Raw genomic sequence first — 72,089 nt, 5'->3', positions numbered from 1 at the left:
TATGGAGCCAATTCTGACAATCCCACTTTCTTCCATACGTTTTTCGAGTCATTATCCAATTTATCAAACTCTACAATAGTAACCAGGGGTGACTTTAATACAGTTATCAACCCCATTTTAGACAGATCATCCACTACCATTAATCCTTGAAACTGGCACTCCACAGAAATATTAAAACAATATATGGATAAGTCTGATCTTGCTGATAGCTGACAACTAAACAAATCGTAATACCAGACACCAGACAATACTCACACTTCTCTCCACCCCATAAATCATACTCCTGTATTGATTTCCTTACTAGTTACTCAATTATTTCCAATATCCTAGAACCCAAAATTCATCCCATTATAATCAGTGATCATGCCCCCATTTCAATAAATCTAAACATTAACCAATGACCCAGACTTCACATTCTTCATAAAAGAATGGATATCCTTCATGGAAATTAAATCTCATTCGCATTACTCTGGGAAACAGCGAATGCAGTGCTAAGAGGAAAGACCATATCATTTTCATCATAAAAAAGAAAGAACAGGAACTTGAAAAAAATCTTGAACAAAGTATTGAAGAATTGAATGACATTTATGCTAAAAAAAACCCACAGAGCTAGTGAAAAGGAACTGACAGGCACCAAATCACAACTTCACGATATTATAAATAAAAAAATATTATTTCAGAGTCAAAGGCTTAGACATTAACATTTTGAACACAGTAACAAATCAGGAAAATATTTGGCCAACCAACTCAAACAGTAATCAGTTATATCAGAAATAAAGAACCATATATTCACCCAAAGAAATAAATGATTTTTACAGAAAATTATACACCCCCGATAAACAGTCAATCAGATATCACCTCCTTCCATACAATAGATTTATCCCAACTTAATAAACCAAATAGATGAATTAGACAAACCACTAACAAAGGCACTTCATGTCACACTTAATAAAATGCCAAACAATAAAGCTCACTCATCAACACAGATCTCAAAATTATTAGTAAAGCACTTGCCACCCGACCTGAAACGGTAAATCCAGATCAAACTGGGTTCATCAAAGGTAGACACTCATCAAATAATATGCGCAGATTATTAAATTTAGTCTATGTCTCAAAACAAAACAAATTTGAAACAATAACTATCTTGCATGAATAATTTCTTAAATTTGGTTTTGGAGAGTCGTTTATTCACTATATAAAAATATTATATAGTTCACCAATGGCCACAGTGGTTACTAATGGACTAACATCACAGAGATTCACACTACACAAGGGAACCAGGGAAGGATGTCCACTCTCCCCATCACTTTTTGTGCTGTTCATCGAACCCCTTGCCGCTGCAATACGCCAAAACAATACTATCAGAGGAATCCAAATCCAAACACTAACCACAAGATGAAAGTCTACACAGATGATATACTCCTCTATCTGCAAGAAGTCATCAAGCTTATCAGCTCATTCTCTGAAGTCTCTGAATACTCCATAAATTGGACAAAATCCAAAATACTACCCATACATGGTGAGTATTGGATTGCTGCAGCTCAAAACTCACCTGTCCCCATTCCCACTGGCAACATCAAGTACCTAGGCATTTCTGCCAGTCTGTCAGAATTATTCCACCTAAATTTCATCCCATTATTTAAAAAATTGAAGATGATTTAAACCAATGGATAAACTTACCTCTCTCATTACTCGGTAGAATAGCAACTGTAAAAATGATCATATAACCAAAAATCAATTACCTTTTTACAATGATCCCAACTCAGCTCACAACAACTCATTAAATTCCATAATAATTACATTTTATTGGAAAAACAAAACACCCCGAATAAAACTGGCAACATTACAGAAACACAAAAATCAAGGCGGACTAGAAGCCCCAGATTTTCAAGATTACTACCTAGCAAATCAGCTACAGTACATCAACAACTGGATTCACCCAAACCAACAGAACAATTTATGGGTAGAAATAGAACAATCGGTATTCTAGGAACGGACACGTTCACAGTGTGCACTACGCATCCCAGAAACCTACTTTAACTCCCTCTGGCTCCCATCCCCCAGTTCAAAGTTTGCCACCGTCTCCCACTGCCTCCATCTAAAGTCATGGCTGAAATTATCGGCACACCTGGAATTTTTCCAGAAAATGCACCATTTCTCCCAGATAATTGTTACGTTTACACACACAAGCTGAGAGGTATTTTTACCAGTCGTACTGTACACAGTAAAAGAAACTATCATTAAGCAAAGATAAGTAGGAGTTTTTAAGTTTACCATTCATGTAGTAGTGGAGACTCACTCAGACCATAGAATCATACAGATCAGCATTAAAATCACAGTTTAGTATTTTAAGCATCCAAAATGAGTAAAAGGGGGCAGGACAACTGCTCATTTGTACCACTCCCTGTATTCTTTCTCTTAGTGCTACACCATGGGGTTCCCACAACAGGCCTTAAAGAAACCTCTGTCCAGGATGGGTTACTTTTCACTCCGCTGGACCACAATCATCAATGATGAGATATTTACCTATTTCATTAAAAGATTTTAAAAATTATACTTGAATATTATAAGGGAACAGTATAGCAACATGTACTCTAAGGGAAAGAAACATTCAGCATACAACACAATGTTTTAAGCAGCAGGCATTCTTTAACCACAGGACTTTTTCACCATGTCATATTAGCCAAACAGTCTTTAGTCCTGACAAACTGCTACATTTTTCCAAGAGACGTTTCCAAGAAATGGTCATATATAACATGCCTTCAGAAATTCATCACACACTGTCTGATATTACATTACAGTTCATAAAATCTGAGGGGGTTCAGTCTTGAAACGGCAGCTGGCAGGAGGAAGTGACGTCACAGGCACCCGCCAAGGCAGGTAGCGGCAGCTGCCACTTCTTAGCGGCAGCTGCCACTAAGGAGCTTGGCAGCTGCCAGTTCTTAGTGGCGGCTGCCACTTCTGTCCGTCGCTAGTGGCGCTTAACAGTGGCAGGTCCCGTTCGAATACAGGTCCTGCCGGGGTACAGAGACAGCCACCGCCGCTCGTGGAAGTAAACCCGAGATGCTGTGCACGGCTACGATAAACTGGAATACGGAAATAAATTGAGGACTTGTTTAATCTTTGTATGACTACGAATTATATTATTGTTGCTGACTGTACATCTCTTTAAGATAATATTTGAGAAACTGTGGTAGTACAGTTGATAGGAGCAAAGTTATTGAATGTTATTCCTAATATAAATTCTTTAGAAATAGACTTAGGTACATTTCACCAAACTAAGGGGTGTAGTATGACCATGATAACATTCCAAAAGCCTTTAGTGATTTTGGTGGCTCTTCACTCTTTGGAAGCGAAGTTATTGACATTATCCGTTGTCGATTTGCACTTTGTAGACGGTCCCTAAGCTCTCCTCAGACAGCGGACTGCTCATAGGGAGCAATGTTATCCGTATTTCTGTAAATACATATTGTTTGGACGAAAATCCGGTTGTAGCTCATTGTCTACCTTACCACTGTTAAATAGACCCGTATATTGTGTTGTAAGAACGTTTTGTTTAAGATTTATTGAGCCGCGAAGTTCGAATCTGCCAATATCGTTCCAACTTTACCGAACTATTGTTAGTGATCATTTAGCCGATGTACAGAATCTCTGGTTTAGGCTACTTCCAGGAGTGGCGGGTAGGTACCTCTCTACTGTATCTGAACGGCACCTGCCACTAGAGCTGCCACTAGACCTGCCACTACCGGCAGGCACTGTTCCCGAACGACTCCTGTCACTGTTTAGCGCCACTAGCGACAGCACAATCATTGCTTTTGATCATTTAGCCGATGTACAGAATCTCTGGTTTAGGCTACTTCCAGGAGTGGCGGGTAGGTACCTCTCTACTGTATCTGAACGGCACCTGCCACGTGACCTGCCACTACTGGTAGGCACTGTTCCCGAACGGCTCCTGTCACTGTTTAGCGCCACTAGCGACAGTACAATCATTGCTTTCTCAAATATTATCTTAAAGAGATGTACAGTCAGCAACAATAATATAATTCGTAGTCATACAAAGATTAAACAAGTCCTCAATTTATTTCCGTATTCCAGTTTATCGTAGCCGTGCACAGCATCTCGGGTTTACTTCCACGAGCGGCGGTGGCTGTCTCTGTACCCCGGCAGGACCTGTATTCGAACGGGACCTGCCACTGTTAAGCGCCACTAGCGACGGACAGAAGTGGCAGCTGCCACTAAGAACTGGCAGCTGCCAAGCTCCTTAGTGGCAGCTGCCGCTACCTGCCTTGACGGGTGCCTGTAACGGAGTGGCAGCTGCCGCTACCCGCCTTGACGGGTGCCTGTAACGGAGTGGCAGCTGCCGCTACCTGCCTTGACGGGTGCCTGTGACGTCACTTCCTCCTGCCAGCTGCCTTTTTGGGACTGAACCCTTACTGCATAAAATGCCTGGGGTGAACCTAAAACAAAGGAAGATGACACTTCACGATTCAAAAACACATATCACTTAATTTCAGAGTACCGCAATTCACTACATAACTTCTACTGCAAGAATCCTACACAGACATGCCAATTAAAATCAGGCTCAGCCAAGTCTTCTTGCTGCGGAAAAAAAATTGTGACCAATTTAAAAATTGGTCTGCCTATTAAAACGCAACACTTTATTCCCAATATATTTGTCTAAATACAAATAGATTTCAAAATGCTGTCGATTTGTTGAGCAACACATGATCTGTCTATATATATCGGCGACTGGTTTGTTCCGCTGATATAATCATGTTACCTTGTTAGCTTTAACATGTGGTGACATTTCAGTGACATTGTTTTAAAATACTCTAATTGGTGACTACAGTAAATGAGAACAAATGTAAGGTGACAAGAGGCTACTTGAAATGAATAAAATTAAGAATGGTAACAAAACAGAATGAGCCTTTAACTGTTTTATGTTAAAGAAAGCATCCATGTTTGTAGCTATACTTAAACACGTTGGCTAAGGCGTCCCCACGACCATACGCTTCTCTATCACCTATCAAATGCTAGGCAGACTGTGCTTAGGCAACCACACACAACATGCAAACCAGAAAAATATGCACATGCTTCTGGGGGATTTCAATAGTTTTGTACGTTTATTTATTATTTTTTTTAATGGTGATTAGGTTTTCTTCTAAAGCGTGTATGTACTGAATGAAAAAGACCAGCTAAAAATGTTATTGCTAGCCAGCTCCCTATAAGACTCAACAAAACCCTGACATTGACAGCAACATTAAGAGCAAATATACACGATCCTGGCTAAAGTGTCTCGGGGATAGTTAGCCGCACCTTAAGAATGTCAGAACTGCACCGTTCGCAGTGTTACATCAGCGAGCAGCTCGTCGCGCCGTACCGCGGATTCCCTCATGCTCAGTGCGATTGTGTCCGACATATTATGAATGAATGAATGCCTGTTTATTGTCACTATACACTTTAAAACTGCTATGAGAATAGTTTTACAAATTCATGCCATGCTCCCTGTGTGACAGTCATTCTCACCAATCACAAGTACCGTGCTTCTATCCTGCCAGTGATGTTCACCAATCAAAAGTGACCCAAGAAGGCATACAGGCCCACAAACAGCAAACACTTGAAACCCAAGGAAAATGTTACATTAGCGGTACGGAAAAATACTGATTCCGCTACTGAGCTATAAGTGAATTGCCTTCCTGTTTCATGGTCCGAGATTGTTTCAGAAAGGTCCTATCATCAATGGAATCGCCGAGCTCCTTTTAAACACCAGCTGCAATATACTTCAGCGTATCATACCTCTGGTTTTTGTTAATAGGCAATAGCATATATTAGTATACCGCTAACCCATCAAAACAACGAGACAGTCAGTAATTCTTTCAGCAGCGGAGTCGGTGACCCCCAAAAAAAGCCATAAAACCCATAATACAGTGGTGTATATGTCATATGTTTTTGTGCTTATTAAATTTAAGTGTTTCGAAAGATTAATCCAACAACAGTAATAAAATAAAAGTCTTTCTTTAACATAAATACTAAACGAATAGATCGCTTTAATCGCTATTACAGTTGGGTATGGGCACGCGGTCTTATTTAGAAAACATACAAAAACCGACGCATATAATGTTTAATCATTTGTTTTGTATTTGTCCGAGTAACAATGCAAAGGAATGATAAGCTGCTTCAGTCGAAAACTGCATTTTACTTCTCATTTAAAATAAAATGCAGAGTTGGCAACTTCAGTCAGCTGCATGGAGTTAGATTTTCTGTTCTCTGTTCTGCACACACATTTACGTGTATGTAAGTTTTATTACCTTGTATCTGTAGGGTTTGCAAACTGCCGTAACGTTTTTGATGCAGCAAGTTCAGAATGGAATATAGATTTGCCCTCTGAAAGAGTTTGCAACCATGAACACGTACATTTTTGGTTCCCCCTGAATTGATTTGTATAGAAAATAACGTATACAGTTGTTAAAAAGCGGAAACTTCGACCAACATGAAATCACCAATAAACGACTTCTATTTATTCAACATTTTATAAAATGCATACTACGATTAAAAAATTCTAGCTTTACGGTTTCAGGACAGAACAGCCACTCTGTTATGAACATTATGGTTTTTTGAGTGTTATTAGTGTTATAACAGTAGCTAACAACACAATAGCGCAAACAAAAGGGCTGCATACACCGAAGTAGTTGTTGCTTGTTCATTGGCGTGGGAAAAGGCGGTTCTACTGTTATTAGGATGGTAATAATTAAGCGTTACCTGCAAGATCGCTATTTTTCTTTTTGCTGCAATTGTTTTCATTATTACTTTATTTAACTTGACACATCACATCTTTAAATTCTCATCCTTGAATTACAATATAGACCAGTTAATACTGATGGTATCTCATGCTGCGTCATATGTTTCAAAATTACTACACACTGAATATTGAACTGAAGCTTGACATTAAAAAAAATTAAATCGCAAATCAAATCGTAATTGTCATGTACTGATATATGGTTATGTCTTAATGTGATGACGTTTGAACCGGATGGGGTTGTCCGGGGCGGGGCCCGTTGAGTGGCGGGTTGGAGTTTGGGAGTGTTCAATAAAGCAAGAGAAAGACCGAGCTTTATGTCCTGATTTAATTCAGAGCGCTTCGCCTAATTTAGTAATAAGGTGGGTGCACAACAATGGCGACGAGGATGACACGAGCAAGGGGTTGTTTTGGTGTGGAGTAGACCCAGCGGTGCCACGGTGTTAGTGAGGACTTGTGGGCTAACATGGAAAAAGCGGGTATTCAACCGTTCGCCTGCTACACTGATCCAGCTACGCTCGGACCAAGATGGACGCGGTGGGTAACTTCCTTCGAGTTGTTTGCTGATGGGAAAGGTCTTATTTTGACGGTTGATGCTACAGACGCGATCAGACAGCGGCGACGCGCTCTTCTGCTGCACTTGGCCGGACAAGACGTGCAGGACGTCTTTTCCACTCTACCTCAGACGGGAGAGGCGACGGATTACACCGCTGCGGTGACTGCGCTCAACACTTATTTTGTTCCTCAAGTGAATGCAGCATACGCGCGCCAATCTTTCCACAAATTGTCCCAAACGCCAGGTGAGACTGTGCAACAATTTTGTACACGTTTAAGGCGGGCTGCAACAGACTGTGACTTTCAAGCTGACAAAGATAACCAGATACGGGACGCTATCCTGAGTAAATGCACTTCTGAACGGAAGTATGTACGGAGAAAGCTGCTCGAGGACGGTCCAGGCTTAACCCTAACTCGCACGTTGGAGGTGGCTTCACACTGTGAGCGCGTGGAGGAACAAATGGCGGCGATGAGCGTCGCCGGGGAAAAGAAAGGAGAGGACACGGTCAGCCGGATTTTTACAGCAAAGAAAGAGAAGAACAACAGATCAAAAGGAAAAATGAAAGATGATAATAAAACAAGCAGACAGTGTTACAGGTGTGGTTATACTGACCACATGGGCAAAGATCCCAAATGCCCAGCACGAGGACAAACATGTCACAAGTGTAATGGTAAGGACCACTTTTCAAAAATGTGTCGTACAAAAAGACAAAAGAAACAAAATGTGAATGCTGTTGAACAAGATGATTATGCATTTACTGTAAAGGAGGATACTGTACTTGAGAAACTTACCTTTTCTGTTGGGGGAATAGAGTTGAAAATGTTAGTTGACTCTGGAGCTACAAGTAACGTGATGGGAGAGAACATATGGGAAAAGCTAAAAGATAAAAAGATAAAATGTCACTCATATATACCCAAAGAGCAGAGGAATTTATATGCATATTCCTCAGCACAAGCACTCATGGTTAAAGGCGCATTCAGATGTGAGATCAAGATTGGTGACAGGACTGAAAACGCTGAATTTATTGTGATTAGAGGTATTGGTGAACCACACCTGGGAAAAAAGACTGCCATAAAGTTAGGAGTGTTGAAGATAGGGGAAAATGTGGCGACTGTCACAGATTTAAAGCACATTCTTAAAGAAAAGTATCCAAAAGTGTTCAAAGGAGTAGGAAAGCTAAACACCAAACAGATCAGCTTGTACATTGATCCAAAGGTGGAACCAGTAGCACAGCCATTGAGGCGCATACCTTATCATTTGAGGGATGCAGTGGAGAAAAAGATCAATGAACTAATCGACATAGACATCATAGAACGTGTAGAAGGACCTACACCTTGGGTAAATCCTGTAGTGATACTCCCAAAGAAATGTGACAAAGATATCAGAATGTGTTTAGACATGAGAAAAGCAAATGAGGCAATAATCAGAGAAAGATACCCCATACCCACTGTGGATGAAATCTTGCAGGGACTGAACGGCTCTGCAGTCTTCAGTAAACTGGATCTCAAATGGGGATACCATCAGTTAGAACTTACCCCGGAGTCAAGAGAGATAACTACATTTGCAGTGCATAATGGAGTGTACCGATACAAAAGGCTAATATTTGGAGTTTCGTCAGCTAGTGAGCAATACCAGCATGAGATTGCCAATGCACTAGCTGGCATTGAAGGAGTTGAGAACATTTCAGATGATATAATAATACATGCACCAGACCAGGAAACCCATGATAAGCGCCTGCATGCTGTGATGAAGAGACTCTCTGACTGTGGCCTGACGCTAAACTCAGAGAAGTGTCAGTTCAACATGGACAGACTCGTGTTCATGGGAATACTGCTGACACAGAAAGGCATTGGCCCAACTGAAGAAAGAGTGAGAGCGGTGGTGGAAGCCCGAGAACCAAAGAATGCTACTGAGGTAAGAAGCTTTCTTGGACTGGTAGGCTTCAGTAGCAGGTTCATACCACAGTTTGCTACACTCTCTGAACCACTTAGACGTTTAACTCGAAAAGAGATTATGTTTACATTCGGGCCAGAACAACGGCAAACATTTGAAAGACTAAAGACTGAGTTAGCTAGAGCGGGTACCCTAGCCTATTTTGACAAAGAAGCCCCAACCAGAGTCATAGCAGATGCAAGCCCTGTAGGCTTGGGCGCAGTACTGATACAAATCCAGAATGGAGAAGAGGTACCAGTGTGCTACGTAAGTCGGAGTTTAACAGACTGTGAGCGAAGATATTCTCAAACAGAAAGAGAAGCCCTAGCACTGGTATGGGCATGTGAGAGATTACATCCATATGTGTATGGCAGGAAGTTTGACCTCATCACAGACAACAACAACAACAAATTTATTTTTGTATAGCGCATTATCACAACATTACATTGTCCCAAAGCGCTTTACAGCATCCCCACCCAAAGCCCCCAGTGAGTAAGCCATAGGCGACAGTGGCAAGGAAAAACTCCCTAGAAGGAAGAAACCTTGGGAGGGACCAGACTCAAAGGGGGAGCCCATCCTCCAGGGGCCGGCAGGGAGAGTCAAATACAGTGTAGTCTGAAACACAAACGCAGAGTAGGGGGGAGATGACAAGCCGGTGCCAACACTTCCTCCAATCGCCAGGCAGCCAGAAGGCAGGGAGCGGGTCATACAAGGAAGATGACACTGGCAGAACGGCGAGCTGGATGCACGGTCGTCATTGGCAGTGGCGACGTCACATGTTGCAGGGTGTGCTGGACATCTTGATAGATTGAAGGCTCCAGGTAGCACCACCCAGGAGAAGGTGGTGGAAATAAATGCAATTAGTCAAAGTAAGGGAGACTATAGGCAGTGCTAAAAGTTAGATGAGTGCAATATGAAGTGCAATGCTCCGGCAGATATGGCTATGGCAGCATAAGTAGGAGGGAGAGGCAGGTGGGAATGCAGGCATGGGGAGTCCCTGAAATGTCAGCACTCCAATCCCACAAGCAATTGTGAAGCTAGAGTGACAGCACTGTCAATTCAGTTTATCCAAAGCCAATGGCACCGATCCCCACCCAGCTCTACACCTCACACTATAGGTTTAACTGGGAGTGAGAAGCTAGCTAGAACTAGTGTCCCTATAAGCTAAACTAAAAAGGTGTGTTTTTAGTCTAGACTTGAATATTGAAAGTGAGCCTGAAACCCGCACATCCGGTGGAAGACCGTTCCACAGCTGAGGAGCTCTATAGGAGAAAGCTCTGCAGCCTGCCGTAGATCTTTCTACCCTAGGTACTAACAGATATCCCGCACCTTGAGATCGAAGCAAGCGTGGGGGATTGTATGTGGTCAGCAGATTATTAAGGTAGTCTGGTGCAAGGCCATTCAGTGCTTTATAGGTTAACAGCAGTATTTTATAGTCAATCCGAGACTTAACTGGTAACCAATGAAGGGAGGATAAGACTGGTGTGATGTGATCAAATTTTTTAGTGTTTGTGAGAACCCTGGCTGCTGCATTTTGTACCAGCTGAAGTTTATTTAAGGAACCAGACGGGCAACCAGAAAGGAGGGCATTACAGTAGTCTAGTCTGGTAGTTACGAAGGCATGTATTAATTTTTCTGCATCACGAAGTGAGAGCATCTTACGAAGCTTGGCTATGTTTCGTAGATGATAAAACGCAGTTCTAGTTATACTTCTTATGTGAGCATCAAAACATAGATCTGAATCTACTAGAAGACCAAGATTTCTAACCACTGTGTTAGGTTGTGTAGGAAGGCCACTAATGCTGAGGTGGTGAAACTTATTTCTTGCAGCCTTGGGACCAATCACCAGTACTTCTGTTTTTTCTGTGTTTAACATTAGAAAATTTTTTGCCATCCAGCACCGAATATCTAACAGACAATCTTCTAACCGAGATAGGAGTGATGTATCATCAGGGTTAACAGATATATATAACTGTGTATCATCTGCATAACAATGAAACCCAACACCATGTTTTCTAATAATGTTACCAAGCGGTAGCATGTATAGTGTAAACAGTAGTGGGCCCAGTACTGATCCCTGTGGGACACCGTATGTGACTTTGGTGGCCTTGGATGATTCGTTGTTCACATGTGCATACTGATAGCGATCAGTTAAATATGAGCGGAACCAAGAGAGTGCTGTCCCTGTAATGCCAACTACACCTTCTAACCGGTCCAAGAGGATATTATGGTCCACAGTATCAAATGCTGCAGTTAAATCTAGTAATACCAACAGCGATATCAAGCCACGGTCAGAAGCCATAAGTAAATCATTCATTACTTTGACTAGAGCAGTTTCTGTGCTATGGTTTGGTCTAAAGCCAGACTGATATAATTCATTAGTATTATTTTTTTGTAGGAAAGTATACAACTGACGAACTACAACCTTTTCCATGATCTTTGAAATGAAAGGAAGATTTGAGATTGGTCTATAGTTTCCTAAAACACTAGGGTCAAGATTTGGTTTCTTTAGAACGGGTCTAATAACAGCCAATTTAAAAGGTTTAGGAACATATCCAAGCTTAAGAGAAGAGTTTAACACATTTAACAGGGTATTGCTAATCTGTGGTGCGATTTCCTTGAAAAATTTTGTAGGAATTGGGTCTATGAGGCTTGTAGAGGATTTACAGGAGGAAATTAAGCTCAGGAGTTCTGGGTGTTTTATAGGAATGAAAGATTCAAAAGTCTCATTATTGATAGGCATAAGACTAGCAGGAGTCTGGCAGTCATAGGTAGCTAAGGATGTGCACTGGATGGTCTGTCTAATCTTAGTTATTTTACCATTAAAGAATGTAATAAAGTCATTACTCTTAAGAGATTGTGGGACTTGCGAGTTTAATGGAGAATTCTGTGTTAACCTAGCCACGGATTCAAATAGGAATTTTGAATTGTTTTTGTTCCCGTCTATTAATCTGGAGAGATACACAGACCTAGCAGTCACTAGTGCTTGTCTGTATTTAGACAGGCTCTCTTTCCATGCAGATTTGAAAACTTCTAGTTTAGTTGAGCGCCATTTGCGCTCTAGCTTGCGTGATGCCTGTTTGAGTTCACGTGTATGATCAGAGTACCAGGGGGCAGGTTTCTTATCTCTATGGTTTATTTTCTTAAGTGGAGCTACAAGATCTAGTGTGCTACGAAGGGATTTATCCATGTTTGCAGTCGCCTGTTCAAGTTCATTTATACACGATACTTCAGATGTAAGGCTGAAGGACTGTGGAAGTTGTTTCATAAATGTTGTTGTAGTTAGTGAGGCAATGGAACGTCTGATTCTGTACTTTGGAGCTGCGGTCAACGGGAGGCTATACTGGATTTCAAACGTTAACAAGTAATGATCAGAGAGAAGGGGACTCTGAGGCATAATAGATACATGTTCCACCAAGATGCCATGACTAATAATCAAATCAAGGGTATGGTTACAGGCATGAGTAGGCCCGACTACATTCTGACATACACCTAGAGAGTCAAGAATAGCTGTAAACGCTATTTTTAAAGGATCACTATCTTTCTCCATATGAATGTTAAAATCACCCACAATAACAGCTTTGTCAGTACTGACCACCAGGTTAGTTAAAAAATCAGCGAACTCCTTAAGAAAATTACTGTACGGCCCAGGTGGTCTATAAACAATAACAATGGTGATTTGGGGTGAAGAGCAAGAAAGAGATGAGCCAGCAAGACTAAGAACAAGAGTTTCAAATGTGCTGAAACTAAGACCACATTTCTCAGTCACTCCTAGGCTGGATTGAAAAATTGCAGCAACACCACCACCTTTGCGATTTGGTCGAGGGTTATGCTTGTAACTGTATTCAGCTGGAGTAGATTCATTCAGTGCCATGAATTCATTTGGTTTAAGCCAGGTCTCCGTGAGGCATATGGCACCAAGACTAAAATCAGTAATTATTTCATTTATTAATAGTGCCTTAGGAGCCAGTGATCTTACATTCATAAGTCCAAGTTTAAGTTTAAGCCCTGCATCACAGCTGTTTTCTAGTAACGGATTCATTGTAATTTTTATTAAGTTATTATGGCACACACTACGGTGGAATCGGCTTCCATGATTAAAAACGCGGGGAACAGACACAGTCTCAATAAAATGAACCCTAGGTGACGACTCTAGGCGACTAGCAGGCGGTCGGTTATGCCGGTTTGCCTGCCGCCTGGGCTTGGCTCTAGTTAGTCAGCGATTTGTCTGGAGACTATGAGCTATGCTTTTAGACAAGAGGTCAGCACCAGCCCGCGAGGGGTGAATACCGTCCCTCTTCAAAAGCCCAGGCCTACCCCAAAACATCCGCCAGTTGTCAATATAACCCACACCATTTATCGGGCACCATTCCGACAGCCAGCGATGTAGCGACGATAATCTGCTGTACATTTCATCGCCACGTCTAGCAGGGATAGGGCCAGAGCACGTTACTGACACACACATCTTCTTCGCAAGGTTGCACACCTCTATAAAATTTGATTTCGTGATCTCCGATTGCCTCAATCGGACATCATTAGTGCCGACGTGGATAATAATGTTAGAGTATTTACGTTTACTTTTAGCCAGCACTTTTAAGTTTGCCGAGATGTCGGTCGCTCTGGCACCAGGGAGACAATTAACTATGGTCGCTGGAGTCGCTACTCTCACGTTTCTTAGAATAGAGTCGCCCATTACTAGAGCACTTTCAACAGGTGTCTCAGCGGGAGTTTCACTGAGTGGGGAGAACCTGTTGGAAACGCGAATGGGCGAATGGTGCCGGTGTGAATTTTGGTTGGATTTACGACTATGCCGCCGGGTCGTCACCCACTCGCCTTGCTGCGTAGGCTCTGCTGCCGGAGCGGGGGGAGACTGAATACCTATGGCGGACGTATCCGGAGCCGCTAACACTGAATCAATAAAACTCTCCGTTTCCTGAATGTCCCGTAACGTCCGGATACGTCCCTCTAAAACTACAATCTTCTCCGTCAGCCTAGCTACTAACTGACACTTCTCACAGGTAAACGTACCGCTAATAACCGGAGAAGAATAACTAAACATATTGCACTCAGAACACGGAACAGGAGACATGATGTTGTACTTACGTGAAACGGTAAGTTCTAAAGCTGGAAGCACCTTTTTGATTGAATGGAGATCGTGGGTCGGTGCTTGCGAAGGTGATTAATCCGTAGGGGTTTGGAGAATTATCAGAAGACTATTAAGCTTGTAAGGATTTTTATTTTTTCCGATGACTTAATTCTAATTATTATTTAGGTGATATCTATAGTTTTAAAGTTCGCGCGGTAGCAACCAGTTTCGCTCACGCAGGAAACAGCGGAAATGACGTAGCAGTCTCAGAGTCAGGGACAGAGGTCAGGGACAGAGTCATTATTGAATCACCACAAACCATTAGAGGTCATATATAGCCAGAGATCTAAACCTTGTGCACGCATAGAAAGATGGGTTCTCAGACTGCAACCGTATGACTTTAAAATAGTGCACATTGCAGGAAAACAAAACATTGCGGATTCACTGTCAAGGCTACTGTCTGACACCATATCAAAAGAGATACATAAGCATAAATCTGAAGAATATGTGAGATTTGTTGCAGTTAGTGCTACTCCAAAAGCACTCACAACAAGAGAGGTTGAAGAAGCTTCTGCTACAGACTCAGAATTAACAGAAGTGCGAAGAGCTATTGAAAACGGACACTTTGAAAAATGCAAAGCATATGCACCCATTGCAAATGAACTGTGCGTCATCGGCTATATAGTTTTGCGGGGAACTCGCATGGTGTTGCCAGAAAACCTCAGAGCTCAAGCACTGTCCCTAGCTCATGAAGGACATCTGGGAATTGTTGGAACCAAACAGCATCTTAGAACGAAAGTTTGGTGGCCAGGGATGGACAAAGCTGCAGAAAAATTTTGTAAAGCTTGTCACGGATGTCAAATAGTAGCCAGACCAGATCCACCTGAACCACTGAGAAACACACTTTTACCGGACGGACCATGGCGAGATGTGGCGGTAGACTTACTGGGACCGCTACCTTCAAACCACTCAATACTTGTACTGATAGATTACTACAGTCGGTACTATGAGTACGATGTAATGTCATCTACAACTGCTGAAAAAGTCATTGACTCTATTGACTGTATATTTAGCAGGCATGGGCTACCAGTTACCATCAAATCTGATAACGGCCCACAATTCAAATCTGAGCTGTTCAGAGAATATTGTGAAACTAATGGAATCAAACATGTAAGAACTACACCAAAATGGGCTCAAGCTAATGGAGAAGTGGAACGTCAAAATGCATCATTAATGAAAAGAATCAGGATCGCACAAGCCGAAGGACTTGACTGGAAGCGAGAGCTAAGAAAATATGTAACAGTGTATCGCCGTATTGAACATCCAACCACGGGCAAAAGTCCAGCAGAACTCCTGTTCAACCGCGAAATGAGAGGAAAGTTACCGAACATCAGTGAGGCAAAAACAATGGAGTTGGATGTGCGTGATAGAGATGCTGAACAAAAAGGAAAATCAAAGATTTATGCTGATGAACGAAGGGGTGCCGAGTATTCGAAAGTGGACACAGGAGACACAGTGCTGGTTCAACAAGACAAAGGGGGCAAGTTTACAACACCATTCAACGCAACACCACACAAAGTTGTAAGCCGAACTGGAAACCAAGTCATTATTGAATCACCAACAGGAGCTCGCTATCACAGGAATACAACACATGTGAAGAAATACGAGACAAACGAGACAAGAGAAGGACACTACGAACGAAACATTATACCTGAACGGGAGGAAGGTGAAACACCAGCAAAGACTGACACCTTCACTCCAACACCACAAGAGGGCTCCCAGGGACCAGAGAGATCGAGTAGGCCACAGAGGGCTAAAAAGATACCAGAGAGGTTTCGTGATTTTGTGGTGAAATAAATTATAATACGTTAAGGTAACGGGCAAGTTTAAAGTTGCAAGTTCAAATGTGTACGTCGACATGTATGTAAAAAAATAAATAAATAAAAAGATACGTGTGGTGAGCCAGTTAGAAAATACAATTGTTAGAAAGTAAGACAAGAAAGAATGTTCAATGTTGGAAAAAAAAAACAAAGGAACAAAGTTATAAAGACTAAAGTTTGAATTTAAGGAAAAGGGGGATGTCGTACTGATATATGGTTATGTCTTAATGTGATGACGTTTGAACCGGATGGGGTTGTCCGGGGCGGGGCCCGTTGAGTGGCGGGTTGGAGTTTGGGAGTGTTCAATAAAGCAAGAGAAAGACCGAGCTTTATGTCCTGATTTAATTCAGAGCGCTTCGCCTAATTTAGTAATAAGGTGGGTGCACAACAGTAATCGCAATTTCTGTCAGAAAAATCACGATTTGATATTTTCCCCAAATCGTGCAGCCCTATCTAAAATTAGGCCTTTTTTTCCAATAGCTCCTAGCCCGTTGGAGCCTATGACCCAAAACATAGTACCAATTTTAGTACGACCTGAGGCCTATAGGACACAGCAACTTTCATTCAAGTTTAAGCCTTTGTTTACTTGATATGATTTTTTTTCTTCTAAAATTAGGCCTTTTCTTTCAATAGCTTCTAGGCCGTGGGAGCCTGAGACCCAAAACCTAGTACTAATTGTCGTTCCACCTGAGGCCTATAGGACAAAGCAAATTTAATTCGATTATAACCAAAATGACATGATCACATGATTTAGTTTTTATTAACCGATAGGATGTAACCTATAGGATTCTACACAGGATTTTATCCTGTAAGACAAAGGATACAATTATATTGAATCTTATAGAATTCCTATAGGATAAAGGACAAATCTATGCAGTCCTACAGAATTTTATAGGACAGGATAAAATCCTATAGGATTGGTTCCAAAATAGATTTTTTAATTGGAATTAATTAAAAGGACTTTTTGATTAGGGTAATTTCATAAGAGCTCTCCAGGGCGTAGTTTTCCCGCCCGTTAGAGTCATGTGCTAGCAGTGCATGAATGCATACAATATATAAAATTGGCGCCATGTGTCACGCCCACGGGGGCGGACCCGACATGGGCGGACAGCGCCAGGTCACTTACCGCCCCTACATAAGGGCAAAGTGGAGCTCGTCCAAGTCGCGAAGTATTGAGCTCATGATTAGCCTTACCAAGCGTATTTCTGTCTTCCGTCTCCCACTACTCCCATTCCTTGCCTGTCCTCCTTGTGTGCGCCCCTTAACTCCCACCTCTTACCTCCTCAGCCCAGCTCCCGTCCTTGATCCGTCCGTCCCGCTGAGCCCGGCTTTCCTCGTCGACCATCCCTCCTGTCTCCCCGTCCCGCGTGAGTGTATCGGACTGACACTTCGGATTTCGACCTCAGCTTACGGACTTCGACCATTCTTTCTGCTCGCCGCCTCCGGATTGATCTGCCTACTCGCCATCTCCCGAGCTCCCCGGAGATCGGGCTTCGCCCCGTTTCCCCTTACGGAGCTTACGGCTCCATCTGAACAACTCCTGTTCAATCGAATTAAACGCTTGCCTCCCCGCACTCCTGGATCCTGGTCTCCTTCCCTCTCCCTACGTGACACCATGGAGGAATCAAAATTTCTATAACACATCGTAACTTTTATCCAATAACTACACCCGAAAAGTAAAATTCACTCAAAATCATTCTAGAACACGTAAAGGAATTATATAACTCACCTCGTTTGAATGGAAGTAAGGAAGAAAGTTTCTTTACGGAGATGAATTCTTCACCGGAAACGGAGGTGTGGTCAATTTAACACTGACCGTGTAAAAGTTAATAAACGACCAATATCTCCCTAGTGAAAAAAAAGTATACTTTATTGTATTTGTAATATATTTCCTGTTTCAATAGTACATTGCAAATATACTAACCAAAAACTGTACTTTCTTTAAATATATAAAAAGTGTATTACCACCATGCTTTTACCTATTTTCACAATACAACTTTTAACACACTTTAAAATAATTGTAATTTAGTATATTTTCTAAAAATATACTTGAAATGTAGTTTTGTTTGTTTTTAAAAGTGTATTTATTTGCGCCTTATGTAAATATATTTTAGTATTATTTTTAACTGTGTGCTGAAATGTAACAATGCATTGAAAGTATACTTTTAAAGTACATTATTAAAGAACTTGTTAGTATGCTTTAAGTTAAATTTTGGAGTAATTTTTAAGTGTACTTCTTCATGCTTGCAACGGAAAGTAATAAAACATATGATACATGCATTTAAAGCCCATTTAAAACATTATTAAATGAAGTGTATGCATACAAAAGGCTACTCTTGTAATTGTGATTTAAGTATTTTAATAAATTTATACAATGTCACAGAGAGGTCCATGTATATCAATGCATTTATAATTTTATACCAACAGCACACCATACGAACACAAGAAAAATTGTTCTACTGGACAGGACGTTCAGCTACTAGTTTGTGATGTCACAAGTACAGCCAAGTAAACACTATTGCATGGCCAAAAAATTGAATTTCACTCAAACTCTGTCTTAACAGATTATATCATAATCAGTGTTCAACATATCATTATTGATTTTAGGAAATAAATCTGAAAAACAACAATTGGCACTGATATCTGTAAAGCTGCAGAAGTAGTTCCCCAGGAGTCAGTTTGTAGTCTCTTTTGGTCTCTTTCTAGTCTTTTTTAGTCTCTTTCAATGTTGTTTGGAAGTGGAATGACATACAGTTTGTCCTTAGACCTAATCATTACACATTTACGTTTGAGTGATTGAGGAGCGACAGCAAACACATTATTGGTGTGAGACACTTCATATATAAATGTTGAGGATATATTCAGCTGAACATCTCTATACAACTTTCCTCCACTCTTGGCAAGCTCTTTAACTAAAACACAGAATCTGTTGCTGGTGGATGCAGATGATGCCCCATCCTCACGCGTTAAATCCACCAGGGTCATAATTTCACAGAATGTTCCGTCACTTAACTGTACAACTGAATTGTTTCTCTTTTTCAGAGTCGTGTTATTGCAGGAATGATAAAGCACACTGCTACAAGTGAAACGGTCATAAAATAAACCCGAATTAACTGTGTCACCAGTAAAGTCTTCAATAGCCATCCTCTGCAGCACAGATGTGGTACTTTTCTTCGGGCAACCAAAACCTCTGACATTGTCTTGAAACTTCTTTGACTTCTGTGTTAAGCCAGATCTACATTGGAGTTTGTCAAATAATTTTTGTATGTTTTCATTTGCATTTCCCATTGTAGTGCCTGCTTTTGCTGAGAGAGCCCTCCACCTAAGGAATCTCTTAACTACCTGATCAAGCACATGTGTTGTTCCGTTGCAAAACTTAAGCAATGTTCCATTAAACGATTCAAATGGAAATGTGGATGTTGCCCACAGTGGTCCCCAGTTGCGCACACTTGCTGCTAAGTGCACCAACAAATGCACATTGAAAGAAACATTACTAGCACCATAAAGTTTCTCAAAGTTGCACACAAACTTTCGAAGAGCTTGTTCTGCCATATCCACATGGTTTGCTTTGATGGCATCATGAAGAAGAGTGTGCATTGAAAAAACTAATAAAAAAAGATGATTCCAGTACTTCTTTTTCAAAATACCACTCAAAATAGGCAAAGCATAAAACAACAAAAATGACCTCCATTCAGAAGCTTTCCAGAATTTTCTCTCTTTCACTGATCTTGGGGACCTTGTGACTTCCAAAGGTGGGTTAATGGACATGAGTCCCTGGTCTATGTCACTGATGTTTGAGCCCAAGTACCAGTCTTCCTTATGGTGCTTACTGTCCAGCCACAGTGATGTTATCTGTTTAGTAACACCAAGGCAGACACTGTGCTGGTACTCTGGGACGAATCCTGTGATCATGTTAAAGCTCTCAAGTTCCATCAAAGGTGATGGTCCTTTTACACCCATTACTGGTTGAGCAGGTGTTGCCAGCATAGCATGCCGGAAATGATCTTTCTCTGTCCTTAAAGGTGGTTCTGGTGTTTCCCAAGTATATGGGCCACCACCGTAGTGGAGGCAAAAGTCACACCCATATTTTCCATTAAACTGCTTGGTGTTTCTCAGGAGGGGCCGGGCAATCGAATCAGAAGAGCAGAGGAGTGAATGAACCTTGCTTGTATGCTCTACATTTTCAGAGTCCCTCCATTGGATTCCAATGTGTTCTAGTTCCTTGAGCTGTGACACAAAAGCAGTTAAAAATGTTATCATATTTGGCTTGCTATTACCAACCCATAAGCATGGTACGCATATGTTCCTTTCACGATCTTTTGGTGACAGCTCAATGATTTGACACTGGATTGGCCATATCTGAACATTATTACTTTTAAAAACTGGAATTCCATCACAATTCCATATGATTGATATGTCATCAGGCCCCATTTGTCCACTCTGCTTGATCTTTTGATATTCTGCCCCACACTGAATATCAGAAACAATGCCTGGAATTGATTCCCTTTTATTCAAACAAATCTCCGTTTTTTCCAAAATATCAATTATTTGGGCTGATAGACTAAGTGCAAGAAAGTAAGATCCAGCCCTTAGGTTTTTCTCTGTGTCAAATTCAGCTTTACAAGACGTACAGTTTTGTGGTGCTGTCTCAGTAGCTCCCAAGTAGCTGTCACAGTTGATACAATAAAAATGTGGCACATACTGGCCAAATTGTCCATATGCTTTATGGAAAAGATATGAAGTTGCTGGCACCAAGCCAGGGAAATGTTCATTGAACATAGTTAGAAGATCCTGAAGAGCTACTTCTGTCAAATTGTGGCGCAGTACATACGACATGAGTAACAGCAGACTCTGTCCCTTTGTGAGAGGAGCACCAGGGTATACAGGATCATCTTCATGTTGTTTCTGTGTAAAAAGACAAGGCTGATCACATTAACTACTACAAAACAATATAAAACACAAGCAGAAATATTACTAACAGTGTTGTCCTTTTAAGACAGGTGGCTTAAAGAGTCAACATAAATTAACAAGATTGTTCTCTACTGTACGTACCTTCCTTTGGTTTGAATCTTCATTTCCTTGGCTCCTCTCTTTTCTGGGTATCTCTCCTTGTCTACTTCCATTTTCTTCTTCTCTGTCCTCTTGTTCACTTCCATCTTCTATGTCTCTGTCCTCTTGCTCATTTCCCCCTTCTTCCTCAACTTCCTCTTGTCCACTTCCATCATCTTCCTCTCCTTCCTCATGTCCACTTCCATCATCTTCCTCTCCTTCCTCATGTCCACTTCCATCATCTTCCTCTCCTTCCTCATGTCCACTTCCATCATCTTCCTCTCTGTCCTCTTGTCCACTTCCATCATCTTCCTCTCTGTCATCTTGTCCATCTCCGTCATCTTCCTCACCTTCCTTATTTCCACTTCCATCATCTTCCTCTCTGTCCTCTTGTCCATTTCCATCATCTTCTTCTCCTTCCTTAATTATATTTCCATCGTCTTCCTCTCCTTCCTCATTTGCATTTACATCATCTTTCTGTCTCTCCTCTTGTTCACTTTCTTTGTTGCTTTCAAGTTCACTGTTCTCTTCAGTAGGATTTGGAAGATGAATCTGAAACAAATGTACACCAAAGGTAAGTGCAGCTTCACAAAGCGAATTCAAAACAAAACAGCAGTATTTCAATACAGTCTAAATGTAATGAAATCAAAATATCAATAAACAGTCCACCAACACAGTCTGGGGCATAGAAGCTGTGTGAGGCCCATCCAAACACAAATGTCTTGTTGAACATTTTGGTTATCATGATTTATTTTTAATACATAATATTGTTTTTCACATTTACATACCTTTTTGTAAATTTTTCTTCTGTAAGCAGTTGTCTGGGAAATTGGAGATGTATAAAGATATCTCTTGTATAACAATTTCGTCTGTGGATACAGAACAAACAAAGTAAGTAACTTAAAGTAACCGCTATCTAATAGTTCAGTACTTGTGATGTCTCCTGTTTAACATTGTTGAAGTACAGTGATCTACAGTAAACATTTTAAATCCATTCATCTTCTGTCTAAGCAAAAGTGTATTTTTGTACACAAAAGTAAAATATTACACCAAAAATATTAAATAACAATATCCTCCTGGGACCCAGGAATACACTTTTGTCCACTGTAGTAGACATTATATTTTACTGCATTTCTCTGACACCACACATGCAACAGTTTTACAGGACAAGAGGATGTCCTGTAAAGAGCACATTTGGGTACTTTCAAAGATAGCAAATGTTTGAAAGTTTAAGCATGACAAAAACTTTTCCTTGGTCTTTAAAAATGACTGAATTAATTTAATGATTAAATGAAGCACTCTTGTAGAAATATAACAATATTTTTTAATTATCATTTAAATCGGACTCATTTTCAAACTGTTTGTCATAAATCAACATCTCAGAAAATGTTGTGGAGCATTTAATCCAAATATGACTTTCTGTTACAAAACAGGGCCACTGTAGAGGACACCAGAGGCCAATTGCATAAACAAATTTAGCCATTATGTTAAGACAGTGTCTTAAGTGATAGTATGACCAATTATTGGTTGGGCAATCAGTGTAACCTTATATCATCAAATTAGACTAATCTCTGGTTTTATGTAACTGACTTAAAACAATTATGAACATAGAAAAAAATGTGATGACTAACTAATAAGACTAGTCTTAGCAGTTTATGCAGGATGTAAATCATGTTAACCCAGCAGTTTGGGAGGACACAACAAGTGAATAGGGAAAGTAATTATATATCAATATTCCTATGAAATATTGCATATTCTTTTGAAAATGTTGGAAATTATTACTCCCAATATTAAACTTAATGTTTAATTACATGTTGCCCCAAGAACACAATAATATGCAAATTAGATACATTTTATTAAATGGGTCTGCCCATTTATACCATTTTGCCCACATATTGCATACATTAAAATAGTATATCAAGTCATTCCGTTATGTCTTTCATAGCATTAATAATAATCAGTTTTATACAAAGTATTCTAAAAAAAAAAAAAAACAAATAAAATAAATAATAATACAAAAAAAAAAAAAACATTGAAACCTACAAACTGATAGGTGATCAAAACAAATAAAAAATAAAATAATTCCTGGTGTCCAGTTCAGTAAACACAACATGAATAATGTGGTCTCTTTTACATTTGTTTTTTATGTTGTAAACAATGTAATGATATGGAAAAAAGTACTACATTAAAAAAAAAATAATGATAAACTTTTCTGGGTCTCAGGACGATACTGCAATGGAAAAAAAAAAATTTTGTTTACCTGTTTCTGTTGAAGTTTTCTGTATTTTGAAGTTCTGGGTGTATCTGGTTGAGTCCCGTCGGAATTCAAAAATGTCTTGTACTGTCGTTTTGATGCCATGATGATTTCAGGTTATTCTCTAGTCTTCTGGATTCTGCAGCTTTGATTTTCAGAAAATCGGCGCCAAAGGTATGTGACCAATCAAGTGTCTTAGTGCATTCAGCCAATCAGAGCAGCAGATGGTGTTCACGTCGCTCGTTGCTCCCGCGCTACGCGAAGGTCAGCAGCAGGAGACGTTACGAAGACGCGATGCCGTTCCAATTTGCAGTTTATTACTTATTTGATAAGTCATTAAAAGTGGAGAGTACATCAATCCTTCTAGGTAATATAGACCAGCTTAGTCAAGTTACGTCGAAACCTGACCTTGACGGAGACGATAATTGGCTAGAAATAAAGTGGCCTACACGTAAAGAACCAGAGAAGACGGTGCCTGCAAAAGTCCTGCTTTTTGGAGGTCTGTCTGTTTTTTATTTCTGTTATACACTTTTAAGTGTTTCATTGCGCTATTGTGTCGCTTTTTTTGGTAGCATGTGTAAAAAAATTTTGTGCTAAACTTTTTGTACACTTGTTATCAGATTCGTTCAAAGACCTCGTCATAAAGAAAAACCTGTTTCTTTTGGGAAAGGACATATGGAATGAAAGCAAGGGTGTTCACGTCAAAAAGAAAATGTTGTACACCAACGAGGTGGAGGCTAAAAAAGCCAGGCTGGTGAGTGGATACATAGGTCTTTATGTAATATTGACAGTTTGCTCTCATAGTGAGAGTAATTTCTTAATTTGCCAGAAGATATGCTAAATGAAAATTGATTCCATGCATGTAATATTAAATATGAGCCTATCTACGCATCCTTCGCAAGTCCCTAACTAAACTCTGTACCTCAAGTAGTCCACAATTGTGCTCATTTGGGAAAAAAAACATATGGATTCTCATGTGCGTTTTTAAACGTCTTTCATGAAGAGTAGTAACGTCACTTTGTTTTTCTCTATTTGTACTCAAATAAGATGTTTCATTCATAGTCGAAGCTATAGAGACCTCTCTCATGCATAAGGTCCACAAGTAAGACTTTTACAAGTAATGGGAAAAAATTACAGTATACAAAAAATACATTATTTTTTAATTGGAAGGCCATTTCATAAAAAGCCAAAGAACAAGAAGTTATGAGTTTCATGAAATACATGCAGCATTTTTATTCACACTGTTCTAATCACATTAAGCTTATAAATAAAGTGTGTCATGCTGCCATCTCCAGCAAAGCAGTAATCTCAGATATTACAATAAATGATCAAATAAAGCTTTGGCCAGACAAATATTCATTGTTCCTGCTGCCAAAATATTTTCTAATCAGAAAAAAACCTGCATCAAATTTCAGTATATCAGCATGAATGTGACATTGTGAAGATGTTAACATTTTTTTAAATTTATTACCCTCCTACATTTTTTTTTTCAGGCAAAGCAAACCAAGATCAGAGAGATAGCCAGAGACCAGATATTACAAAAACTGAAGAATTCCCTTTCTCAGAGCAGGGCCCTAGACACACAAGATCAACAAACCAGCTCTGAGGATGAAGTTCCACAATGTCTTCAAAATGTAATGCATACTGTCTTATTGAGGATTTGGTACATTTTTATAGTTTGAATGATTTATAAACAGGACCTGACAAAAAAAATGAACTGTACTTAATTCAATCAGAATAAATGAAGCATTTATATAGCATAGCACTTTAATATGTACTAATTTACACCCAACGTGCTTTAAAATCATATCAGGAGTCTCTCCCCACCCACCACTTGTGAACCTAGCATCCTGTTTTATTTTTGTTTGGTGTTTTTCTTTATTTTTTCCTTTATTAACATTTTTTGTCCAGGTAAAGCAAGCAAAAACTAAGAAGGCTGGCAGACCCCTGGCATTCACTTCCAATCATCACATCAGTTCTGATGAGGCCACAAACATAGCAAGCCCACTCCATCCAGATCATCACACCAGTTCTGATGATGCTACAAACATAGGGAGTCCTGAAATGGTAAGTTATCTGTTATCTATGTACTCTCCTGTACACAAATTGTGTCTCTCTTGATTTTCACAAATCTCTTATCATTTTTTCTAAGTTTCAGGCCAATGACTCAGATGAAGAGTGTGGTCTAACCTCAACCAAGAGAAAGGCAAGTTGACTTTCTCCAAAGGTTTTTTATCCATTTCTGTCACCTGATGGGGTTTGTGCTCCCTTGGCAGGGACAATTTAGCAATATTGTTGATTTGACTGCTGTAACACTATTGGATGAGCAAAACTTGAAAAGAATTGTGCTGAATAATGACACAACTGTCTTATTATAACTGAAGTGAAAATTCTTCTTATTGAATTAATTTTACAAAGTTACTGCTCTTTTGTGTGTTTAAACATTCAAGTGCAAGAGGATACAAAAGAGAACTCAATTAGGTAGTTCCAATGTGTGAGATGTGTTCTTTGCGCACATATCTGAGGCATGTACATAAAGCTAGGTCTCAGCAAGCTCGCAAATGCCAAATTGAGTTCTCTTTCACACATCTTCTTTTGCTTGAATGGACAAATACACACAAATTTATGTTGAAATGCTTGTCTTGGCAAGTAATCCACACAATCAATTATGCCTTAAGGAAACAATGGGGCTGTGTATCGGCAACAAAGTCACAATACGTATCATGACACAGGGGAGACACATATTTGTCAGTACTGGACTAAATATATATAATGTATTGCAGCTGAAAAGATAACTGTCAGATGAAATTTTTAAATGCCATTCAAATTTGTCAGTTCTTTTCCTAAGAAGAACATCTCTGCACCCCAAGTATGTTTTCTTTACTCATTCTGCCCAAATTAGCCCATTGGCCTCTGTTCATCATCATGGCCTCCTAATCATCCCCATATATACTGATTGTCTTCATCACTCCATCTTCTCTCCACCAATAAGCTGGTGTGTGGTGGCCGTTCTGGCATAATATGGCTGCCGTTGCATCATCCTGATGGATGCTGCACATTGGTGTTGGTTCTGGAAATTCCTCCCTTTCATATGTAAAGCGCTTTGGTTGTCAATGAAAGCTTAATGTAAACGTAATGAATTTTTATGTTTATTATTATTATTCTATGTGTCATGCACAGGTGTGTAAATGTAAAAATAATAATATCCTGATTTAAACACGATCTTACCTTTTAATATTTATGTCCAACTGAAATGTTTCCTTTGTTTTGTAGAAAATGCAGACTGCAGCGAATGGCTGTCATTTTAAGACTGAATGCACGGATTCTGTCCACAGTTTAATGTGCTCTTTTCACTTTTGTTACATTATTTGAATGATTGCAGCACAACTAATTCTTTAATTTCATCTGTAATTTTTCATGATTGCTTGCAGGCGAATTCAAAACTAATTCAATTACTTGCACAACCCTATCTTTTTTTATCATTGTAATTCATCTTAGAAACCTTGCACTATTTAAGGTTTAGTTCACCAAAAATATAAACTGCTGTCACTAATTCCTCACCCTCATGTAGTTCCATCTTCGGAACTTAAATTAAGATATTTTTGTTGAAATGTGAAAGCTTTCTGTCCCTCCATTGACAGCTACGCAATTGACAATTTGACACATCAAAAAGTTCATAAGAGACTGTCAAGCTAATCCATATGAATAGAGTGGTTTACTTAATGTTTTCTGAAGAGGCTTGATCGCTTTTTATGAACAGATTTAATTCTAGCTTTTACCCACATATAAACATTGATAGCAAACATAAACAGCAGCGCAACCGAACCTGAATGAGGTGCAAGAACAAGCATCTTCTGGAAGATTAAACATGCTGCGTAACCAATGTGTGTTTTGCAGCATGTTTGAACTTGCAGAACAAGCTGTTTATGTTCACTGATATAAAAATAAAATATCTTCATTTCCATTCTGAACATTAACGAAAGTCTTAGGGGTTTGAAATGACATGAGGGTGAGTAATTAATGACGCATGTCTATTTATTTTTATTTATGTCATTACTTTGATTTTTGGTGGGACCAGTGAATTTTTGGCTGGCCAAGTAAGAATTTGAAGCATTGGCCTGAGCAGGGCAGTAGCAAAAGTCCTTAGTGTAAAGGCCTGCAACTGTTTTACAGTAATATTTAAATTTCAGCATCATTAATTGTTATTTTTCTGCTTCTTTCCTGACATTTTTTATTATTATAACAAACACATTAATGACTTTAATAAAAAGTTTAAATGTGCTTGTATTTCATTGTTTGCAGATAAATGATGCTAACACTGGGCCGAAAATGCTGTCCCAGATGGATGAAGAAATCATGACATCCCTTCATGGTAGGTATTCAGGTTGGCATTGGAGGGATTGACATTACAGTACAAAGTCCCACAATAGGCATGACTGCCCTGCACTGAACATTAGTACCAATATTCCTGTAATGCTGGCCAACTTTTACATTTTATCCATCTGTCAAGTGTCAAAGATGCACAAGACAAATGTTCTTATTAGTCAAACAACGCTAACTTACTTTTCCCCCCTTACTGTCACATAGAGCTCCCAGAAATGATTAAATTAATGAAGGAGTGTGTGCAGTGTGTCCGGTCTTTGATTCCCTCACCCGGTGGGACCCCCTCATCAGGAATGTCATCTGCATCTAGTACTGTGGTCAATGAAATTGAAATGGTATGTTGCAAATAAGGGATAACATCCATAGTTAATTCATTGATGTTTAGAATGCTGAATCTCTACCATGTAACTTTATGGTAAAATGGATCAATATTAAAGTGATCCATCTGTCAGAACAGCAAGTAAGTAATGAATTGAGTCCATTTCACATTAAATTAACTTTAAATAACGTAAAATTGATTGAAAGTTTAAACTGGCAAGGTTAAATGCAGGACAAACTGAAATTGAAATTCAGCACTGTAAGGTTACAAGAGTAACCACAAATTTTAACCGGCTGCCATACAACTCCATCGTGAAACTAACAGACTACTAGCAGTCTTTTTTAAAAAAAAAAATAGCTTGATTTAAGCACATTATTTTCATACTGGAACAAAATTTACTCCTCATAGGTACATCTCCCAACTATGTATTAATTTGTCAGTTGAGGCTCTCTCTTTCTGTCTCCCTCCCGCTCTTTACACAGTACTGCTTGGCTGGAAGTGAAGTGAGTGTTCCGAAGAGGGCCTTCCAACGGCTGAACAGATCTCGTATGACCATTTTTGCCCAGGAGCTGGCTGTTCTGGTGTTCACAAAGGACCTGCTCGCAGAGTCCACCCTGACAGGAAAATCTGGGAGAGGGGGTCCCCCAAAAAAACAGCTGGATGCTGAAAAAGTGCAGGCCATAACAGGTCCGCAATTTTCCAAAGGCACTACAGCAATCTCTCACACCAAAGTGGCATTTATAGTTTGAAATTCGTAATGAAATCGAAATAATTTGAGAGATTTTTTTAACAAAAGGGAAAAAAAGCACAAAGCTTATTGCTATTTATTGAATAAGAGGGACACTACAAAGATTTGTTTATTCATCAATTGAAAACAGCTGGACTGAAAAATTTATTATCGGGATTTAAGAAATGACATCAGTTCATCAAAATAAGAATCGGGTTACAATTGAAAAGTCAGTATTTTAAACCAGCCCTAATAGCCTTTAAATACAGTATACAACAAAAGTAAGTACTCAATATTAAATATAAGAAATTAAATACATATAAATATTTTGCTTCTCAGTAATGTATTACTTAAGGAACAAGTACATACTGTAGGTATAATTGTAAACTAACAGTATTGATGTGACTGTATTACAAATATGTAACAGTATGAATTGTAAGTACTTCTGGAGACTGGTAGTTATGTCAGCCAGTATTTTGGTGTATCCAAAGACATCCATCTATAAATGTCACCTTTTGTACTTCTTGCAGATGTATTTTCTGTTATTATTTTTTTACATCGGGGACTGTTTCCCCAATATCTAACCTCTTTTTTTTTGACTATTCATAAAATAAAATATTCAAATTAATTTGTATAGTGCTTTGCAATATGGAGATGACATAGTGATACATTTCCTCACTGCTAACCATGATGTACTTTTATTAAGTAGTTTGGGTTTAATACAGTCTGATGTAGTGGAAGGAAGTTGTTGTATGCCCTCTGACCTTATTTTTACTTTGTTAACAGATGCTGTTCTTGCACAGTTTCCACACACAAGTGCATCTGATGTGCGAGCGGCCATCAGGCGCAAGTGTAACAATGAGCAATTCAGCAAGAGAAATTGAAGTTTGTGTGTTGTTCCAAAATGTTTAAATTTTATGTTTGTTTTCTTTCAGCGTTCTTAAAATTGTGCTTTTTGTACTGTTTTGCAATGCTGTAAGGTTTAAATAAACACTGTTTGAGTTGTTCATTATGTGTATCTGTCTGTTATTGAAGTTACATGTTATTTATTGTAATGACCCTGACAACGAGTGCATTCAGCATTGGGGAAAAAATTTGCATATTTTTACTCAAAAATAATATATTTATGGTGTGTTGTGTGTATATTTTGAAGACACCCTTAATTAATTTGTAATATACTTGTAATACAATCAAAGTATACTTTAATATCACTAATCAAGCATGCAATTAGCTTACACAGCATATACTTAAATTGTACTAAGTATACTTGAAGTTGTTCCAATTTAGCACATAAAAGTACACTAAATACACTTACAGTTATGCTTTACTACAATTTAATTACAACTAAAATATACTTAGCACAAAATTAGTTGTTCCAAAATAGCACACTTCAAGTTAACTAATCAGTAACACACTTGAAGTATACTGACAATTAGTCTGGCTGCAAGTATACTTAGCATATTTTTTTTTCACTAGGGCTGCGCCGACACTTTCAAGAACGGATTCTTGAAGTGTTACTCTTGCTAGATTACGTGTTGAAATAACACTTACCTTTGTTGATTTCAACTAACACTGAAAAATTAACACTGTCAGTTTTGCTGTGTACATTTGTACAAACGTTTTCCTCAAAAGAGAAATATAAGAAAAGTGTAACTATCTAAATGTTTAAATTCTAGCAAAGGATTTTATGTAAACAACCGTACACGGTTACTCTGAAATGAGAATGGTTGCAATATGAAATATTCATGAACTACGACGCGCACCATTATTCGTGACTATATTTAAATGCTTTTAACTACTTTCACTTTCATAACAACGAAATAAAACTGTGGCGTTCGAAGGTCCTTTGGAGAACGTAAGTTTGTCCAATAAGTATTTGTATATTTTAAAGGCGTGCAAAATGTAGTAAACGGCATAAATCATTCGTTTACTGGTTCTGTGAAATGCCCAGCTTTTGAACGATGATTTTAGGTGCGTCATTTTGAGTAACTTTCGGTCGGAGTTTCGGTCGGAGTTTCGGTCGTTCTCCGACCGTGCTAGAAAATTTTAAATTTCCCAATTCAAAGCATAGTTTTTCATGTAAAGAGACAAAGCCCACGTTAGCGAAATTAATTTCTCCGGACCCCGGTTGTAAGTTTATTGAACATATAGAACGTACCACATCTAGACTAGATATAAAGTTTTACTCCAAAGAAATGTGTAAGGCCTAACTGCATTACTTCGTGTATAGTTTTTTTTATGCTACCACGTGTATAAACTATATATATATATATACACACACACACATATACACTGTAAAAAATAAACCGTAAATTTTACGGTAAAAAACTGGCAGCTGTGGTTGCCAGAACTTTACCGTCAAAAATACGGTAGCAACGTTATTGGTTTTACAGGACTGCACCCTGTACTGTATATTTTACGGATTTTTATTGTTTTTTTTACGGTTTATAACTGTTTAATTAACATATTTATGTTGCTATAAAAACAGTTTATACCTGTCAAATTCCAGGGTTTACATTGTAATATTCTGCCTTTTATGTCTCCCTCAACTTGCTCTTTGTAAGTAAGTTGTCCATGAAGGGCAGCCACTCATGGCTGTGCCCAGGAAGCTGGGGGTTAAGGGCCTTGCTCAAGGACCCACAGACATGCTGAGACTGGATTTGAACCGGTGACCTTGTGATTATTGGCACACAGGCTTAACCCACTGAGCCACACAGAACACATGGACCCTGTTGCTTGAGTACAAGAACTTTTATAAATAAATTACAAATATCAACTCTAAACACAGAAAGCATACAATAGGTATTTTAGACATCCAGAAATTGTGCAAATGTTGCAAAAGTAGTCAAGTAGAAAACAATTTGAATAGTGGAATATAATCGTGCGCATTATATGCGCGTATGATCAGCAGGGTTTAAATATGAGTACAGTCAATCAATTTCAATACATCTATATTGTACAGCACAATACTATATACAGTACTATATGCTATATACAATATCTATACAGTATCTAAGTAGTATTGCATTTGTAAAATGCAACTAGAAAACCCCTTGTCTCATGCTGTCTTGCCATGCTTCCCCAAAGATAATACTTGTTACAGTTCGCATCAGTTAGCATAGCACTGCGCTAGCAGACCATAGCTGCTCTGGGTAAAATTGTTCTAAAATACGTTACACAGCAAATGTGCCAGTGTTAAATTAACACTGCATACTGTTTATATTGGCCCACAGCATTCAGTGTTACCTATAATACTTTACAGTGTGCAGTGAGTGTTGTTTTTACAGTGTTAATATTTCTTAAAACTCTTATAGTGTTCAGTTGACAACATAGACTGTTAAGTCAGTAAGTCGCCACCTCTTCCTGGATTGCAAGCCAATATGGGTGGCACACAAGTACAAAATGGGTGGCCCATGTCTGCCCCATTTTAATATGCACTCATTTGAACTCATTTGGGCATTCAGCTGCTGTGTTTTACTAACCCACCATAATAAGAAAGACTTAGACCAACATTGCCTTTTCTCATTTAAGCATGACTAATAGGTTTTTTTGTATTTGTATAAGAAAGAACCAGTTAAGTTCATCTATGAACTGCTTGTGGTATTAATGTGTGTGAAATGTATAACACCAGCCACCAAACACAGATTACAAAACTTGCCTGTGTTCAACCGCATAACAATTATTTAACAGGGCTGCGAAAAGGTGAGAGCTCTGGTAATGGTTGGAGTGTGTTTCAGCTAAAGCAGCCAGAATGGGTGGTGGCCTTATTGCTTTTAGACCACAACTTGTGATGGAAGAACAAATAAAATCATTTTGCTCATTTAATATTCAGATTTTAATTAAGCTTAATTTTTGAAACCCACCACGACTGAGGATGGTATGGCACTGATATTAGTCTTCACCACATTTTGCTATTTGTGTATGCTAGTTGGTCTGAGCGGTGTATTTGTGCTGCAATCTTAACTGTAGTGGTGCATGTGATCTGGATACTTTACCTAGAGAGCCCAGGCTTAGAAAAGGAGAAAAAAATATATATATTGATTTTCCATAGCCTTTTCTTTCCCACCTAGTGCTGCCTTTAGTCAAACCATATAGGCTAATTAATCTCATTTAGTCATTGGCAAGCACACAAGTGGCATTTCTGTGGTTTTTATTCTCTTGCCCTATTCATCACAATCGCGGTGGATTGGAAAAAAAAAAATCTATTAAGTCAAAAACAGTACCATGTCATGCTATGCAAATATACATCCAGTACCATTGGTCTACAGTGGAGTGGGCGGTACCAGGAGCTGCAAAGAAAAGGGTATCACAACTGTCCTAACGCCTTTCCGCATATACAGTATTAATCATCCAAAGGCCAGACTAGCAATCAAATGCACCCCCACCCCATTAAAATACATATCACTCTAGAGACATGTCCTGTACATCTCCACAAAACTTTCTTTGACCAGACACCAACATATATAAAACCACAAATCAGTGGAAAACCACCAGAACCACAGCTCTTTAATCTTCAAGATCAGACAGAACTTAGCCAACAACACTTTAACATAAGACAAGAAAAAGCTGGTCTTTTTTGGTCAGAGTCTTTCTCATTATGGTGGGTGAATCTGGGGTGGCTCTTCTGATCCTTATGACTTCTTGTGTGCATATTGAAATGGGGCTAATATGTGGAGCTGATGACTTAACAGTCTAGGTTGTCAATTGAACACTATATGAATTAATAAATATTAACACTGTAAAAACAAAACTTACTGCACACTGTAAAGTATTATAGGTAACACTGAATGCTGTGGGCCAATATAAACAGTATGCAGTGTTAATTTAACACTTGCACATTTGCTGTGTAACGTATTTTAGAACAATTTTACCCAGAGCAGCTATGGTCTGCTAGCGCAGTGCTATGCTAACTGATGCGAACTGTAACAAGTATTATCTTCGGGGAAGCATGGCAAGACAGCATGAGACAAGCAGTTTTCTAGTTGCATTTTACAAATGCAATACTACTTAGATACTGTATAGATATTGTATATAGCATATAGTACTGTATATAGTATTGTGCTGTACAATATAGATGTATTGAAATTGATTGACTGTACTCATATTTAAACCCTGCTGATCATACACACATATAATGCACACGATTACATTCCACTATTCAAATTGTTTTCTACTTGACTACTTTTGCAACATTTGCACAATTTCTGGATGTCTAAAATACCTATTGTATGCTTTCTGTGTTTAGAGTTGATATTTGTAATTTATTTATAAAAGTTCTTGTACTCAAGCAACAGGGTCCATGTGTTCTGTATGGCTCAGTGGGCTAAGCCTGTATGCCAATAATCACAAGGTCACTGGTTCAAATCCAGTTTCAGCATGTCTGTGGGTCCTTGAGCAAGGCCCTTAACCCCCAGCTTCCTGGGCACAGCCATGAGTGGCTGCCCTTCATGGACAACTTACTTACAAAGAGCAAGTTGAGGGAGACATAAAAGGCAGTTTCCCCATGGGGACTTGCAGTCAAATATAAGAACATTGTTAAACAGCTTTAAGTTACATTTTCATGTTGAGTTAACTTAAATATATAAGTACACTTAAAAAAAGTGAACAAGTGAATGTTGGGAGATATTAAAAAAAATGTTAATTGATCTCAAAATGTATAAACAGGGTAACTTGGGTATTTTAAGTAAGAACAAATTATTTTGCATGAGTACAACAAACTCAAAACTAGATTTTTCTGTTTACTTATAACTGGAAATTTCATAACTTAAAAAATTTGATGTAACTGATTACCTCACATTTTTTGAGTTTTGCCAACTTATTCGGGATTACAGTGCAGTATATTGTTAATTTTACTGCAATAAACCATATTTTCATATGTTTTTAACTGTGAAATGTAAGGTCTTACTCTGTAAAACTAATTACGGTTTTTCACTGTAAATTCTAAGGTTATCGCATGTTTTGTGGAATATGGTTTTATCCAGTAGCATTTATACGGTATTTTACTGTTAAATCTACGGACATTTTTTACAGTGTATACACATATATAGCTAGCCATGTTCTCATTCTGTTTACGCCAAATTCTGACTACCATTTGAATGTCTCAACAGAAATCGAGACTCATCAGACCAGGCAACATTTTTCCAGTCTTCAACTGTCCAATTTTGGTGAGCTCGTACAAATTGTAGCCTCTTTTTCCTATTTGTAGTGGAGATGAGTGGTACCCGGTGGGGTCTTCTGCTGTTGTAGCCTCAAGGTTGTGCTTGTTGTGGCTTCACAAATGCTTTGCTGCATACCTCGGTTGTAACAAGTGGTTATTTCAGTCAAAGTTGCTCTTCTATCATAAGAACATAAGAAATTTACAAACGAGAGGAGGCCATTCGGCCCATCAAGCTCGTTTGGGGAGAACTTAACTAATAGCTCAGAGTTGTTAAAATCTTATCTAGCTCTGATTTAAAGGAACCCATGGTTTTAGCTTCCACTACACTAGCAGGAAGACTATTCCATACTCTAACTACACGCTGTGTAAAGAAGTGCTTCCTCAAATTTGTTTTAAAATGTTCTCCCGCTAATTTCCACTTATGGCCACGAGTTCTAGTATTTAGACTAATATTGAAATAGTCATTTGGCTGAACAGCATCCAGACCCGTTAGAATCTTATAGACCTGAATCATATCCCCCCTTAGTCTCCTTTGCTCAAGGCTAAACAGATTCAGTTCCGCCAACCTCTCCTCATAAGACATTCCTCTAAGCTTGAATCAGTCGGCCCATTCTCCTCTGACCTCTAGCATCAACAAGGCATTTTCGCCCACAGGACTGCCGCATACTGGATGTTTTTCCCTTTGCACACCATTCTTTGTAAACCCTAGAAATGGTTGTACGTGAAAATCCCAGTAACTGAGCAGATTGTGAAATACTCAGACCGGCCCGTCTGGCACCAACAACCATGCCACGCTCAAAATTGCTTAAATCACCTTTCTTTCCCATTCTGACATTCAGTTTGGAGTTCAGGAGATTGTCTTGACCAGGACCACACCCCTAAATGCATTGAAGCAACTGCCATGTGATTGGTTGATTAGATAATTGCATTAATGAGAAATTGAACAGGTGTTCCTAATAATCCTTTAGGTGAGTGTATATATATACACATACACACACACACATATTATATATACATACTATATAAAACTGCGGCATTTAGAAAAGCGAGTTTGTCCAAGAAATGCATAAGAACAAGGAATTTACAAACGAGAGGGGGCCATTCGGCCCATTAGGCTCGTTTGGGGAGAACTTAACTAATAGCTCAGAGTTGTTGTCATCTACTTCGGTAAAGTTGGAAAGACATTGGCAGATTCGAACTTCGCGGCTCAATAAATCTTAAACAAAACGTTCTTACAACACAATACATACGTCTACATAACAGTGGTAAGGTAGACAATGAGCTACAACCGGATTTTCGTCCAAACAATATGTATTTACAGAAATACGGATAACATTGCTCCCTACAGCAGTCCGCTGTCAGAGGAGAGCTTAGGGACCGTCTACAAAGTGCAAATCGACAACGGATAATGTCAATAACTTCACTTCCAAAGAGTGAAGAGCCACCAAAATCACTAAAGGCTTTTGGAATGTTATCATGGTCATACTACACCCCTTAGTTTGGTGAAATGTACCATAGTCTATTTTTAAAGATTTTTTTAATTAGGAATAACATTCAATAACTTTGCTCCTGTCAACTGTACTACTACCAAAATCACTACACACGTCTACAGTCTCATTATGGTCATACTACACCATTTAGTTTGGGGAAAAATACATTATTATTAAATAAAATGCAATAAATTTGCTCCTATCAATTGTAGTACCACAAAAATTACTGTATACATTTGCAATCTTATTATGGTAGGACTGCATCACTTAGGTTGGGAAAATGTGGCTTAGTTTATTGTTAAAGGGATTTTATTGCCAATTAAAATCAATAACTATCTTACTATAAACTGTAGTTCCATCAAAATCACTACACACCTCTAGGGTGTCATCCTGGTCATACTACAGCACTTAGTTTGGGGAAATGTGCCTGTCTATTTTTAAAGAATTTTTATTGCCAATAAAATTCAATAACTTTTTTACTATAAACTGTAGTTCCACTAAAATCACTACACACCTCTACAGTATCATTATGGTCATACTACAACACTTAGTTTGGGGAAATGTACCTGTGTCTATTTTTAAAGAATTTTTATTGCCAATAAAATTCAATAACTTTCTTACTATAGACTGTAGTTCCACCAAAATCACTACACACATTCTTGGAGAAATTTACCTTAGTCTGTTTTTAATGATTTTTCTTTATTAGGAATAACTTTCAATAACTTTGTGACAGTTAAGTGTAGTGTCACCAAAATCACTACACACTTCTACAGTCTCATTATGGTCATACTACACTACTTAGTTTGGTGAAATTTACATTAGTCTGTTTTTAATGATTTTTTTATTAGGAATGACATTTAATAACTTTATTAGTATAAAGTGTAGTTTCACCAAAATCCCTGTACATATCTAGGGTGTCATCATGGTCTTACTACAGCACTTAGTTTGGGGAAATGTGGCTTAGTGTATTTTAAATAATTTTTATTGGCAATTAAATTCAATAACTTTGCTTCTATTGAGTGTAGTTCCACAAAAATCACTGTACACTTTTACAGCCTTATCATGATCATACTAAATCACTTAGTGTTGGGGAATGTCCCCATTAAATAAAAAATAAACTACAGTGTGTACATTTCAACTACTTTTTGACACACAAAAAAAAAACAGAGAAAAGCACCAGACCCCTCTGCTTAGATATACTGTAGATATGAGAAGTTGAATGTGAAATGAGAACAAACATTATTTCAAAACTTGTTTCACATTTAATCCAACCTATGATCTGTAGCTGTACATCTAAAAAGAATAGAGAACAGTTGTTCAAACACTCTGTAGAAGCAAAGATATTGAATTCTATTTAGAAAATGAATATTCTTAAAAAATACACTAAGCCACATTTCCCCAAACTAAGTGTTGTAGTATGACCATGATGACACCCTAGATGTGTGTAGTGATTTTGGTGGTACTACAGTGTATAGTAAGAAAGTTATTGAATTTTATTGGCAATAAAAATTCTTTAAAAATAGACACAGGCACATTTCCCAAAACTAATTACTGTAGTATGACCATGATGACACCCTATGTCACGCCCAGCTCCGTACAATCCTCGTGTGTGCCACGCCCCCTCGTTACCTAGTGTTAATTCCTGATTGTCATCACCTGTTGCCTATTCCTTTTGCCTTGTCTTGTGTATTTAGTCCGAGTCTCAGTCAGTCCCTATGACAAAATAATGAGACGCTTCTTGGAGTGGTAAACAGAACTTTTAGCTATGACACTACACTTTGTGAAAGACGCTCCATCTGTAATTACCTTGATTTTTAGTTCATCGTGTTTCAATCACACTATGAACACTTACAAATTCCTGGTCCGATATTGTCGCTTACAGAATGTTAGTGGCTGACTGGAATAGACAGGTGCGTGTAATATCCAAACATCACAGACGTCATTTCCCGAGTACAAAGGCATGGATTCGTATCTGACCGCGGTAGTGTCATTCTATTCTTCCCTTATGGCAATGACACCTGTCAGTGAATAAGGAGTACGTCATCAAAGTGCTGTACTCTTTTCTAAGGCGACAGTTGTCCCTCTTAAGTTATGTGTGTAATGAAGAAATTGTACAACACCCAAAGGTCTGCATAGGGTAACAAATACATACATGTACACATACAAGGGATAATGATTTATTATTATTATTTTTGGGTTTTATTCTTTTCTTTTTATTTTAGTATTTTTTTATTATTATTTCTCTTCTTTTTTTTACTATACAGTTGAGGCAAAATTATTAGCCCTCCTATGAAAATCTAATTGTTTTAAAAGTATTTCTCAAGTGCTGTTAAACAGAGCAAATAATATTTATCATGGCTTTTTTTAGACATCTCAGTTTTATTTTGGATGCTTACATTATTTTACTTTTCATACAGAAATGAAAATATTCTACAGAAACCAAAAACTACCATGGTCAAAATTATTAGCTCTCTGAATATTAATAGTCAATTGTGTATCCTTTTTCTTGGATAACAGCCTGCAGTCGTTTGTTGTAGTTATCAACAAGTCTCTGACAGGTCATCTGAGGAATCCCAGCCTATTCTTCTTTGGCAAATCTCTCAAGCTCCTCCAGATTTGATGGCCTTCTGGCATGGACCTTCTTCTTTAGTTCACCCAACAGATTTTCTATTGGATTTAAGTCAAGGCTTTGTGCAGGCCACTCCATTACATTCACTTTGGTCTTCTGGAGATAGTTCTTCACCAGGGGCCTCATGTATAAACAGTGCATCCGCACGAAAATGTTGCGTATGGCCATTTCCACGTTGACGTCGAGATGTATAAAAACGAAACTTGGCGTACCGCTACGCACATTCTCACGGCAGCTCCAGACATGGCGTACGCACATTTCTGCTCAGTTTTGTAAACGGACGACACTCAGTGGCAAGTCATTGCTACTGTGGTTTCCCTATTTAAACTTACAATCATGACGCTGATTTTATCAAATACACCGACATTAATTGTATGTTGTTTACAAATGTACAGCACCTGATTTTTAATCAATTTGTAACAATAAAACGTTGCATAAAATGACCGAACTATTACAACTACCATGGCAGCTCTTGCGTTATTGGAAGACATAGCTTATGGAAGAATTAGAAGAGAGCGCGTATTCAGGCCCATGATGGTAACTGGCTTCTAAGTCGATTCAGATTTCCAAGAGCAATCCTTTCGGAGCTGTGTGCTAAACTGGGGCCAGCATTACAAAGGCAGATGATGAGGAATTGCGTTATACCTGTCCCTTTACAAGTTCTGTCCACTCGCGGGTTCTTAGCCACAGGTGCTTTTCAGCGAGAACTTGCGGACCGATCGGGTATTTCTCAGTCGACACTGAGTCGCGCCATGCCAGCTGTATGAGACGGCATAATCCGCTTGTCACCCAGATATATAAAATTTCTTTACACTGTGGTTGAACAGGCAAATATTAAAGCGCAATTTGCAGCGATGTCCGGTTTTCCCAACATAGTCGAAGCTATCGACTGCGCGCGCATTGCTAAAAAGTCACCTTCAGAGAACGAATTTGCTTATGCTTATGTAAATAGAAAGCACTTTAACTCTATTAATGTACTCTTTATGCACTGAGGGCACCTCTTGTACTATTATCTGTAAGAATAAACAAACAGAATAAACGAAAGTAACACCGCATCTGCACCCTACATGTTATTCATAAACATTCAAGTAATTCAAACAAGTATGGTACGAGAAAAACTCACCCGCGATGACATCGGCGTCCCATTCACCTGATTAAAGTGTGTCCCCAATCATCGCAGCAACTAGTTGCTCAAAGGGTGTGAGACCGGGAATTCCGTTAAGACTCTTACGGTGAGCGGCCGCTTGGTTTTTTTTAATGTCCGACCATTTCTTTTTTAATTTCGGCCACCGTGCGAATTTCGGAACCAACACTTTTAACTGACTCCGCCACGCTGTGCCACTCCGTCAAATTTAGTTCATTGCTGATGCCACTTATACCACCAAATAATATCACTTTTCTTTTCTCAATTTCTGTTAATGTGACCCCCACTTCGCATTCGCTGAAATACTTCAATACTTTTATGGGCGGGTCAGGGGGGTGGCTGTGGGCTTGTTCATATACATAAAATTTGTGATTTATAAAGGGAATGTGCGTAGATCTGTGCTTATGCAAAGTTTTATGCATCTGGATTTTTTTTGCTTACGCACATTCCTAGTTTTGTCCGTACGCCATGTTTTAGTGTGAATTCTACGCACGTCGTTATACATGAGGCCCCAGGAGAGATGTATGTTTTTGATTGTTGTCGTGTTGGAAGACAAAGCGACGACCCAGACCCAGTTTTGCTGCTGACTGCTTAAGGTTTTCTTTTAAGATCTCCACATATATTTCTTTCTTCATAATTCCTTCCACCTTGACAAGATTTCCAGCTCCTGATGCACTGAAGCATCCCCACAACATAATGCTTCCACCACCGTGTTTCACTGTGGGGACGGTGTTCTTTGGGTTATATGCCTCTCCCTTCCTTCTCCAAACATAAGCAGTGTCTCTATGGCTCTATAGCTCTAGTTTAGTCTCACCTGACCATAGGACATGCTTCCAGTATGCATCATCTTTCTCCAGGTTGTCCTGAGAATACCTTAGTCTGGCTTGAAGGTGTCTCTTCTGCAAAAGTGGAGTCCTTCTTGGTCTGCAACCTAGAAGTCCATTCCTGTGCAGAGCTCTAGTGATTGTCTTCTTTGAGACCACAATTCCCGACTTGGCCAAATCATTCTTTAGTGTCTTGGCAGTTGTTCTGGGGTCTTTAGACACATCTCTCATGAGTTTCCTTTCCAGGATCTTTGAAATCTTTCGCTTCCTACCTCTGCCAGGCTTGTTCTGTACTGTGTAACTCTTTTTGAATTTCTGGATTATACTCCAGTTCTTGACACTTGGAAACGCTGTGATTCCTTCTCCTGTTTTGTGTGCATCAACAATTCTTTTTCTCAAGTCCAAGCTGATGTTTTTTGTTTTTGGCATGGTGTTTTCTCAAATGACAGCTGAATGACCCTTACTGAGGAGGACCCTCACTCAGTTTTATAGCTTCAGTTTTCACTTAGTTGTTAAGTTAAATCACCATAAGTGGCTTGTACAATGGCTCAATAAATTGTCATTTCTTAAAGGGGGGTAATAATATTGTCCCTGGTTGACAAGATTTCAGAAGAGTTTTTTCTGAAATAATTCTGCTATTGTGTGCAAATATAAATAATTTATTCCTTCTAAAGAAAACTAATATGTTCAGAAATGCTATGTTGAAAATTCCTTGCTCTGTTAAAAATGCACTTTGGAAAATCTTGAAGAAACTTCAACTTTCATAGGGGGGGGTAATAATTTGGCCTCAACTGTATGTGGCGAAGTGTACCATATGGCACAATGACCACTGGCTACACAACATACTTTACCAAGCAATACACACTAACTGCATATCCTACTACAAGGGTGGGCAATCTTACCCGGAAAGGGCCGGTGTGTTTTACAGGTTTTTTTAGGATAACTGTCCTTTACGTACTACTCTAAGTACAGAGTTGCAGCGAAAAGCTGCATGCCTAACGGCCCTTTCTGGGTAAAATTAGCAACCCCTGTAACAAATACAATACTTTGCAGTCTGAGAATTCTCCCTATTGCTCACTAAAGACAGTTGCCAACTTGGTCTATCTAATATACAATCATACCATACTTATGACCAGAGACCCACACAACAATTACGTTTCAAACTACATTTTCAGGCCACTTCACATTATATGTGATCATAGAGCTAAATTATTTCTTATTAGGTATTAAAGATTATTAAATTTCATACTTACACGGTGACTACCCTTCTTAGACTGCATTTTCCACCATCGCTGACATATTTACCCATAACTAAGCTTCTATCTACAGCTTGAGAACTGTAGTTTGAACTACGCAACTTAACGACAGTGTTTGTGAACGTTCATTCAAACTATGGTTTTGGGAAACACCTGCGTCATTTAACGATGCATTGTACTTAGGGGTGGCATGGTTCACAAAACCCACGGTTCGGTTTGTATCACGGTTTTAGGGTCACGGTTTTCGGTTCTGTACGGTTCTTGTTATTTTTTCTTTTAATCTTTAACACTCCAGAAATGTACTTCAGCATATGAAATATAGCTTAATTATCCACAATTTAGGATACAGTATTAAAAAAGTTAATCATGTAATCATGCATAAACTGAATTTGACTTGACTTAAAGCACATTATTAAAATTATTAAACATTATTAATCCCAGAACAGTAATAAAATAAAAGTCTTGCCTTAACATAAATGCTAAAAGAATAGATCGCTTTAATCGCTATTACAGTTGGGTATGGGCACGCGGTCTTATTTAGAAAACATACAAAAAGAGACGCATATAATGTTTAATCATTCGTTTTGTATTTGTCCGGTCCACGGGGTTAATTTAATTGGGGATCGTTAAAATGATAGATCACCTATCCTGATTAAGCCTGATTCGGTTCGTTTATATATATAAACGATCCCCAATAAAAAATTGGTATTCATTATATTGAATGTTCTTGAGTAATCGATAAAATCAGTTTCTCTGTATGTACAAGACATCAATCTGTAATAGTGCAAAATATGTCCAGTTGATATGTCTAGTATGATCATCTGGCAATAGCCTGTAGGTCTGTGTGGTCAGACACTGTGCAATAAACAGAATTTTTAGGAAAATGGCAAATGTTCACATTGCAGCATGGAAGCAGGCTCACTGTTACAACGCTGACCGGGGAAGCAGAGGCGAGGAGACCTAGGATCGGGGGAATGCGGGGTTTAATGAGCAAAAGGAACACAGACGAGCGGTAAAGCAGAATTACAATATAATGACCGGACTGGAGAAAGAAACGGAAACGCGGAACATAATACAATGGAATAATGACAAATTTGACAACAATCAGGAACAATTGGTAAACACGGGGAATCCACACAGGGTTAACGTGGGGGCGTGGCACACGGAAAGAGCGGACGATCGAGGCATTGACACTCACTGGAATGCTTTGTCACAGATAACTTAATTTTCTTTAACAAAGTGCCTAACCGCACATTAAATAAAGTCACACAACAAAGGCGCACAACAATGTTCAGATGTTGTGCTATCGGTTGGCTGAAATTTAAACGTTTTCTTCAGACACAGGGTGGTAACGCCGAAAACACGAGCTAAACGCAGCAAACGAAAGGCTACCGGAAATTACTTAGCTGGCTGAACTTTTAGCGGAACTACCTCACACCGCTTTGTGCATATAGCCTATGCTTTCGCGCGAAAGGGAAACACACTGACGTCACATACGGGGCACGAGGCTACATTGCGCATGTCATGAACCGTCGAACCGTGCGACGCATGCATGCTCCGAACCGAGACAAGCGAACCGAACGGTTCGGTTTTTTTTCATGAACCGTGCCATCCCTAATAATGGGCCAAGTCACATTTGTGTTATGGACTCTACAGAATATGAAATTAATGCAGGTTTTCATTAGACACCTATGCTGCATAATAACTCTGCAGAGATGCTGAGTCACTTCTCTTTATACAGAATAGTTGGCTGCATAACAAAACTGAGTTTAATCAGCTAAAAACAGGAGTGAGACTGTTCACATTGTGAAAGAAGCAGAGGCAGTATCAGATGATCAGAATCAGGTTTATTTGGAAAAATAAGTTTACACATGGAGGAAGGAAGGAAGTCAGAGGATAACACTCCCAAACAGGGAGAAAGAAACCTCTGGGGGTCCAAGGTTAACTGGCTGCCCAACCACTCCTGGGCATGCTAACATTATAGAATGAATGGATGAGACATCCATCCATTTTCTGGCACATTGGCATGGGTCTTCAGTCAGAGACGCATCTGTAACATTAATGGTAACTGAAGCTATTTTTCTCTTTCAAAACACCTGCTAAAATAATAATTGTGTTGCTAGGAAACACAGGATCAGGGAAGAGCAGTGCAGGAAATGTTATCCTGGAAGAAGAGAAGTTCAAAGCTTTTTCTGATCCCAACAGTGTTTCACCGACACACCCATGATATTTGACAATGAAGCTAACAGGTCTGAGAAAGATCAGAAGTATTCCATAATATCCTGCCTTACTGAGTGTGCTCCTGAATGAGTCATCCATCCATCCATCCATCTATTTTCTGGCACTTATCTAGGGCCAGTTCGCAGGGGCAGCAGACTAAGCAGAGATGCCCTGACCTCTCTCTGCCAATCCACCTCCAACTGCTCCACTAGGGGGTTTTTCATTGGCTAAGCAGGTTATTTGATTTCATTTAATTTTATTGGTGTTTATGTAGTGAAATTTGCACTATTGAATTATGTTTCTGCTACTGTATGTAGTTATTGTTCAGGTGTTTAATTTTATGTATATATATATATATATATATATATATATATATATATATATGTGTGTGTGTGTGTGTGTGTGTGTGTGTGTATGACCTAAAACTCAGTTTTGAAACAATTGTGACACATATAAAAGTCACCACGATCATTATGTCAAATGAAGAAATTTTCCAATGTGACACTTTGTGAGTTAGTCAAGATAAATTGTCCTGTTAGTTTTGTGAATTTTTTATCTGAAACAGACTGTAACCCTCATTTTTATTCACTTGCAGTTATCAGCACTGGGCGTAAAGTGGCTTCTGACATCAAACTGTAGGAAAGCATGGCTGGTGAGTCAGTTTCCACTCTGGCTTTTCTGCTCTGCTGCCTGGGCCTCTGTGCTCTGTCTTTCTCTCTCTGAAGCACATAGACTGATATTCACGAACACTGGAACTGAGGCATCAGCTAGACTGATATCTACAGAGACCAGCTGATGAATCTCCGATGCAGTAGTGTTTGGCTCCTGGTGGTAGACATACTGATATCTGCATGGCTGACTGCCCTGCAGCAGAACAGCAGGGTCATGCAGGTTAATTGCAAATATTTTAGCTCAGCTTCTGTTGTGAAACTGATGTGTGGCTGCATGTCTTAGTTTCAGTTAGAGTTCAGAACAAACTTTATATAAAAATTAGGTTTTTCATTGTCTAAGATGAATGAGGAAACGTCTGTGTTCAGTTATAAATGGAGGTAGTTAAGTACAGTCATTGTCAGTCTCTTTCCCATGTGCTCATGCTGTGTGTGGCACTGCACTGCCACCTGCTGACAGAATAAAATAATTGCATCCAAGACCTGCTAGAGAGTGTTCATTTCCACAGCAATATCAGATGTTCATGTTCATTATGGCCACATATACAGCGCCTCCTGCTGACTGTCTCCGTCTTAGCACATTGGCATGAGTCTTCAAACAAACTGTCTATAACATTAATGGAAACTGAAGTTATTTTTCTTTTCCAAAGCACCTGCTAAAACAAGAATTGTGCTGCTGGGAAAAACAGGATCAGGGAAGAGCAGCGCAGGAAATGTCATCCTGGGGGAAGAGAAGTTTAAAGCTGAGTCTTCACCTAACAGTGTTTCAACAGATTGTCAAACAGAGGAAGGAAACTTAAATGGCAGGAAGATTACAGTAACCGACACACCAGGGATATTTGACACTGAGAAGCCTGAAAAAGATCTGAAGCATTCCATAATATCCTGCCTCACTGAGTGTGCTCCTGGTCCACACGTCTTCATCTTAGTAATGAGAGTGGGAAGATACACCAAAGAGGAGAAAGACTCTGTGAAGATGATACTGCAGTATTTTGGGGAGGAAGCCCTGAAACACACAGTTGTCCTCTTCACACATGGTGAAGATCTTGGAAAAAAAATGACCATCGAAGAATTTGCAGAGAAGAACAAGGATCTGAAGGCACTTGTTGATAAGTGTGGAGGTCGAGTTCATGTCATTGACTCTACGCACTGGAATAAAAAAGTCAATGGTCAAGATGGTCAATGTGAAGATCTTCCAAAAGAAATGATAAAACAGAAGAGAGCAGCTGGGGAATTACAGGCTGTACAGGCACCGGAAAAAATTAATAACCTACGGTTCAGATTCAGATTAAAACAAAGATCATCAACACCTGATAAAGACCCAAGCCAAGGGTCAGGAAGACCCTCCAGCTCTGGTGGAAACCTGGGTGGGTCAGAGTACAGAAGCAACAGCTTTCAGATTAATCAGCTTCTGACAACCATAGACACCATTGTGAGAGAAAATGGAGACCGTTATTACACTAATGAAACACTTCAGGCAACAGCAAAAGCTACAAAAATTGAGGAGAATAGGATAAAAGAAGAGCTGAATGAGAGAGGAGAGAAAGCAGAGGAGTACGAGATCAAGAAACAAGCAAGAGAGAGAGTGAAGGCCAATATTTCGACATCATTAACAGGAATGGTCACTGGGGCGCTACTGGGGGCTCTACTGGGTTTGCCTGTTGGAGCAACAATAGCAGTATTATTGGTAGGCTCACTCATGTTGAAACCAGTTTTCAGGGCAGGAGCAGGTGTAATAGCAGGGACAGCAGGTGGGGCAGGAGCAGGTGTAACAGCAGGTGGGGCAGAAGCAGGTGTAACAGCAGGGACAGCAGGTGGGGCAGAAGCAGGTGTAACAGCAGGTGGGGCAGGAGCAGGTGTAACAGCAGGGACAGCAGGTGGGGCAGGAGCAGGTGTAACAGCAGGTGGGGCAGAAGCAGGTGTAACAGCAGGTGGGGCAGGAGCAGGTGTAACAGCAGGGACAGCAGGTGGGGCAGGAGCAGGTGTAACAGCAGGTGGGGCAGGAGCAGGTGTAACAGCAGGGACAGCAGGTGGGGCAGGAGCAGGTGTAACAGCAGGGACAGCAGGTGGGGTAGGAGCAGGTGTAACAGCAGGTGGGGCAGGAGTAGCAATAGGAACAGGAGTGTATGTAGCTACGGGGGTTTTGACTGCAGCAGGAGCCATAATAGGGGGGGCTGTAGGAGCTAAAGCTGCAGCCAGAGCAGAAAATGTAGGAGAGGCTGCAGGAAATGCAGCTGAAGCTGTGGTGGGGGGAGCATGGAATATGGTAAAGGAAGTTTGGGAATTCTCCAAAAAATATGAATAGACAGTTTGTTTATTAAAATCAAGAAAACGGCCATTACGTTGATTAAATGCAATAAACAGTCGCTTCATCGATTAACCCTCTGGAATCGACAACCCTGCATGCAGGATCAAACAGAAATCTCACCAAACCGTTTTAAAAACTAAGTGTTTGAACATTAACAAACACACCCAGAAGCCTTAGAAAGTAAATATATTTTTAGAAGTCTCTGGCCCGAAAAAAGGATTCAACTTATTTGTTGGTGTTATGTTAATACAATGTAAATGTTTTACTTTTTATGCATAATTCTTAGAATGAACTCAACTGAATCATGGACAGTGGTTCCATACAACTAGAATGAGTGTTTTGAAAATGAAGCATTCTTTTTAATTTGATGAATCCACTTTGTATTCTGAGAACAGAACATAGCCGAGTTAATCTCACTAAATTTCCTCATGTCTAATTTAACCAACTGAATCACTTTCATTCATCTTAAATTAGGTATGTAATCTAACAGCAGCCATGGTTTATTTCACCCACTGTCACAAAGAAGACTCAAATACAGTCAAACATTGGATTGCGAGTAACTTGGGTTGCGAGTGTTTTGCAAGACGAGCAAAAAAATTTAATAAATCTTAACTTGATAAACGAGTAAGGTCTTGCAATACGAGTATTAAGTATACGCTTTATTTCACGTGATCAAAACTGAGCCGATGGTTCTTCTCTCTCTCTCACTGCGGGATTGTGGATAATCATTTCCCATGCAGTGTCAGTCGGCGTGCCTCGCTCGTATAGTCCACAATTTAGTAGAAAAAAACCACCCGAATAAGGCCGTAGCAATGCGAGCAATGAATCTGTTTAACAACAATGCAATGTCCACATTTCCACGAAATCGAAAAGCGGCTGTCATTGGATAGGTTCCTTGTTAAAGACGCGCAAAAAGAAAAAGATTCCAGTGAGCTAACAGATAGCAGTGATTCCGTTAGTTATAGTGAAAGTCGTCCTACAAAATAACCCTCCTCTTCTCTCTCTCACACCATCCACGATTCTTTTCAAAGGTAAAGTGCAGGTTAATTTGTTTTATGTATTTTTAATTTATATTTTGTATTAACCATTTTATATGAATATTTCTGGGTTGTGGAACGAATCATCTGAATTTCCATTATTTCTAATGGGAAAATTCGGTTAGATATACGAGTGCTTTGGATTACAAGCACGTTTCTGGAACGAATTATGCTCTCAATCCGAGGTTTTACTGTACTGATTTTACAGGATGTTCTCTGCTTATTATAAAAGTTGAACAGCTGTGGTTGTTTATGAAATACCCTCCTCGGAATGTGGAATATGAAATCACATAACACATAGGGAATGTAATCCTTAGGGCAATACACCAAAGATGTAAAACACACAAGATAATGTAATTGCTAGAGAATGCATATCACTTACTGTTGCACGATGTAATTATATAAGTATGTATTTGAAGCCCAATTAGCTCTGAAGCTTATCACTAGGTTGAAGGCAAGAAAATATAATTAGCCAAGTATTGTGTAGCCAACAGAAACTGCTAAGGCTTATTACTGCAGAAATACTTGGGTTCTGAGTTCATTGCTTACCACCATATCGTCCTTAAACAATCATCCAGGTTCTGGGCTTTTTGCCATATTTTTATAAAAAAAAATATTGTAGAGACGGTTTCGCCACAATTATGTTTCACAGAGTGACTAAATAAAATAAATAATACAGTAAGTGGTGGAGGAAGTACTGATGCTTAGTACTTAAGTAAAAGTACAAATATCCTGCAAAATATGTACTCAAGTAAAAGTAGAAGTGCTACATCAACAATCTTACTTAAGTGAAAGTACTAAGTACTTACTTTTAAATTTACTTGAAAGTATTTTTTAAAGTAAAAGTACTCACACAATGGTTTGTCTCAACATCTGGGGTGTGCCATTTTGTAAAAGAATAGTATATATACTGACTTACGCCTCTACCGATGTCATTGCTCGTAATAATTACAAGCAACTATACAGTTTATGTGTATTGGAAAGTTTGTTGTGCTTATTGTGCGTGCCCTCTGCAATACTGTGTGTACCCTAACTTAGAATTATGTGGATACCAAGTAGATAACTTGTCATTACCCACTAATATACCATTAAGATATATCATGTCCTGATTGGTTTATCTTTAAATCATTCATGTACTTGCAAAACTATTCAACACATCTGTTATGAGCAGTAAAAGGGAAACACAACAGTAACCAAACACTAGTGGTGGTGTGGCGCCATGTTGAATGTCTCTTCTTCTTGAAATCAAGCCAGTCTACCAGCTCGTGTTGCTAATTGACGCACGCTCTGCCATCATTGGAGCTAATAAAGCCACCTGATTGGTAGGAAATGGCAAACAATGCCAGAACGCAATAGGCTAACTATTTTTTCATGCAAGATTTTGAGGAAATTGTCTTCGTAAAATGTAGAAATGTAGTGGAGTAAAAAGTACAGATAATTGCCACAAAATGTAATGGAGTAAAATAAAAAGTATGCATATTTTTACTTAAAGTACAGATATGTAAAAATGTACTTAAGTACAGTAACGAAGTACAAATACTTTGTTACATTCCACCACTGTAAATAATTGGCAGCCTATCAGCTAGGGGCAGGGAATACTCAGATCTCTGAAGAAGAACATAATGGTGGCGAATGATCGATGCTGAGGACGCGACTCTTGTGACAAGTAACTGTTAAGAGATAAGAAATGTATAAGAATCAATGTAAATAAGAATTAATCATATTTCTGCAGAGGGTCCAGCCTTGGTTGTAACCTACATGGATACAATACAGTCTGAATCTTAAGATCTACACAAGTGGCTTTTGATTCCTAACTGGCAGGGAAGGAAAAAGAGTCCTTCGACTTGCGCGGCTTCACTCTATCGCGTTTTTTTTTTGTATATTCATTAAAACGTTGATCGAGAACAGTGAAAATGATCTTTGCTCTTGGAAGGTTAAATGTACAATAATAATATATTTGCAACGTCTAATATGTATTTTCTCTTATTTTGTCTAATATATTGGGTAAAACAAGTGTAATTGTCATCACCTGCCTGTACGATCCTCTTGTCTGCCACGCCCCCTTATTAACCACGTGTGCAACCCCGATTATGACCACCTGTTTTCTGTCAGTTTGATTCATCCGGTGTATTTAAGGCCACATCAGAGTCTGTAACCCCAGGTCTGTCATTGACGTTTTGTTGTTACATGTTCCTGTGTCCTGCATTTGGAGTGATTCCAAATACACCCTTCGATCCTGATTCCTCGTCTCCCTGTTCCAGCTTCCATGTCCAGCAGTCATAACAATAATGATGACTTAAGGGTGTAATTTCATGTCTCGAGGGCTCTAATAATGTTAAAAACCGTATTCAGAAGGTCGCAAACAGGTTTTCTATGCTCTAACTACGAAAATATTCGATTTATAAATAAAGAATCGTACTTCGCAGAAATTCACTTATGGCGGTAGAGTCTGGAACTGATTAACCGCGATAAATGAGGGCCGACTATTTGTTGATGTAATAAAATGAGCAATATGCTGTAAGACAGCTGACCACATAGGGCTCTGTGACCCTAGTTTTGAAATTTTATTTATTATTCCTTTTATAGATCATCTAATATATGTTTATCTCCACCACTCTTTCCGGAGCGCTGCTTGCGATCTCTTAAGCAATCATAATCATTTTCATTCTGCTTGTTTAAATATTTTCTAGTCGGGTTTGTGAGAAATTTATGGTTTCCTTTTATCAATATGCCAGTGTTTTTTTTGTTTTGTTTTTTTTTTACAACAAAATCACATCGCTAGGACATTACGCTATATCTGTGCTGTCCTAGTATATTAAACAAAATACTTTAATTTCTTGTCATGCCAACCTGATCTTCTGTTGTATCTGTTCTTTCAACCAAATTGCAAGAATTTTTTTTTACGTTGTTTATTGTTGTTTTCTGAACTCGTTACTTTTTTAAGATTGCGGTTTTGTGTTTCAGAGGTAGGCTATTTGCATAACCAATCGACAAAAAGCATTTCAAGTCCCACACCAAAGTACCAAAGTGCCTCAGAAGTACCCCAGTTGGTTTGACCCTTTTGGTACTGGAACTCTTGGTACTGGTACACAACCAGAAGTCAATGAAAAAGGGAGAGTACCAAAAATACGGTACATGGTGTGGTTTAAAACCGCCCACCATTAACATTCCGATTGACCTTTGGCTTGAAAACTTATTTGTCCAGTGACTTATTACTATACCTTGAAGGGGATCACAAAGTACTCGTAGCCTAAAGCCAATATCTCTAAGTAAGCAATATCCATAATATCGCCACTTCAAAGAGAACCCATTGCTTGTTCTGCCATTTGAGGAAGGATCCACAAGACAGTCAAGGGGGGCACTCTGTAGCCAGAACCCCCCCATGGTAAGTGTGATTAGCATACTCACCATGTATAATGTTTACTCAGGAGTCATTCTGTAATCAGCTCCCACATATTGCTGTGCAATTAGCATCTGTAGTCAGTTCTGTCTCATAATTACCACGTGTATCTTCTGCTGGGGTATTGCCACTTCAGGCTTTAGCCCTGGGAAATCTAGGTGGTGACAGTCCATCCTACAGAGTTGACATAATGCATTTTTCTGAAGCACATGGGGAAGGTGCTTTGGGTTTTAGGTAAGTGTGCTTTGTTTTTAGTGCATGTGTTTTATTTGACTTTGTTTTAAACTATCTGCATGCACTACTTTTACTGAGCACTGTTGTGGAAAGAAAATTGGACATTGGTAGGCCGGGAGGGGAGGCATAGTGGGTCTGTTATGTCTTAGGCCTTAGACAAGAAGAGATTGTTTTGAATACTGTGTGTCCTCTTCTCATGATGGCTGCCTGCAGTTGGTTCCACAGACCCTGAAGAGAGATCAGACCTTGGAGAGATGAACAGTGGAGCAAGGGGGGGGAGAACCCGCCTGCAGGAAGTAGATTTGAAGCTGCCCCAACTGGTGCACAAAGAGTTGTAGTTATAAAGTAATCACAGTAGGCCATATGCAATCTGCTATGCGGTAGTATTTAATCATATGTTAACCATGTATTTGCAGTGATTCAATGACAATACGTCAATACGTTAATTATTAATCAAAGGACAACCAAATATTTACAATGATTCAATGTCATATAATCAATATCTATATTCATAGCAAAATGGGTGGATTTTACCTTGCTTGTTTGTTATACGTTTGAGCTTGGTTTGTTAGTGTTTTGTGGCCAATTATGACTTAGAAGGCCTTATCTGGAACTAAAAATTATGGTTTATCAACTGGGTGCTCCGGGTGCTCATGGTACCTGCTGCCAGAGTGTGACGGGAGTGCTTTTCTGGATTGCTGAAATAAAAGAGATTTTGCTCACCAACTGAGAGGTCTGGAATTTTATTCTAGGTGGCTTCACTGGTCGTTATACAATGGGATTTATTATTTTTCGACCACACTGTATTTTGGTTGATCACTTGTAGCACTTTTAAACTGAATTTCTTAATATTTGTGTGTATTTGCTGTGTTACATTGTGTGATTGATCATGTTTTATTCCCAAAGTGACTGATTTTATGTGTTTTAGAAATGTGTGTGCTCCTGTTTTAGCTCGACCCTTGTGTAGAAGCAGGAGGTCACAGTGTGCTTCTCTTTTAATTTGCAATGGCTTGCATTTACAGGGCTAGACATAAGGATTTAGGAGGGCACAGCCACTTTGGCCTTGGCTATTCATATTTTTTCTAGGGCACAAGGCCATTAAGCCTGGGCACAAGGCCAAAAAAAGGCATTGGGCCAATACTGAGTCACTAATTACCAATTACTGTAATTACCAAGTTTAGACAACCTACGCAATACGACCTTCGATTTGAGACAGAATATATATATATATTTATAGATATATATATAGCTTTATTTCAAAAACTAAAATCCAACAATAAAGGAGCCGTCAATATTTTTGTATTTGTTTGCTCAGAACACCCGTATTCTTTTAGTGTACATGACAATTGACTTGACGTTCGTTTTTTGCACACTGCACGCTACCAGTCCTATATCCTCCCAGCAGAGCTTGGTACTTCTCTTGGTCAAATCTGCTCTGCCTCTGCAAATGTTTTTTTACAACACCATCTGACACTTACCTGAACAAAGTAGATAATTTGCAACATTTTGCGGCAGTAGCCGCGAGTTCAGCTTGCTTTCTTTTACGTTCTCGATCTTTGCGAGGCATGGTGACAGCATAAGCAACAGACGACAACTACACGATGATTACCGAAGAGGACACCTATCTGTTATTCGGAAACCGTCGGATGGCTTTTCCAATCAAAAACGTAACCCCCGATGATGCACCATTGTCATTGCTGTGGCTCCATAGTAGGCTGGACGATACATACCGTACCAGCCAATCATGCGACGAACACATGATCGTATTAGTCCAGAATTCATTGCGGTTCATTCAGTAGTTGGGAATTACGAGATGTGTGGGTCGACCTCGTTTCTCGTATCGAAGGTTGGGTTCGGGTTCGGGTTCGGGTTCAGTACAGATGCATCGATTGTTGACGAGGTACAGTGGACCGTGTCGTGCGCAAGTCTTTTGTGTAATGAACGTTACTTTCGGTAAAAAGGGGGCATACGGCCAGACAAACATTAAAGGCAGGCCAATCTTGGCCGTAAGGTACTTCAATTTTGAGGAGGCGTGCGGCCAATTTTGAAAGGCACGACGGCCATTGGCCGCGGTGCCGCGGCTTATGTCTAGCCCTGCATTTATGGTGACAAGTCTTTTAATGGTTTCTTTGCAGTATTTAGTGTAAAGGCACACATAGTCTAGCACTATAGTCTAGGTTTCAGACCCTTACAACTCTGAATAGGACAACTAGGTGTAGAAACTGAATTAAATATCATATGCATTGCAGTTGGCAAGAGGCAGGAACCAACTAGCCATTACAGGATGCACTCTCAATCTCACATACAGTCAATTTAGGCATTCCAGTTTACTTAAGCTGCATGTTTTTGAACAGCAGAAGGAAACTGGAGGATCTACTGAAAATCCACACCCACACAGGGTAAACATGCAAACTCCACATACACAAAGCAAAGGTATGTGATAAGAATACTACCCCCTGCACGACTGTGCCCCTCTCAAGGCTAGCAGGATGTACAATGTTAATATCCATGTGGCATTCAAACCATCTATAAGTTGCACTAAATTTTTTTTTACTCATTTCATGGGAAACAAAACTTAGCAAGCAATTTTATTAATCGTTCTGGTAACTGTCACGATCGTCGGGGAGGCGAGAAGGGAAGCAGGCGAGAGCAGCCAGGTCGTCAGGGAAACGGGGTTTATTAGGAGGGAGACGGACATCGAAGGACAATACAATGACAAGTCTGGGGAAGACTGACTCAGACGAGGACTAAATACACAAGACAAGCTAGACTTAACAGGACACAGGCAATCACAATTAGGGCTGAACACGAGGTAACGAGGTGGGCGTGGCACACATCGGGAGCGGACGGAGCGGGGCGTGACATAACCCCCCCCCCAAAGGCGCGCACACCGGGCGCGCCCGAGAGGAGGCGACGGACGAGACGGAACCGGGGAACAGGACCTGGAAGACAAAGCAAAACATCAACCAAAACCAGGAAACAAGACAGAGACACAAAACAGGAACAGGGACGAGACGAAGGACAGAACCCGACAAAGAACAGGGAAAGCGGACAGACAGACCAGGAAGGGAGACACAGAAGGGGAGACAGGCGGAACAAAAGGGCCAGGAGTGAACGGAGGAGGAACAAAGGGACGAGGAGCAGAGACAGGCGGGACAAACGGAAAGGGAGGAGGAATAAGGGGAGCACGAGGGAGCCCAGGCGGGCGACGGGCAGCGGCCGGAGGGGCCGCAGGCGGGAGGGAGAAGGGAGCTGAAGGGGACCACCCAGGGGCCAAGGGAACGGGACGAGGGAGTGACGGAGGGGACACGGAGGGAGCAGGAGGGAACACCGGTGCAGGCAGGCAGAAGGGGGAAGCCGCGGCAGGCGGAGGCGCAGCCGGAGCCGGCGAAGGCGCCGTCCGACGCCCAGCCGGAGCAGGGGGGCCCGGAGGCGACCGACATGGAGCCGGAGGAGGGACCGAGGACCGGCACCGAGGATCCAGGGGGGGACCCGGCTGCGACCGCCGACCCCAAGCCGGAGGACCCGCAGGCAGCCACCGAGCTACAGCCACGGGCCCAACGGGCCAGCCAGGGGGCAGGGAGGGCGGGACCCGGGTCCTACGCCTATGTCCCCGTCCCTTGCTGGAGACGGAGAGTCGGGGTCCTGGGGGGCATCGGCCTTGCCGGGGTAATGGCGAGGGAGTCAGGGCCTCAGGCGGGGCAGCCAGAGCCGCGGGCATGGCCGCAGACGGGGCAGCCAGAGCTGCGGGCAGGACTGGGGAAGCGGCCTCAGGCAGGGCCGCGGGCAGTTCGGGAGAGGCGGCCTCAGGCAGGGCCGCGGGCAGTTCGGGAGAGGCGGCCTCAGGCAGGGCCGCGGGCATGTGTCCAGCAGGGGGCGCCTCGGTGGGCGTGGGTGCAGGCGGAGGCGGCACCGGGACCTCAGACGCAGCTGCTGGCACCACCAGCACGTGGCCAACAGGGGGCGCCGCAGCAGGCACCACCAGCACGTGGCCAACAGGGGGCGCCGCAGCAGGCACCACCAGCACGTGGCCAACAGGGGGCGCCTCGGCGGGAACCTCGGGCAGAGCGGAGGCAGCTGCAGGCGTGTGACCGGCAGGGGCCGCCTGGGCAGGCGCCTCGGGCGTACGGTCAGCAGGGGGCGCCTCGGCGGGCGCCGCCAGCACGCGACCAGCAGGGAGCGCCACCGCCATCACACGGCCAGCAGGGGGCGCCACCGCGGCCACCACAGGCAGTTCAGGAGCCGGCAGGACAGGCGAGACAGGCAGTTCAAGTGCCGGCAGGACAGGCAAGACAGGCAGTTCAGGTGCCGGCAGGACAGGCAGTTCAGGTGCCGGCAGGACAGGCAGTTCAGGTGCCGGCAGGATGGGCGCCGCCATCACGTGGCCAGCAGGGGGCGCCGTCGCGGGCGCCTCCATCACGCGGCCAGCAGGGGGCGCCGTCGCGGGCGCCGCCATCACGCGGCCAGCAGGGGGCGCCGTCGCGGGCGCCGCCATCACGCGGCCAGCAGGGGGCGCCGCTGCGGGTGCCGCAGCCAGAGTGGTGGCAGCTGCAGGGACTGCAGGCAGAACAGGCGGGTCAGGTGGTGCCGCTGGCAAAGCGCCAGAAGCTGCAGCAGGCGGTGCCGCGGGCAGAGCGGCGGCAGCTGCAGCAGGCGGTGCCGCGGGCAGAGCGGCGGCAGCTGCAGCAGGCGGTGCCGCGGGCAGAGCGGCGGCATCAGCAGAAGGCAGTGCCGCGGACAGAGCGGCGGCATCAGCAGCAGGCGGTGCCGCGGGCAGAGCGGCGGCGGCATCAGCAGCGGGCGGTGCCGCGGGCAGAGCGGCGGCGGCATCAGCAGCGGGCGGGTCCGGCACGGGCGGCAGGAGGGGCGCCGAGCGACTAAGCGCTGCCCCTTTAAGGGCTCTCGCGACCCGTGGAATGCCGTCCCGCACAGCACGTATCCCGCCTAGACCCAGGCGCTCCGGCCGATAAAAATAAGCCTCCAGCGGAGGTGGTTTCTCCACGTGGAAGCTCGCCAGGCGGATAGCAGCGGTGTCCTCCCAGGCGGGGTGCAGCGAGCAAGCCCCCAAGAAGAGAGTCGGGGCGGCTTCTTCCCCTTTTCCCCTGCGCCTCTTCTTCTTCTTCTTTCCGGGACCGGTAGGTGGGGGCGGAGTTACCTCTATGCTAACGAGCGGCTGGAGCCGCTTCTCCCTAAACCGGCGGACGAGCTGCTTCAGGAGGGAGCGTACTTCCGCCATGTTGCGCTCCTCTGTCCTAGGGTTTACTCCCTGGAGGAGCTCCTGGCTTCGTTGGACCAAGCCGAAAAGCGTGGGGTCTTCCTTGATCTCCGGCTGCTCACCCCAAAACGCGACTTCATGCAGCAGGACGAGCCAGAGGTCCTCGCCCTGCTGCGTTGCGTTGTTCGGGAGACTTGTCATTCTGTCACGATCGTCGGGGAGGCGAGAAGGGAAGCAGGCGAGAGCAGCCAGGTCGTCAGGGAAACGGGGTTTATTAGGAGGGAGACGGACATCGAAGGACAATACAATGACAAGTCTGGGGAAGACTGACTCAGACGAGGACTAAATACACAAGACAAGCTAGACTTAACAGGACACAGGCGATCACAATTAGGGCTGAACACGAGGTAACGAGGTGGGCGTGGCACACATCGGGAGCGGACGGAGCGGGGCGTGACAGTAACACTTAAAGCAGTCAGCATAATGCATTATATAGACCTTCATTATGCATCATAAGACATTCATAAAGTATTATAAACACGACTATAAAGATTTATAAAAAGGCCATAACACATTATAGACATGTTTATTATGCTGTTTGAATGCTCTATGAACCTCTCATATATAGGGCACTATCAATACCTGCATAAAGCAATACATGCAGTACAGAGCATCCTCATTTCTAATACAGATCATTAGAATGGATTACTTCATAGAAAGTGTTGCCATGCTTCCTTTTCTTTCTTTTTTTTTTATTCAAGAGCAAAGAGTGTGGCCACTCCGAACTCACCCGTCCCGTGGAAAAAAAAAATAAAAAATAAAAATTGCTTCCTTTTCAACATTATCTAGTATTACATTAAAGTGATGACAAAAAAGAGAGGCTAGGCTACTCAAAGAGGCCAAATGGCACATATCTATGGCTACCCCAATAGCAAGCACAGTCGGCCCGATTTCGACCGAATGTTGGCACTATCGGCTGAGATTTGGGTCGGCTGAACCACTGTATCTCTTAAGTGGGTCGAGTCTGATATGCTGCAGTCGGCCTTACTACACTGCATTTTACTTGACCTGATTATGATTTCATGTGTCACTGTTAACACAACTGGGCAGTCATGCGGCAAACAGGTGTAATACAGTTTCTGGCCCAGTACTAATGGAACTCACATAAATCAGTGTCATGCCGTTTCATGACAAAAATAGAAGTCAACACGATATATGGACATGATACAATACACAGCCCGATACTGTAAAACAGCAATTGGTCCACTACCTGTGGAACAGCCACAGGCTGACTGTCATCAGTGATATTACGCCAGGCGAAATAACCACTTTTTTCAACAATGAAAATTATTTGTCAAAATGGTCATAAAAATAGCCTAAAAAATCTACCAACATGACTGATGATTAAAGCATGCCTATTGTTCCAGATTATCCAAAAAATAAAGCTGAATGTTAACTTCTAGTGTCAGGTACCTGTAACGGTACACAGGCTCAGGCTGGGAACAAAATTTGGCCCAACATACACATTGCAACATTAGGTTATTAATAACATAAGCTAAGTAACAGATATTATTTTGGTCAATTAATTATATAATTATTTATTATTTAAACTGCATGACTTAAACAACAAATAGAACTAGAAACGAAAATTCCTGAAGAAATTTTGAGATGGGCCTATTCTGCTGACCGAGGAAGAGCCTGTGCTACTAATAAAGTGGCTGGTCTGTGCACTGCTAGGTGATTGCTATGATGTTGCTAGTTTGGTGCTATGGTGCTGCCAGGCGGTTGCTGTAGTGCCGCTAGGCATTGCTAGGTGGTTGCAATGTTGTTATTAGGCATTGCAAGGGTGTTGGTAGCTGGTTGCTAGGCGTTGCTATATGGTTGCTATGGTGTTGCATGGTGGTTGCTAGGTGCTGCAAGGTGTTTGCAATGGCATCAGAAGGCCTTGCTATGGTCTCAGCAGCTGGTTGCTAGGCATAGCTAAATGGTTGGTATGGTGTTGCTATGCATTTTTTGGTGGTTGCTATGGTGTTGCTAGGTGGTTACTAGCTGCTGAAAGGTGGTTGCTATGGCCTCAGAAGGTGTTGCTAAGGTCTAAGTAGCTGGTTGCTAGGCATACCTAGATGGTTGCTATGGTGTTGCTATGGAATTATAGGTGGTTGCTAAGGTGTTGCTAGGTGGTTGCTATGTTGTCAGAAGGTGTTGCTATGGGCTCAGTAGCTGGTTGCCAGGCTTAGCTAGATGGTTGCTATGGTGTTGCTATGGAATTATTGGTGGTTGCTAAGGTGTTGCTAGGTGGTTGCTAGGTGCTGCAAGTGGGTTGCTATGATGTCAGATGGAGTTGCTATGGTCTCAGTAGCTGGTTGCTAGGCATAGCTAGATGGTTGCTATGGTGTTGCTACAGATCCAGCCACTTAAAATTTCCCCTCCAGTCTGGCTGGCAGCCAAATCCCAGCCAAGTTCCTTCCAATTACCATCCGAAAGGTAGAGCCCCCCTTCTTCTAGGGGTGGGCCTATATTTGACTATAAACCCGCCCATTCATTCACTTGCAGGGTGATACCATTAGATGGCGCTGTCTTTACAAAAACTTTACTTTTCTTTTTACAGGGTTAAATGATTGAATGGTCTTTGCTATGACTTAAAAAAGCTCATTTTTGTTTTAATTTATTTTATTTACTTATTTTATTTTAATATGCTTTATTGGTTTGTTTATTGTCTATTCTTATTTATCCTTTGTACAGCACTTTGGTCCTACAGTATATTGATTTGTTTTAAAGTGCTTTATTTTAAGCATAGTCCACAAATTTTCAATAGGGTTCAGTTTGTTGGCTTTGGGAAGGCTGTTCTGATGTGTGTTGTGATCATTGTCCCTGTATCAACTGTCCAGCCATTGATTGTTGATACTGTAACTGTTGATTGATTAAAGAATTTGTAGGTCATTGGGAGTTCATGATCCTCACCTGCTGCAGCAATCAGAATCAGAATCAGCTTTTATTCGCCAAGTGTGCTGGGGCACACAAGGAATTAGTTTCCCACAGTTTGATACTCTCTCATACACAAACAATAAGTTAGAGCTGGGCGATAAATCAATTTAATTGATTAATTCGAATTTACAGTTCAGGACGATATGTTTTCATGAAATCGATTTTATTACTTTTTTTACACACAAGCGCCAAATGCGGAACTAATGCGATGCACCATTCCTCACGGGTAAATTAACACTGTAGCAGATTCACTAACAACATGGCAATGACAGGGGAAAAGATGGCACGTGCCCAAAGAAAGGTGTTGCTACTTCTGTAATTTGTAATTGTAATTGTAATATAATATGTCAAACCCAATGGCATAAAGTATTTACTTAATACTAAGCTGACATGATAAAATTATGTGTTTTTTTTCTATTGTTATTACAATATTACTTATTACTTTTATTTATAAGTTTGAGGGTGTATTGTGTTGTTGCCAGTTTTAAAATAAGCTATAGAGAAACCTTTCTAAAAGTGTTCACAATAATAACTGACACTTTATTGATCCCCGTGGGGAAATTGTGTTTATGCCTCCCTCAACTTGATCTTTGAAGAATAAGTTGTCTGTGAAGGCCACCTGTTGGGGCCTTGCTCAAGGAGCTGCAGACATACTGAGGCTGGGCTTGAACCAGTGACCTTCTGATTACAAGCACACAGCTTAGCCCACTGAGCCACACACTGCTCCTAAAGGTGTGGTCTAAAGTAAAAAAAGCTAAATAAAGTAGTTTGATTTTGAGTAGGGGAGGGGAGAATCGATTAAAATCGGAAATCAGATTTTTTGTGAAAAAATCTGAGATTTTATTTTTAGGCCATATCACCCAGCTCTACAATAAGTGACACTATAAAAACAAAATACCGTATACAAGAAATACTGTACAAATACAGTACAATACAATACAAATACAATACAAATGTGAAAAATTATAAATATTATAAATATACACAGGTGAGTAACACTGTGCAATTTTAAGGTGCGAGGTAGAGTGTAAACAGTTTTTGTAAACAGATCTGTAGCGCCTGCCAGAGGGGGGTAGCTGGAGAAGATTGTGTCCAGGATGTGACGGATCTGAAATGATTTTAACTGCTCGTTAAAATCTATGCTCGTTTAGCCGAACTAAAGTCCACAAATCGGATCCTGGCATAAGTTCCTGGACGGACCAGATGTTGCAGGATATAATGCAGCCCCATATTCACTGCATCATCCACCGACCTGTTTGCCCGATAGGCAAACTGCAGGGGGTACAGCTGGTGTCCTGTAATGTCCTTTAGATGGGCTAAAACCAGGCGTTCAAAGGATTTCATGACCACAGACGTCAAGGCGACAGGTCTGTAGTCATTCAGTCCTGTAATGGTGGGTTTTTTGGGGACCGTGATAATGGTGGAGCGTTTGAAGCACAAGGGAACTACACACAGCTCCAGGAATCTATTGAAGATGCGGGTGAAGATGGGAGCCAGCTGATCAGCACAGGTTTTGAGGCAGGAGGGGGATACACCGTCTGGTCCCGGGGCCTTCTTGGTTTTCTGTTTCTGGAACAGCCGGCTCACTTCCGCTTTGTGTATTCTGAGTTCCAGGGGGGAGGATAGGGGGGTACGAGGTGTGATGGGGGTTATTGTCTCTGGAGTGGGGTGGATGGGGGGTGTGAATCTGTTTATCTCAAACCTGCAGTAGAAGTTGTTCAGCTCATCTGCCAGGTCTTTGTTTGCTTCAGCGGGGGGTAGGGGTCGTCTGTTGCTGGTGATATCTCGCAGGCCTCTCCACACTGATGCAGGGTCATTGGCTGAGAACCGTTCTTTCAGCTTCTCAGAGTAGCTTCTTTTTGCCACTTTGATCTCACTGGTCAGCGTGTTCCTGGCCTGCCTGTACAGGGCCCTGTCACCACTTCTGTAGGCATCCTCCTTGGCCTGGTGAAGATGTTGCAGTTTGGGAGTGAACCATGGTTTATTGTTGTTGTATGTGCAGAAGGTCTTGGTCGGGACACACACATCTTCACAAAAACTGATGTATGATGTCACAGTGTCTGTCAGCTCATCCAGATTATCAGATGCAGCTTCAAAGACAGTCCAATTAGTGCAGTCAAAACAGTCCTGCAGTTTCTGCTTTGCTGCATTGGTCCACTTCTTCACAGTTTTGACTACAGGCTTGGCACGTTTAAGCTGTTGCCTGTAAATTGGAATAAGATGGACCATACAGTGATCAGAATGTCCTAAAGCTGCCCGGGGGACAGAGCGATAGGCATCTTTTAAAATGGTGTAACAGTGGTCCAGTGTGATGTTGTCCCTGGTGGGGCAGTCGATATGCTGTCTGTATTTAGGAAGTTCCTGGTGTAGATTCACTCTGTTAAAATCACCAAGGACAATAAAAGGGAATAGGGATATTTTCTTTCCAGGGGGGGTGATCTGGTCAGCCAGCATGCATTTACATCTGAAGCTCATTTACATCTGAATGTTGGTGGTGCTGATAGACTGTGAGAATTGTATGCTTTGAACTCTCCAGTGCTTTTTTAATACCATTCAGTGACTGATGTTGGGAAGACAATGGATATTTACTGTACACCTCCATGTCTCCTGGATTACTGACCCCAAGTCATTTCTGCTACATGGCTTTACACTGTACAATATTTATATTTACATTTAAAGCATTTAGCAGACTTATCCAAAGCAACGTACAAGGTATCAAGGTACAATAAGCTGGGTTTAGAGGAGCTTACAGTTTTGATGGCGAGTCCGGCTCTGTGATGGAGGGATGTTAAAGTGTTTTCTGTCTTGTGATTTCTTCTATTTCTATTTAGCCGTTTAGATGGTGGACCAGACTTCACGAAATAGCGTTTCTAATGTGACTAGCCTTTTTCTGCGTATTGAAACTTTTCAGAAATGCAAGACTTTGCCAGTGCTTTTGTTCACCACCCGAGTGTATAGTCGTGAACAGATGTGAAATTTTGGCCAACTTTTTCATTGAAATTCGATTTGTATGTGTTCAGAAAAATTTGTGATCAGAGGCTTTAAAAGTGTTTATCCAAATAGGGACCTCAAAAATGTCCCCAAAAGTAGGAAAATTTCAGGTTTTACTACACTTTGGGGGCAATTTGGTCCTCAAATGTGATCTATGCAAACCCACACACAAACACACACATACTACCAGTCAAAAGAGATGTTAATGACTTTCACACATTCAGTTGACCCCCCACCCCCAGCCCCCAGCCCCCAGCCCCCAGCCCCACCACTTTTCTTGTGCTTGTGGGCAGTTCCTTGCTCAGGGTATTTGCTATGGTGAACTTTCATGCAAAAAACATTTGCACTTTCAGGGTCCCTGTGTGGCTCAGTGGGCTAAGCCTGTGTGCTTGTGTTCCCTGGGTCACTGGTTCAAACCCAGCCTCAGCATGTCAGTCATGACTATACAGTGTATAAATGTTTTTGGTAGACAATCATACTTTTTTTCCACTATAGTCTTCTGGTTTCTAATTTACATGCCAACAACAGTTTTGACTGGTAGTGTTTTAAATTGTTTTTCCTGTAGTGTGTAATGACTGTTTAGTAGTGTTTATTTAACCGACTGGCTTGATAGTCAGAATATGGAATAGTCTTCCTGATAACATAGTGCAAGCTGAATCCTTGAGTTCCTTTAAATCAGAGCTAGATAAGATTTTAACAACTCTGAGCTATTAGTTAAGTTCTCCCTAAGCGAGCTTGATGGGCCGAATGGCCTCCTCTCGTTTGTATAGTTCTTATGTTCTTATGATCTGAAAGCAGTGTTTCTTATGTTAAAAAAATAACCTCACCTTGACCGCTTCAAACATCTGTCTCATCTGTCTCATTGTTTCATTGTGGCCAAGCAGAGAAGTTAATGACACATTCACACATCACCCCCCCCCCCCCCCCGTGGATGTGCAGCCACCAGCAGCCTATCCGGCTGTTAGCCAGACAGAAAGAAAGAACACACCTTTATTCTCCACAGTCAACCTTATTACTTTGTTTAGACCTGTAATTAGTCTGTCACACACATCTTGGGTCACTCTCTTCTCCCAAAATAACTCTTGGACATGCTGCTGCTTTGTACCTGGCTTGGCCTCCTTGCGCATGAAATCTTTCATCTTGTGCCAAACAAGCTTAATGGGCTTCAAATCTGATTAATTTTCATATACCTCTCATTGCTTGACAATATCAGTCTTAATACTTTGTTTAGGCCTGTAATTATTGTATTGGACATATCTTGGGACCGCCTCATCTCCAAAGAGGGAAGTAAAATAAAATTGTAATTTCATCAATAAACTGACTAAAAACACATTTTGACAGTTTTAGGCCATCTTTGCCTCACAACAGAAACTATTTCTAAATTTCACAGGCCATTTATTGCAGTGTAGTAAGTTTATTAATGAAATTGGAATTTTGTTTAAATATAGGGAAATTGTACTTGCTTAGATTTTCATTTTTTGCAGTGGAGTTACAATACCTGATTCAGGTATCTTACCTGATTTCAGGTAAGTCACTTCAGATTACTGCTCTCCCTGGTGGATGGATAGATCATTGCAAGTACTTTACACACAGAGAGTTGAGGGGTGGATCATGCCGGCCCCCTTTTTCATTACATCATCGTGGGGGATCTCATTACAGTCAAGGACCAGCCAAGAGCCAGTCAAGGTCCTGTCAAGGACCTGTCATGGAAAGTGGGGAAATTTTAAGCGGCTGGATCTGTATGCAATTCTAGGTGGTTGCTAAGGTGTTGCTAGGTGGTTGCTATGTTGTCAGAAGGTGTTGCTATGGGCTCAGTAGCTGGTTGCTAGGCATAGCTAGATGGTTGCTAAGGTGTTGCTATGAAATTGTAGGTAGTTGCTAAGGTGTTGCTAGGTGGTTGCTAGGCAGTTGCTATGTGTTTGATGGTGAGGTCTGAGGTGTAATACCAAGTCTTGTTGCTGTGGCATTAACACTGGCCAAGTGGCAAAACTTTGATTGAAATACATTGAAGTCAATGGGAGAGAACGAGGGATGAAAGGCGAGTGCGGGTCAAGATGGTACACTTGGGGTGTTGGGTGATGAGGCCTAAGATTGAATACTGAGTCTTGTTGCTGTGGTATGAACGCTGGCCGAGTGGGACAACTTTGACTGAAATGCATTGAAGTCAATGGGAGAGAACGAGGGATGAAAGACGAGTGCGGGGCAAGATGTTGGACTTGGGGTGTTGGGTGATGAGGCCTAAGGTTGAATACCGAGTGTTGTTGCTGTGGTATGAACGCTGTCCGAGTGGGACAACTTAGACTGAAATGCATTGAAGTCAATGGGAGAGAACGAGGGATGAAAGACGAGTGCGGGTTAGGATGGTGGTCTTGGGTTGTTGGGTGATGAGGCCTAAGGTTGAATATCGAGTCTTGTTGCTGTGGTATGAACGCTGGCCGAGTAGGAAAACTTTGACTGAAATGCATTGAAGTCAATGGGAGAGAACGAGGGATGAAAAATGAGTGCGGGTCAAGATGTTGGACTTGGGGTGTTGGGTGATGAGGCCTAAGGTTGAATACCGAGTCTTGTTGCTGTGGTATGAACGCTGGCCGAGTGGGACAACTTTGACTGAAATGCATTGAAGTCAATGGGCCATTCACTGCCATGAAATAAGACGATCCTTACTACTATTGACATGGTTAGTTAGGTATAGGCTAATGCTAGGTAAAAGTTAGCATTCAATGCATTCCTATGGGATTTTTAGTGTGTTTTAACATGAATAACGTCACCATGGTAACATATTCTGCGCAGAAAAGTAATAGCACACCTCACACCATGAAGGACTCACTTTTGATATATAGATTACCTGGCTGCATGCTACGGTACGACCCGCATTAATTGCCGAAAATCACGGAAGAATAATAATAATAAAGTTTTTTTTTCGTGTTTGAGAGGCGATTGCACGCAATCCGTAAGGAGTACAGAGACAAAAGATATGTCAATCCGTCCAGCTAAGCAGGCCCTACGATTTGGCACCAAAATGAGCTCCGTGCCTTTCACGGGCTCAGCGCAAATTGGCAAAATGTAGTTTACTAGGTGAAGAACAATATGGGCCTTTCATTACATGAATAGGCCCATAATAAAAGAGCATGTCCTACCTGAGGTGGTGAGCAGTGTTTGGAAGATTACTTTGGAAATGTAATTCGTTACAATTACAAGTTACTCTATTTAAAATGTAATACTAGTGTAACTATTTCAATTATTATATGAAAGTAATGTAACTAATTTGATTACTTTTTGATTACTTTTATAAATTATGAATTAATATTCTTAATCGTTAACCATTTTGAAATTTTGTAACCTGGCAGTGTTTACCTTGCAGCAGTACTAAACACTGACTACTGTCAAACTCCTTTCGATACATGAATTAACATGATTTTAATTGATCAATTTAATAAATATATCAAACAAGTTGAAACAACAACAACAAATTTATTTTTGTATAGCACATTATCACAACATTACATCGTCTCAAAGCGCTTTACAGCATCCCCACCCAAAGCCCCCAGTGAGTAAGCCATAGGCGACAGTGGCAAGGAAAAACTCCCGAGAAGGAAGAAACCTTGGGAGGTACCAGACTCAAAGGGGGAGCCCATCCTCCAGGGGCCGGCGGGGAGAGTCAAATACAGTAAAATTTGAGACACAAACGGGGAGCAGGGGGGAGATGACAAGCCGGTGCCAACGCTCCCTCCAATCGCCAGGCAACCAGAAGGCAGGGAGCGGGTCATACAAGGAAGATGACACAGGCAGAACGGCGAGCTGGATGCACGGGCGTCATTGGTCGTGGCGACGTCACATGTTGCAGGGTGTGCTGGACATCTTGATAGCTTGAGGTCTCCAGGCAGCACCCCCCAGGAGGAGCAGGGGAAATAAAATATGCAATTAGTCAAAGTAGGACAGACTATAGGCAGTACTAAAAGTTAGATGAGTGCAATATGAAGCGCAATGCTCCGGCAGATATGGCTATGGCAGCATAAGTAGGAGGGAGAGGCAGGTGGGAATGCAGACATGGGGAGTCCCTGAAATGTCAGCACTCCAATCCCACAAGCGATTGTGAGGCTAGAGTGACAGCACTGTCAATTCAGTTTATCCAAAGCCAATGGCACTGATCCCTACCCAGCTCTACACCTCACACTATAGGTTTAACTGGGAGTGAGGAGTTAGCTAGAGCTAGAACTAGTGTCCCAATAAGCTAAACTAAACAGGTGCGTTTTTAGTCTAGACTTGAATATTGAGAGTGAGACTGAAACCCGCACATCCGGTGGAAGACCATTCCACAGCTGAGGAGCTCTATAGGAGAAAGCTCTGCAGCCTGCCGTAGCTCTTTCTACCCTAAGTACTAACAGATATCCTGCACCTTGAGAACAAAGCAAGCGCGGGGTGGTTGTATGAGGTCAGCAGATCACTAAGGTATTCTGGTGCAAGGCCATTCAGTGCTTTATAGGTTAATAGAAGTATTTTATACACTCACCTAAAGGATTATTAGGAACACCATACTAATACGGTGTTTGACCCCCTTTCACCTTCAGAACTGCCTTAATTCTACATGGCATTGATTCAACAATGTGCTGAAAGCATTCTTTAGAAATGTTGGCCCATATTGATAGGATAGCATCTTGCAGTTGATGGAGATTTGTGGGATGCACATCCAGGGCACGAAGCTCCCGTTCCACCACATCCCAAAGATGCTCTATTGGGTTGAGATCTGGTGACTGTGGGGGCCATTTTAGTACAGTGAACTCATTGTCATGTTCAAGAAACCAATTTGAAATGATTCGAGCTTTGTGACATGGTGCATTATCCTGCTGGAAGTAGCCATCAGAGGATGGGTACATGGTGGTCATAAAGAGATGGACATGGTCAGAAACAATGCTCAGGTAGGCCGTGGCATTTAAACGATGCCCAATTGGCACTAAGGGGCCTAAAGTGTGCCAAGAAAACATCCCCCACACCATTACACCACCACCACCAGCCTGCACAGTGGTAACAAGGCATGATGGATCAATGTTCTCATTCTGTTTACGCCAAATTCTGACTCTACCATTTGAATGTCTCAACAGAAATCGAGACTCATCAGACCAGGCAACATTTTTCCAGTCTTCAACTGTCCAATTTTGGTTTGCTCGTGCAAATTGTATCCTCTTTTTCCTATTTGTAGTGGAGATGAGTGGTACCCGGTGGGGTCTTCTGCTGTTGTAGCCCATCCGCCTCAAGGTTGTGCGTGTTGTGGCTTCACAAATGCTTTGCTGCATACCTCGGTTGTAACGAGTGGTTATTTCAGCCAAAGTTGCTCTTCTATCAGCTTGAATCAGTCGGCCCATTCTCCTCTGACCTCTAGCATCAACAAGGCATTTTCGCCCACAGGACTGCCGCATACTGGATGTTTTTCCCTTTGCACACCATTCTTTGTAAACCCTAGAAATGGTTGTGCGTGAAAATCCCAGTAACTGAGCAGATTGTGAAATACTCAGACCGGCCCGTCTGGCACCAACAACCATGCCACGCTCAAAATTGCTTAAATCACCTTTCTTTCCCATTCTGACATTCAGTTTGGAGTTCAGGAGATTGTCTTGACCAGGACCACACCCCTAAATGCATTGAAGCAACTGCCATGTGATTGGTTGATTAGATAATTGCATTAATGAGAAATTGAACAGGTGTTCCTAATAATCCTTTAGGTGAGTGTATGTTCCTACCCTCAAGTATGATGATGACCTTTGGGTGATGAATGAAAGAATGAGATTGCAGATACAAATCTGTGACTTCATTTAAAAAACTAAAAATGCCACAAGTCTTTGGTTATTTATGGTTAAGGTTGTCATTGTTGAGATTAGATTTTTCCGTAGAAATGAATGGAGAGTCGCCACAAATATATGAATATAAACATGTCTGTATGAGTATATCTGAAATAGTGTCAGGATTGATCTTTAGGCACTTTCACAACATGAAACTTTTTTCAGAAGCCAGAACCCTTTTCTAGAACCATCTGGGACAAGGTATCAGAGCACCCATGCCTGCTTCACCAGACTGAGAAATAGTTCATCCACCAGGCTGTCAGGATGCTGAACACTTTCCCTCCACCCCCCCCTCTCTTCCTCTCCACCCACCTCTTCTCCTCTCCACCCCAAAAAAGTCTGGACTGTAATCCCCACCAACCCATATCCAGCACTATCCACTTCAGGAGTATAAAGAACTAAAAATTGCTGCTATCCACCCATGTACTGCGGATCCAACATATTTGTACTACTTTATTATCCTATGTAACTACAGTAGTATTGAGGGCAGAGTGTTACAGCGAGTTTCTGCACTCATACAAGATCCCGGTGGATATAGTGAGGAGTCCCGGCTCTCTGTGGGTTACCATCCCCGCGGTGAGGAGGTGAAGGTGGCGCAGAGAGAGGAGGCAGAAGCGAGGCTGCAGGCTACGCTAGCTAAGCTACGGATTCAGCCACACAGACCACCGCTCTCCAGTCTTTTTCTGACGAACGCTAGATCACTTGCCAGCAAGATGGATGAACTGAGGCTACAGGTTGCGACTAACAACAGCATGAAGAATAGCTGCATTCTTCTGATAACAGAGACCTGGCTTTATTCATTCATCCCGGACTCTGCTATCGAGCTAGCAGGCTACACAGCATGGCGTCATGACAGGACAGGGGACTCCGGTAAGAGCAGAGGAGGGGGGCTCTGTGTTTATATCAGTAACGACTGGTGTACTAACACAGTGATTATTGACAGCAACTGCTCCCCAGACCTGGAGTATGTGACTTGTAAATGCGGGCCCTTTTATCTTCCGAGGGAGTTTACCATGGTCATGATACATTCCACTGGATGCTAATGCTAACTCAGCTATCGGACATTTATATGGTGGAATTAGCAGTCAGCAAAGCACGCATCCTGACGCTGTGCACATCGTAGCAGGGGACTTCAATCATGCAGACTTAAAATTAGTACTCTCAAAATTCCATCAGCATGTGAAGTGCGCTACTAGACGCACTTGACAACACGCTGGACAAGGTCTCCTCGAACATTAAGCGAGGCTATAGAGCTAGGCCACTACCTCATCTGGGTCAGTCTAATCACATGTCCCTGTGTTTAATTCCTGCATATGTCCCCCTCAGGAAAACTACTCTCACCATCACTAAGACCTGACCTGTTGGTTCCTCTCAGCAGCTACAGGACTGTTTCGACAGGACTAACTGGGACGTTTTTGAACATCCGGACTTGGTGGTGTTCACAAATAGTGTTCTATGTTACATTAGCCACTGCATAGACACTGTCCTCTGTCAGGGAGTCCAGCAACTTACCAACTATAGGACCAACCTTGGGGCTGTTGAAGGGGATGCCTCGCTGACAGAGGAGATGAACCTCTTCTTTTCCCGCTTCGAGGTGGAGCAACCAGAAACAGCCACATCTCACCTCGCAGCCCATAGCAGCATTACCCTCACAGTGGAGGAACATGACGTGAGGCACATGCTGCGGGCTGTAAACCCGAGGAAGGCTGCAGGACCTGACGGTGTCACCGAATTTTCAACCAATCCCTGTCCCAGTCCATTGTCCCATCCTGCCTGAAGTCCACTATCTTAGTTCCCCTGCCCAAGAAACCCCACATTATTCATTATCATTATTAGTCATTATCTCAATAACTACCAGCCAGTGGCACTTACCCCAGTGGTGAAGAAGTGTTTTGAGAAACTGGTACGGGGTCACATCATTTCATTCCTTCCACCAACTTTTGATCCATATCAGTTTGCATACAGGGCGAACAGATCCACGAAAGATGCCGTAGCTACAGCCCTCCATGCCGTGTTATCCCATCTGGAGCAGCAGGGGAGCTACGTGCAACTGTTCTTTGTGGATTTCAGCTCTGCGTTTAATACCATCCTTCCCCATAAACTAATGGAAAAACTGGTGGATCTGGGTCTTCCACACTCCACCTGCGCTTGGATTAGGAGCTTCTTGTCTGGTCGTAGTCAGAGGGTGAGAGTGGGCCCTTATACATTTTTGGCCCTTAGCCTCAGCACTGGCTCCCCACAGGGTTGTATGCTGAGCCCTCTGTTATACACCCTGTACACTCATGACTGCACTCCCGCCCACCACAGCAACACCATCATCAAATTTGCTGGTGACACCATAGTGGTGGGGCTCATGTTTGGGGGCAATGAGACTGCCTACAGGGAGATGGAGCAGCTGACAGGGTGGTGCAGGGAGAACAATCTGCTCCTCAACACCTACTAAACAAAGGAGGTCGTCATTGATTTCAGGAGGAAAAAAACAGAAATTCTTCCACTGTACATAAACGGGGAGTGTGACTTCTTGGGAGTCCATCTTGAGGAAGACCTGACCTGAGGAGTGAATACTACGTAGATGCTTAAAAAGTCCCAGCAGAGACTGTACCTCCTGAGGGTTCTTAGGAAAAATTACATTTCCCAAAGACTGCTTTTATTGGTGCTCCATTGAGAGCATCTTGACATATTGCATATGCGTGTGGTAGAGCAGCTGCACAGTGG

At 41.3% G+C, this 72,089-nt stretch overlaps 3 protein-coding genes across 8 annotated transcripts; 2 read left to right on the top strand and 1 right to left on the bottom strand.

The window, feature by feature from the left end:
• Positions 1-18,473: 18,473 nt before the first annotated feature.
• LOC111839914 (uncharacterized) lies at positions 18,474-23,688 on the bottom strand. Of its 2 annotated transcripts, XM_072702770.1 has the most exons (5): positions 23,560-23,688; positions 22,088-22,168; positions 21,303-21,851; positions 21,082-21,155; positions 20,347-20,477 (listed from the first exon to the last, which is right to left on the bottom strand). In XM_072702770.1, the coding sequence occupies exons 1-5, from the start codon at positions 23,656-23,658 to the stop codon at positions 20,465-20,467; spliced, it is 816 nt and encodes a 271-aa protein (XP_072558871.1). In that variant the 5' UTR covers positions 23,659-23,688; the 3' UTR covers positions 20,347-20,464. The 2 variants fall into 2 exon arrangements, with proteins under 2 accessions (XP_072558870.1, XP_072558871.1); XM_072702769.1 differs by having other exon boundaries at positions 18,474-21,155.
• Positions 23,689-23,786: 98 nt separating this feature from the next.
• Positions 23,787-29,989, top strand: LOC140581015 (uncharacterized). 4 transcript variants are annotated; one of them, XM_072702775.1, is made up of 9 exons: positions 23,787-23,920; positions 24,174-24,307; positions 25,047-25,187; positions 25,465-25,620; positions 25,706-25,759; positions 27,856-27,925; positions 28,141-28,271; positions 28,738-28,942; positions 29,769-29,989. In XM_072702775.1, exons 1-9 carry the CDS (start codon positions 23,848-23,850, stop codon positions 29,864-29,866), a joined length of 1,062 nt encoding a protein of 353 aa, XP_072558876.1. In that variant the 5' UTR covers positions 23,787-23,847; the 3' UTR covers positions 29,867-29,989. The 4 variants fall into 4 exon arrangements, with proteins under 4 accessions (XP_072558876.1, XP_072558877.1, XP_072558875.1 ...); XM_072702776.1 differs by having other exon boundaries at positions 23,811-23,920; positions 24,224-24,307; XM_072702774.1 differs by having other exon boundaries at positions 23,848-24,052.
• Positions 29,990-30,818: 829 nt separating this feature from the next.
• LOC140581014 (uncharacterized) lies at positions 30,819-53,075 on the top strand. 2 transcript variants are annotated; one of them, XM_072702772.1, is made up of 4 exons: positions 30,820-30,837; positions 35,090-35,146; positions 45,298-45,354; positions 46,021-53,075. In XM_072702772.1, the coding sequence occupies exons 3-4, from the start codon at positions 45,348-45,350 to the stop codon at positions 47,673-47,675; spliced, it is 1,662 nt and encodes a 553-aa protein (XP_072558873.1). In that variant the 5' UTR covers positions 30,820-30,837; positions 35,090-35,146; positions 45,298-45,347; the 3' UTR covers positions 47,676-53,075. The 2 variants fall into 2 exon arrangements, with proteins under 2 accessions (XP_072558874.1, XP_072558873.1); XM_072702773.1 differs by lacking the exon at positions 35,090-35,146 and having other exon boundaries at positions 30,819-30,837.
• The last annotated feature ends 19,014 nt before the right edge of the window (positions 53,076-72,089 follow it).

This window comes from Paramormyrops kingsleyae, chromosome 19 (assembly GCF_048594095.1).
Source record: "Paramormyrops kingsleyae isolate MSU_618 chromosome 19, PKINGS_0.4, whole genome shotgun sequence".
In the NCBI taxonomy this organism is placed as follows: Eukaryota; Metazoa; Chordata; class Actinopteri; order Osteoglossiformes; family Mormyridae; genus Paramormyrops; species Paramormyrops kingsleyae.
This window is presented reverse-complemented; position numbering and strand designations above follow the sequence as displayed.

What these genes read in the sequence shown, in the direction of transcription:
- LOC111839914 (XM_072702769.1), bottom strand. Translation starts at nt 23,658, where the DNA reads ATGGCATCAAAACGACAGTACAAGACATTTTTGAATTCCGACGGGACT. An exon ending in GAAAACTTCAACAGAAACAG is followed by an intron (nt 22,169 to 23,559) that starts GTAAACAAAATT and finishes CTGTATCCACAG; the next exon opens with ACGAAATTGTTATACAAGAG. An exon ending in AAGATTCAAACCAAAGGAAG is followed by an intron (nt 21,156 to 21,302) that starts GTACGTACAGTA and finishes CTTTTTACACAG; the next exon opens with AAACAACATGAAGATGATCC.
- LOC140581015 (XM_072702774.1), top strand. Translation starts at nt 23,848, where the DNA reads ATGCCGTTCCAATTTGCAGTTTATTACTTATTTGATAAGTCATTAAAA. An exon ending in AGGCTAAAAAAGCCAGGCTG is followed by an intron (nt 24,308 to 25,046) that starts GTGAGTGGATAC and finishes TTTTTTTTTCAG; the next exon opens with GCAAAGCAAACCAAGATCAG. An exon ending in AAAAGTGCAGGCCATAACAG is followed by an intron (nt 28,943 to 29,768) that starts GTCCGCAATTTT and finishes CTTTGTTAACAG; the next exon opens with ATGCTGTTCTTGCACAGTTT.